Below are 72,089 nucleotides of genomic sequence, written 5' to 3' on the forward strand. Positions count from 1 at the left end.
ATTCCTTTCTCAATTCTGGAGCTCAAGTTAGTTAATTCATGATATTTAAGCCTCCTCTGTATTGTTTCGAGCTGGGTATTCTTTCACTGATGTCAAATCTGCTTATCCTCTTAACTCTTAACCCTCTTAATGTGCAAAATACTGAGAGGTTTTTGCAGAGGCAAGGAAGCAGTATTATCTAAATTTAATTTGATTATTCTGTTTCCTACCACCCTTCTTTCTTTTTAAGCCCTTATACTTCATAAAAGTATATATGTGTGCATTGTAGTCTCAGCTGTGAAGATAGATTAAAAAAGGCCTGGATTCTCCTTGTTCTGCATGAAAACACAAAATTCTTTCTGTGCCTCCGGTCGTCCTAATGACCTCCATTAATTTGTATAATCTTTTACTGGTGATTGACTGACATTCTTTATGTGGTTAACATTCGTTTCCACGTTTTTGAATAAAGTTTTCATGGTCTATTGTGACCAAATTGCCGAACATCATCTATCCTATAAATAAAAAGTTGCATTGCTCAGTTGCAGAATGGCTGCATATTGAAAATGTGATGTGTTGACTTATAAGTAAGCTGTTTCCTTAATTAACTGCTATTGATTAGATGGCTTGAACAATCTTTAATTCATTATGTTTAATGTCAGGAGTAAATTCTTTAAATACATAATACTAACAGGGCCAGGCACCTGTCTTTTCCTGAGCTTGCATAGCAATTTCAAAAGAGTGCTGTGTAATCCCAAGGAAAAAAAATGCAGCAATTGTGGAGAGATCCAGTGTGTGTTTCCCTGAATGCTCCAAAATCCCATTTTGTCTTGCACCTAAAATACATCACAGACCTAAATAATAGTGACCCAGCATATTACTGTTGCAGCTTTATATATATTAGGATCAACTGACACAGACAAGTACGGTAGCTACAATCTTTCTACTACTACACACGAACACCCACACCCACCACGTGTATGTGATATAGATAGATATGGCTTTCAGGTCGGTATTAATTCCGGGCAATTGCCTGGATAAATCCCTGTAGTGTTAATATTAAATATTTAAGTAATAATAGGTACTCTTTTCAAAATCTCACATAGGAAACATTGCTGAGTAATTGAGGAACTTCTCATATCTAAGTGACTGGAAAAGATGTTTTTACACAGAAGGAAATTCTCTTTATTCATATATAACAAAATGTAAAAAATGGGAAGAGGAAATGCAAGCATTATCTTAAAACAGTCTTACCCAAGCAGTTCCAGAAAACTGTTCTATCCTGAAAACTTTGTCCTTCTGGGCTTCAGGACTACCCACCAGACAATGGTCTTTTTAAAATATTAAAATAACTTGGAAAGAAATTCTGTTTCACAAAAATACATATTTTTGGTGCAAATATACTCAACCTTTGAAATCTTTCTTCAAGCTCATCAAAAAGAATTTGAGTTGCAAATCAGTTATGACATTCGTCTTATGAAAATTGAGCTTTGGATGAGACTTAAACGCAGGTGATATGCAGGGGCTTCACCATTCATTACTCCAACTTAAGTGTGTATGAACTAATAAAAATAAAAAAGGCCTTATTGCAGCTTTTTGTTGCAGTGCTTGCATATTGAGTAACTCAGTGTGACTGATTCACCAGTATTCATAGATGTGTGCTACTGCAAACATTTTAAACAGGCTTCTGTATTGAACAGTTAACTATACATACATTTTTAATTGGAAGCATATACTGTACATTCTGCCTGTTTCTGTGCTTACTTCAAAAATAATGCAAAAGCAATGTCTTTGCCTGACTTAATATTGTTTTCAACTTTGGGCTGCAGAAAACATCAATACATCCCAGCTTTCCAAAGTTTATGGCTAGTTCCCAATATTATTTTCACTCATCATTCCACTGAACGAGGCCCTGCTATTCAAGGAGACAGACAGAAAATATATCATTTTTCTTCAGCCTTACTGTGTTCTCTCTCTCTCCCTCCCCCTCTCCCTCCCTCTCTCCCTCCCCCTCCCCTCCTCCCTCCCTCTCTCTCCACATATACTCTCACCAAACACTTTGCATTGGCTTTTTAGATAGGTGAACTACTCTTGAATTTGTGTAGTAGTTGCTGATGAAGTCCCAAAAGAGCCTCTTTTGCTTTTTCATCTACAGGAGCAGAACCATCCCTTCAGGAGTTCTTCAGAATCAATCTCCCCTTGCACTGGACACATAGGAAGGCTGAGCTGCAAGGATATCACCATACAATATTTGGGGCATTTTGCTCTGTAGATGTCAGACTGACTGAAATATGCTCCCTATCTTTAAGAAACAAGGAAGTTTAGCTTCTAGTTCTCTTGTTTGGGCAGAATAGTTACACTTTTATAGGTTTCACATCTCAGAATTAACAAGGTCTTGGGCAATATCAAGAGAATTCCTGAATTTAGTGCCACGTTAAGACCTGTGGACTTCAACTCCCAGAATTCCTCAACCAGCTGGGTAATTCTGGGAGTTGAAGTCCACAGGTCTTAAAGTTGCCAAGGTTGGACACATCCCTGCTCAATAATCATGTAACTTCATAACAGGAATCTAAATAGATTATGGGCAACTCAGGCAAAAACACTAGAGTGCTACAGGGGGAATAAACTTATATGATGGTACATAACAATTATTTGTTTCTCAAAGCATTATGCTTGAACACCTGCAGAGTTATTTTTAAAAATGCTTTATTCCAGGCAATGCAAAGCATGGAAGAGATTAAATATAAAGAAAACCTTTTGCTCTCATCTACCAAGGAATGAAATGATATCAATGACTTTTTTTCAATGCCTTTTCTCGGAAACACATAAAAAGTCACGGGCTGAGAATAAGAAGTGTTATAGGACCAAACGGTGCCATTATTATGATCAGGTGCTACAATATTGCTGTCAATGAACTGAACCTTAGATCTTAATTAGCTTTTCAAATGTAAGGAGAGGTTTATATCAACACAGTAAATACAGTGCTAATTTAGAAATAGCTCTGTGCAAAAAACTGGGTAGCAAACTAAGCTGCATCCCCAACATGGAAAGGATTTGAATCAGAGAAGGTGGAATCTTACCTATAGATTTCCTCCTCACAAAATTATCTTTGTTTATACCTTCAAAAGAATAGACTATCTTTACAAAGCAATCATTGTCAGGCATATTTTCAGAGGGGAAAAGATTTTGTCTGGAAAGGAGAAGGGGTTATCTATTCTCCCCACTTTTATCCCATAAGTATAGTTTGTTCTCAAAGGGTTGATTGTATATGGCTGTTCCCTGGCACATAGTTTCCTCCCTGCCCACTTAATACTCACAAATAAAGTTTGGGGAGGTGATGGTCACAAACAAAGCACGAAGAGATTCACGCCTATTCTATTGTACGGCTCCGAGTCCTCTGCTAACTGAATTCCTCGCACCTGAACTCGACTCTTCTTGAGAAAATTGATGATTTTCAATCTGCCCAGAATTACTCTTCTCATTTCCTTGAATGCTTCTTTCTCTTCATCTGCAGAATAAAACACCTGAATAAAACACAGTTAAGTCACAAAACACATACTGTTTTATAAAATGTATAGTTTTCCTGTTCCAAGAATCATCCATTTCCTTGCCAGAAACTCATACTGCTTCCACATACCATATTACAGTGAGCAGTTTTGTTAAAGTTAAAGACTATGGATATGAAAGAATTAGTGGATCCAGAAAAACTCATAAAGAGTCCGTTGTAGCGGCAAAATTGTAAGTTATAGCTGGTCCTTTGTAAATGGTACCATTTTCTGGGATGCAACCACGTGGCCTAGGGATGCCAAGGGACGGAGGGGCAGTCTTTCTTCCCTAATGCAATGTCCGAAGCTCTCCAGAGATCTTTAAAAGGTAAGTGCACACTGGGGGTTGGGGGGGGCTGGGTAGGGGTACCTGCAGGATCTGGTGGGGTGGGAAGCAGGCCCAAGACTTGTGGGGAGCTGGTGGGATGGGTTGTGGGGGAAGATAAGTTGGGTTGGTGGTGCTGTAGCATTCCTGCAGTCAGTCCTAAGGGCAAATGACCACAGGAATGCTGCAGTGAATGTAACTTTGAAACCAGGTCGTAAGTAGTTTTCCGTTGCAACTTTGAGCAGTTGCTAAGCAACCAGTCATAAGTTGAGGACTACCTGTAGATACTTGATGAAACTATTTCTTTCATTATTTGATCTATCTGAGCTCTTTCAATTCTGTAGGGAATATCTGAAACAGCAAGTGCTTTTCTCTTCTACCGCACACTCCAGATCTGAGTTCAGCATGTGGAAAGGAGCAAGATGAGGAGGGCAAGTTATTTTTCACAATGCCAAAGGCCTTTCTTGGCAAAAGTTCAGAAGATGCCAGTACGAAACAAATGCAACAAGACAAAACTATCAATGTTGTTTTCCAGGAAAGAGCCCAAACGCCGTTGCTGGTCTTTTAAGCCTTATGGGAGGGGCCAATCATCTCTTGGCCCTACTCCTGAGTCATCCTCTTTGCTTTAGCTGCTCTTGCCTTCTGGCAGCTCTTCTAATGTGTGCATTAGGAACAGGCTCCTCCTGTTCCTCTGCCTCACTACTGTCAGCCTCTGGAGGCTCCGGAGTCCGCACATCACTTCCAGTTGGCCCTGGCCCCACATCTGCCTCTGAAACAGAGCCCTCATCCAGGCCTTCCCCAGTCTCCAGGACTGGCCCATGTTCTTCCTCAGCCTCATCGCTGTCTGACTCCATTGCCAGCTCCGCAGGCTGCTGGTGGACCACAACAAGCTATGACAAATCTGTAGAATCATAAACCTTGGAAGATTGCAAATGCTTTATATTTTTGATGATCTTCTTTCAAAGAAAAACACGCCAAAGCAAGGGAAGGTCCTCTGGATCTAACTGTCCTAACAGTTGGGGGTAAATTGCTTCAAATTCACGTAGTTCAAAAACGTAATGCAGGGCATGGACTAGAAAAATTATTACCTTGAGCTGTTATTGGAATCAGCTGTCAAGTAATTTGCAATCTATATCAATCTGTGTATTTCACTACGAATGTCCCATTACAAAGGTTAAGAAAAAATATCTCAGCTATGCAGTACTTAAGAATATTTAAAAGCAAAGTTGCATGCAGTTTTTAAGAATATGCATCCTGAAGACAAATATCCTATAGAAATGAGTAGATCTAAAGGTTATTCTGGGACTTTATTTGCAGCTAATAGGATTTTATGCATTAATTTCTACAAATTATGTCACCTTAAATGACATTTTCTTAGCACGGTGCCAACATAAAGTACAAATCTCATCTTCCCCAATCGGCATAGCTGTATGTCTCCAGTCTGGGAACGGAAGGGAAGCCAGCATTTGGAGGCATAAAGAAAAGTTCATTATGTTGATCTTCCAGCAGCAGTTTAAAACCTATACTCAATATGAATTTCAATCTAAGATAGCAAGAGAATTGAGTTACAAAGAAAAAAAATGGATGGCAGCAAAGGGATACAGAAAACTCACTCTCTGCTGCCATCTATAGTTGTTCTGATAGTCCAATATTCAGTACAGAGAAGCAGTGACAGCCGCACAAGCATTTTGAGTTAATTATGTGGGTTCAGAAATTATGTTAGTTCCTTGATTTTCTTAATCACAGTTTACCATATTAAGCTATAAATATGTCTAAGCAGAGTTTACAGATCTCAGTGGATGGGCACTTCTAACCTATGGGAAGCCACCCTCTTCCAGAAGAATTAAATATTTTGAGAAATATTAAAAAGGCAGACTATTATATTTCCCTAAAGGAGAAATATGTTTTTAAAGACAAAAAACAGCTCCCAAATCTTTCTTAATAGCCCCAGCAGGATTGGGCCAGTCTATCTAAAGACAAAAGGCTGTCAGATCCAGGGTGATGGGATTATGACATGACCCTCCAGGACATAATAGGATTAACCCACTAACAGCAAAGCTCACTACATTGCACAATCTCCTAATGATATTCCATTAGAGTCCAAACTTCAACCAAACCTGAGAGCTCAGACAACCTATAGAGGTATGACACCCACAACAGCCAATAAAATACATGTTCTTGCACAGGAAAAAGGAAGTTCAAGTGCAAAGCCCAAGAGAAGGTATAACCCCCCCAACTCCATGTGGTCAGCTACCCAGAATCACACGTGCTTGGTGGTTTTGCTTCACCACTAAACCATCTTTCCAATCAGCCTCCATGTTTCCAGCGTCTTTCTCCCGGCTTGGAACTGAACCAGATGGATAGTTCTTCCAACAAACCTAAACTAAAATCAAACATATTATGGCTTAATGCGATGCGTAACCCAAGCTTCACAGTGGCTCTCACTTAATGCCAAACACATGCCACTCATCATGCAATGGGAGGTGTATCCTGTTTTATTTTCTCTCTCTTCTCTGTCATGTCTGATTTTATTGTTGTGTTTCATTCTCATGTTTCTCTTGCTGGAATATTTTGTTTCCCAAAGAAAGTCATCTGGCATGATTTCTCCTTCCTTTTACCTTAGAGCCAATGATGGGCGCCTGTGGTTTCAGTCTAGCAAAAGCTTGCCCTGTCACAAAAGAGACTCTTCAGCTGAGAAAGATGATTCTTCATCTCAAAGCCCTCAGCTGCTCATTGAAAGAGGTTCTGCCATGTGATCTTGTGAATGGGCAGGAGGATGCCATCAACAGCTGACCTATCACAAGACCTAAAGGGGGAAAAGTCAAAGCAAGGCTCATTTGTTAGTGCACAGCTTCCTGCTCTTGATGTCTGGAAACATTCTGACTAATACAACAGAATGTTCTTGTAATCTGCCATAATACCATAAGCTAGAGGCCCGCAGACTTTGACCTCTCACAGGTATAATAATAAGCTCTTTTCTTCAGCAGCACATGTTTCCTTGGTGGGGGATTTCTTTTTCCTCTAACAATATATCCAAAGCATATGTTTTACCCAGAAACAAAGCATTTTATTCATTAGAGGAATCCTATAATCAGATTTCCTTTTAGGAGTCAGTTTAGCTTATTATCAATGAAGAAGTTGGTATTGTTATCATACTGTAACAGTTCAGCTCCCTAATCTGAAGATTCTATTAAAATTATAGCAAAATTGTTCTCTAATGTACTTCAGATTAAAGGCTTTGTTAACCATATTTGATACACATACTTTTTAAAATTCAGGTCTTTATGACTCAGCTATACAATGCACACAAACACATACTGCCACTACACTCTTCCTTTTTTTGCATCACCAACACTGTGCAAAATGCTGCAGGGAAAGAATTAGTAAGGGTCCCCCTGTCCAGTTAACGCCATGAGATATGGAGAAGAAAATACAGTACTGTATAACTCAATCTAATTTCTACCAATACCATACCCTCAACATCTCCATAAGTTGCTTCTATCAGATCCATACATCTCCCCATATATTAATTTTTTGGTTCCAAAATGTCTCACCCTTCTCTTTGGAGAATCTCATTAGCTCCTCAATTATCCTTGATTCGCTGACTCTTCCTTCATCCCTTTTGCAAATCGCTCATCCATTCTTTCTATGTGACAAAACCACACCAATGCACTTTTTATACCAGTCACTCTCTTTTGTATTAAATCTGCATTAATTCAGCACTCATTCATTTTAGCTGCCTAGAGTAGCCCTATGTCAAGATAGGCTACAAAAATTAATTTTTTTAAAATTTATCACATGCAAGCTAAAAAAGTAACTCATTCCAACTATATTTATCTTAGCTTTTTGCCCTCTTGATATACCCAACTCTCACTTACATGAAATGGAATGGGCAAAAACACAATTCTATACATACTAATTTTTACTTCTTTCAACATTCACTCCTTATAATAAATATATCCATGCTATTCAGTGGTGGGTTTCAAAATTTTTGTACTACTGATTCTGTGGGTGTGGCTTGGTGGGCGTGACATGGCTTGGTGGGTGTGGAATGGCGGGAGTGGCAGGGGAAGGATACTGTAAAATCTCCATTCCCACCACACTCCAGGGGAAGGTTACTGCAAAATCCCCATTTCCTCCCGATCAGCTGGGACTCGGGAGGCAGAGAATAGATGGGGGTAGGGCCAGTCAGAGGTATTTACCGGTTCTCTGAACTACTCAAAATTTCCGCTCCCGGTTCTCCAGAATTGGTCAGAACCTGCTGAAACCCACCTCTGATGCTACTCTCATTTTGCACTTGTATGTCTTAAAATTTCTCCAAACATGTTTCCCCTTTTAGTAAATATTTTACAGTTTTTTACTACTTTTTCCCCCCTATTTGGTTATAGCTTGCAATCGTTCATTTCATTTTCTTTGTCAAATAACCAGTAGTATTTGATACTTTCAGAGCCATGCTCCATGTTGCAACATACAATCTATCTAACATTTGCTGAAAATAATCCAAGTCCTCAGTCTACAACACAGCATCATATGCATATAAATGTATTTTCTTAAACAACCATAAGCCTCCTCAGGGAGGCAAATGACAAAAACCAAAAGTCATTATGTTATGACACAAATCCACTGAATTAGCTAATTCAGTTCAGCCTTGGTACAACAATGTGAAGTTTGCAATATGATGTTGCTGTATGCATGTTATTATTTTTGCATCCTCTTGACTTGCTGTGCTATGTAAACAATGCACAACAAACATAATCAAAAGCACCCTTTATACATTTATACATAAATACGTTAACCAACCAAAGAAAATCACGTATTCGTGTCTTATATCCCGCTCAGTATTGACTCATATGTAAGGCATTCCATTTATTATCATGCATGATTTACTTACATATTGCTCATTGCATTCAACAACCAATCGTCAACTATACAAATACACAGCCTCACATTCATAAATTACCTTCTGCAGAACAAAACCTAGTTTGTACATCCTCTGCACAATAAACATTGCATTTCTGAAATTTTACTCATTCTCACACTTTGTACCATTTTGAACAACATTCTGCCAAACAAGCTCCCAGGTATGTTTAGCAAACTAACTCCCATCCCTAGAATTGTTGTGTTCCTCTTTCTATTTGTATAGAGAACAATAGCTTTCTTTCAGTCCTGACGCACAGATGCAGCCTCCATACATATTTAACAAGTCACACAATCACTCCATCATATCGCAAGATCTCAAATGGACAGCTAACATCAAAAACATCATTAAAAAAGGACAACAAAGAATGTTCTTTCTGCGACAACTCAGTAAGCTCAAACTGCCCAAAGAGCTGCTGATCCAATTCTACAGAGGAATTATTGAGTCTGTCATTTGCACCTCTATAACTGTCTGGTTCGGTTCTGCAACCCAACAAGAAAAACACAGACTTCAGAGGATAATTAGAACTGCAGAAAAAATAATGGCTACCAACTTGCCTTCCATTGAGGACCTGTATACTGCACGAATCAAGAAGAGGGCCGTGAAAATATTTGCAGATCCCTCGCATCCTGGACATAAACTGTTTCAACTCCTACCCTCAAAACGACGCTATAGAGCACTGCACACCAGAACAACTAGACACAAGAACAGTTTTTTCCCGAAGGCCATCACTCTGCTAAATAAATAATTCCCTCAACACTGTCAGACTATTTACTGAATCTGCACTACTATTAATCGTTTCATAGTTCTCATCACCAATCTCTTTCCACTTATGACTGTATGACTGTAACTTGTTGCTGGCAATCCTTATGATTTATATTGATATATTGACCATCATTTGTGTTGTAAATGTTGTACCTTGATGAACTTATCTTTTCTTTTATGTACACTGAGAGCATATGCACCAAGACAAATTCCTTGTGTGTCCAATCACACTTGGCCAATAAAATTCTATTCTATTCTATTCTATTCTATTCTATTCTATTCTATTCTATTCTATTCTATTCTATTCTATTCTAAGCAAACTACATCCATATTTGAATTGATCCAGATGCACCAGCTACATCTGAAACCTTACAGGTTTTTTTTTTATGTTTTACAACATTTATGTCTTCTTCTTTAGACATTTTTCTTGGGTACTAATCTTTCCAGAGTTTGCTTCAATTCCATTCTTCAATATATCACTAGAAGGCCCATACAAACTCTAAAACTATTTAGCATTGTCTCATTTTCCCCCCCTCCCAAAATATTTATCACCCTTATTTTTGATCCCATTCACTTTGCTGGAGGTTCCTTTTTTAGCCCACTTCACCTGACTTTCCCAACAACATTTGATTTCCATTATTATGTGTTTTTCCACCTCTTTTAATTCTTCCATGCTCTTTGACTACATTTCTCTCTATTATGTACTACTAGTATGTTTCATCCTCAATGAATATATCTATATTTGTCATCCATAGACCTTTTCAAGTTATCAGTTATGAAGCCTTCTATTTCAGGTTTTCATAATTCCACCCATTTGTCTGGCATTCTATAACAGTGGTTCTCAACCTTTGGTCCATGGACCCCTAGGGGTTGTGATGTTGTCACAATGGGTCCCTGAAGGCTTGAAAAAATGTTATGATTTAAATCTTGAGTTAAGTCTTGGGGAGCTCTGACCATGTTCCGTGGCCACAAAAGGTATTTAAAGGGGCTCTGTGATGAAGAAAAGGTTGAGAACCACTGCTCCATAACAGGGGTCTCCAACCTTGGCAACGTTAAGCCTGGAGGACTTCAACTCTCAGAATCCCCCAGCCAGCAAAGCTGGCTGGGGAATTCTGGGAGTTGAAGTCCTCCAGGCTTAACGTTGCCAAGGTTGGAGACCCCTGCTCTATAACATTACTTTATTTTTTCCACCTGTTTGAAAACACCTTCTTATCTTATGTCAACCTTCCATTCATTCTTTTAGGAGATTAATCTATTTTCTAATGCTTGTATCCTTTCTCACAGTGTTCTACTTTTCTTCCAGATCGTTTCACATTTTTTCTGACTGTTTCATATTTAAAACTTCTTTTGAAGATACAAATTTTTGTGGAACAGCTTCAATCCTGAAAGACATAACCATCTTGGTTAACATTTACTTACTTATTCTGACACCACATGCTACTACACAAGGGTTACTTCATGCAGATTAAATGTAACGCTAATTGAACTCTTACTGATCCTATCCTTATTGCAATGAAATTAGCCTTGCCTCCTTATTATTTAACTTCTAGGTTAATTGTCAAATAATATATTACATCCCAAGGAGCTGGCACATAGGCCCATCCCTATATTACTATATGCTGCTAAGATACGTTTCATACTTTCTGAGATACAACTCAGTCTTTCAGACATAATTAATCCTACATCTTCATTTCCCTGCATGTGTTGATCAAGTCCACTGTATAAGATCTGCCCAACTTCATTTAGATCTATTATACCTGAGTCCATTTTTTTAGTTTCACAGGTATATAACACACTTATTTTTCTAAAAAATAAAACCCATTAATTAATTCATGCGTATCAACATTTATTCCTTTACATTCCAGATCACAATTTGGTATATGCCATAGTTTTTACCAGATGATATTGTGAATACTGGCTTCTATTGCCCAGCATGGCTTTCACAATGTTTTACTATTTACTACATAGGTACTAAATGTTTTGCTTACTAAGATAGAAAAGGTGTGGCCTAGTTTGTGCCCATGTCAGATCAAATCAAAACTTTATTGAAGTCATTGGCTAGAAAACCAACATCAGATCCGATATAAGAAATACTAATAAATAAACTAATATTAAAAGGCTCAACTACTTCCATACATAAACAAGGTTAACTCTGCAGATAGCCATTCTGACCTGTGATCCTAAAGTTGCCTAAGCTGCAGAAAATATTTGCAACTTTGCAACATGGATTGCAAAGTTGCAAAAATTTTCTGCAGCTTAGGCAACTGTAGGATTTTATCAGCTGTAATTTATGGTACATTAAATTTTTCAGTACAACTTGGAAGATTTTTAAAAAATGTATAAAAGGCTCACTCTAGGGAAAAAAAAAACATATTCCATGGATTCAATGATACTTGACCTACATGAGTACTGCCTTTGCAACCCTGGGATGTCTTAGAACAGCAGTAGTCAACCTTTTTATACCTATCGCCCACTTTTGTATCTGTTAGTAGTAAAATTTTCTAACCGCCCACCAGTTCCACAGTAATGTGCCATGTATCATTGTCTGCGCATACCTCTTGCGCATCGTGGATTGGGTTTGTGGGGGGCGCCGGCTACCAGCTCTGCTTATCTGTTACAGCTGGGTGGTGTGGGGGGAGATGCGCGAGCTATTCTGGGATGAGGCTCTTTTGTTTGCGGTCGCACTAGAGCGCCATTTAGTTTCACTTATGCAACGTGAACTAAACTTATGTGCGGGCGATACAAATAGTATATTTCCAGAAATTTAAATTGTCACGGGGAATTTTATGAAAACCTAATGAAAATGTTTTTAAATAATGCTATGAAAATTTTTTAAAAAGTCAATTAAATTAAAAAAAAGGAAAGTGCTTCAGTATCGGGCAAAACCCCTACCGCCCACCATGAAAGCTGGAACACCCACTAGTGGGCAGAGGGAACCAGGTTGACTACCACTGTCTTAGAAGCTGCCTTCCAAGATGCCCGAATGGAGAGCTTTCAAGCAAGCCCTGGAAAAGGCCCATCTATAATTGGAGCATGTAACTGAGTACAAATGTTTTGCAGGTGTGAGCAAAACCTCTGTATTTCTCTTAATGGTTGGGAGATCTTTTTCCTATGGCTTAACTTGTTTTGTAACTCTATATCTCCCGTCTGTTCTCTAATTATTTCTTGGCCCTGCTTGTGCCCCGACATGCTGCATTTAATGTAAGGGCTGTGCAAGTAAGGACTGGCACATTTCAGCAATATGCGATAAGCATAACCAAAGCCCAGTTTTACTCCAAGTGTACTCATGCTATTCTATGTAAGTCAGGATTTCTCAATGGAGACTACCATGTATGTCAACATATTTTGCTATTATCACAACATGTTGTTGTCCAAATCACATATACTTGTAGCATATCAAGACAGAGTGTGTGTGCATACATGCCCTATGCATGCCAGTAATGTGAGGAATTTTAATCTTTAGATCAGGGGTGTCCAAACTTGGCAACTTTAAGACTTGTGGACTTCAACTCCCAGAATTCCTCAGCCAGCAGCTGGCTGAGGAATTATGGGAGTTGAAGTCCACAAGTCTTATAGTTGCCAAGTTTGGACACCCCTGCCTTAAATGGAAGGGAAATGTGATTCTTTTCTCCTTAGTAAATCCACTGGTATTTTTCCTCAGAAATATGCCTCATATTTGACAGTCAATTATGTTGACTGATTACTGTATATAATTTGAGAAAGCCTCAATAAAAATTTGGAATTATTTAAATTATATAAAACTCATAAGCATTCCTAAAATAAACATACTTATTCCCCCTCCTCCAAATATTTTACTTGTAGTAGTATGTTTATTTTCATTATTTTTAAAAATAGAATATCTCGCTGGCTGTAGTTGGTAAGGTATCCCTTTACCACGTTTATCCTTTAGCACATTTCAGAAGCTTTTGTTAAGTTATTTTCTAAACAACTCAAAACTCTCCCATAACTGCAGCTGGCTATTTCTTGGCAATAGAACACACCAAGTGTCTACTAGTACAACTTTCTTCAATCTCATAACTCAAAAGTTTGAAATGACAGCCTGCAGAATTTTCAGTCTGGCAGGAGTTTTCTCAGTTGGGAATTCTGGCACTCATCTTAGCCTGTCTGTGGAGCAAAGACTGGGAACGGTCAGACTCGTGTGTTTAAGTAAGGATTAAGTTCTTCATGAATTCATACTCATCTATGTAGGGTTTTTTTTTTTGACAGCAACATGGAAGCGGGTTGTTCTTGTTTTCTTCTTGGTTGTGTCTTCATTTTCCAGTTCTAGTCTATAGTCCTTTAGAGAAGATATAGCAACCAGTAGTGGGTTTCACTTAGCTTCGCTACCGGTTTGGAACTGTGAGTGTGTGCGTGCGCTCACTCGCTTCGCTTGCGTGCAGCACTTCTGCGCATGCGCAGAGCATCCGTGATGACATCCGGGTGGGTGGGCGGAACCTCCCACCCCCACCATTACTGGTTTGCGAACCAGTAGAAACCCACCATCGATAGCAACCCTATAACAATCCATATACAAGGCAGGTGCTAATTCCCCAGTGCTATTAATCACTCTGATTGGTGCTTTCTTATATTTTCCATGCAGTTTTACAGATGCAGCATAACAATTTATAGAAGGAAAAAGGAATCTGTAAAAGAGGTATTTATACAGTATGTCTCTAAATGCTTGCAAGCATCAATTCCTTTGTAACTATAATGCCATTAGAAGGTTTTCAATACAATCTATGTATTGTCCATTTTTAGAGATAGAAAAATTAAAGCCTTAGTATAGCAAAGAAGCTGGTTTGGTTTCTTACAGTACACAAACAAGAAACCAAAAAAGATATTTTATTTACTGTAATATGTTGTACAAATTAGTTTTAATCTTGTTTGGCCAAATTTTAGAATCAGTTTTTTAATATGTTTTTAATTTTGTTTACGTCTATGTTGTTTTTATTTTTGGCTGTAAACCGCCCTGAGTCCTTCGAGAGAAGGGCGGTATAAAAATTGAATAAATAAATAAATAAATAAATAAATAAATAAATTCAGTCATGATTGTATTTGGATATAAATGGCAAAAAAGTCAAAGGAAAATATGAAATACAGCCTTTTCTAGGAGAATGAAGTGTGTGTATCATGGAAAGAAGTTTGGCAATTCTGAGTGTACTGATGTGATGATCTATTTGCATAAAGACTCAAACATAAAATAAAACAGAACTAATATTTCTTTTTGGAGAAATATAAGCATTTAAGTAAGTAAGGCATTCATTGCTGATTTAGAGAAAGGAAACTTCTTTGACCTTGCTGACAACAATGGCATTAAGAGTGAAGTTAGGCTGCCATCTGCTGATCACAAGCAGTTTCTGAAAATCTGAACTACAGAAGCAAGACTGATGCTGGGCAATTAGTCAAAATACTTCTGCTTTAGTCAATGTACAGTATGGTCCCTAAAAAAATGCCCTCTTTTCACTACACTCATTGGGAATTTATAAGCAGTATATAAGCAGTATAGTTCCTTCTCGGGCCACCTGCAATATGTGGAAGAAAGCAAATATTAGAGAAGGAGGCAGAGATGGCTTTCAGCAAGTTCTGACCAGTTCTGGAGAACCGGTAGCGGAAATTTTGAATAGTTCGTAGAACCGGTAGTAAAAATTCTGACTGGCCCCACCCCCATCTATTTTCTGCCTCCCGAGTCCTAGCTGAATTTGGAGTAACCTTCCCCTGGAGTGGGGTGGGAATGGAGATTTTACAGTATCCTTTCCCTGCCATGTCCACCAAGCCATGCCCACCAAGCCACACCCACAGAACCGGTAGTAAATTTTTTTGAAACCCACCACTGGAAGGAGGTGAAAGAAAGATTCAACCTAATTTGGCCCTAAATCCTTCTAACCAAGCCATCACAACAGATTTCTCCTGCAATAATGCTTCTCTTAACAAACATTTTACCCTAACTCTTAATGCATGACAACCCTAGATTCATGTGCCTTCCATTGAGCTGGGATTGATAACAATCTGACAATAACAATGCTGGAAAAGATCCAGACAGTCTTGAACAATGGACTGAAACACCCAAGGTGAAATTGAATAGAAAGAGACCTAAACTCCTACATCTGGGAAGACAAAAAAAAAAAGTGTGTGTGTGGGGGTGGGTGGGTGGGGAAAGAGACAAATAGAGTATATGGAGAATGAAACAGGTGTTATAGTAATCACAAGTAAAACACAAGCTAATAGTGCAATGCAACCATTAAAAGCAAATACTATCTTAGGATGCATTAACAGGAATCTGAAGTCCAGACCACAGAAAATAACTGTTACACTCTAGTCTACATTGATCAGATCCCACTTCAAGTAATATTTAGTTCTGGGAATAGTATCTGAAAAGAACATTATTGAATAAGAATTAAGTTCAGAGCACGGCTGCCAAAATGGAGATGTAGCAAAAAAATCCTATGTTCACTATGCTGCTCTGAAGAGAGGAAAAGATAGAGATAGCAAAGATGTGAAGATGTCTCCTCCACTGCCCCCAGCATAGAGAAGTAGATATTATCCCAAGGATAGATCTTCCTAATGGTTCTGGTCCTAGAACATCCTTAACCTAATCCAATTTCTTACTGATATATTCTTACTGGTAATATTTTTTATTTATTTATTTTTATTTATTTATTAGATTTTTATACCTAAGGACTCAGGGCGGTGTACAGCCAATATAAAACAAAAAACTTATTATATAATTGGCCAAAATTTAAAATGTTTAAACCTAAAAACCCTTAAAATTCATATAAATTACAACCCCAGTTAAAATTAATATTTAAAATTTAAAAATTAAGAATTTAAAAAGTTTAAGCCAGTCCCGCTCGAATAAATAAATACGTTTTCAGCTTGCGGCAGAAGGTACGAAGGTCAGGCAATTGACGCAAACTAGGGGGGAGTTCGTTCCAGAGGGTAGGAGCCCCCACAGAGAAGGATCTTCCCCTGGGGGCCGCCAGCTGACATTGCTTGGCGGATGGCACCCTGAGAAGTCCCTCTCTGTGCGAGCGTACGGGTCGGTGGGAGGTAACAGCAGGCGGTCCCGTAAGTACCCAGGCCCTAAGCCATGGAGCGCTTTAAAGGTAGTAACCAAAACCTTAAAGTGCACCCGAAAGACCACAGGCAGCCGGTGCAGTCTGCGTAGGAACGGTGTTACATGGGAGCCTCATGCGGCTCCCTCTATCACCTGCGCAGCTGCATTCTGAACTAACTGAAGCCTCCGAGTGCACTTCAAGGGGAGCCCCATATAGAGAGCATTGCAATAATCCAAGCGAGAGGTGACAAGAGCATGAGTGACCTGCATAAGGCATCCCGGTCAAGGAAGGGGCGTAACTGGCGAACCAAGCAAACCTGGTAAAAAGCTCTCCTGGAGACGGCTGTCACGTGGTCTTCAAATGACAGCCGTCCATCCAGGAGAACACCCAAGTTGTGCACCCTTTCCATTGGGGCCAATGACTCGCCCCCAACAGTCAGCTGTGGTTGCAGCTGGCTGTACCGGGGTGCCGGCATCCACAGCCACTCCGTCTTGGAGGGATTGAGCTTGAGCCTGTTTCTCCCCATCCAGACCCGTACGGCTTCCAAGCACCGGGACAGCACTTCGACAACTTCGTTGGGTGGCCCGGGGTGGAAAAGTACAGCTGCGTGGTCAGAAGATACACCTCAGAAAATAGAGTTCTACTCTTCCATCTACTTATAAGTCCCTGAGATAAGACTATCAAAGCTTCATGGGTCTTCATCCTCTTCCAGTTTTTCAGGCAAATAGATATTATTTGGCCACCTCAGCCAAATTTTGTACTGCCAGGCCATAAAATGAGTTGATAACAAAGAGAATTGCTTTTCAGTTCTCTATTCTAGCTTTTTTTCCCTGAAGGATTAATTATGTATTATGATTGGGTTCAGATGCTCCCATTGTACAACTGAGCAGATAGAATTAAATTTAATTAAATAATTTAATCTTATCCATGACATGCTGTTTTGGCTTAAATTTAATGTTTTTGGAAGTTAGTTGACTTGGTCAATTGCCCATTTTCAGATGCTTCCAAGTTCCACAACATACTAAGCATACCTCATTTGTTTAGTTAAGTTTGCTATGGAAAAAGCCAATAAATTTCCATATTCCTTGTTAATCTCCTGGGGATTGTATGTTAGTTACAGATAATGCAGTTTTCCTTCCCCATGACAAATACTAAGCAAATTGTGCTCTTCTTCACTTTCACTTCTTCATACAGACATGGATTCAGTCATTGTGCTAAACAATGCTATAGTTGTTTTGGCTGTGACATAGCACATTGTATAAATCCTTTCAGTGGTGGCTTATTCAGTAAATCAAGGTTCATCAAACCACAGTTTTAACACAATTAATGAAGCAGTACAAACTAAAGGTGCTAAGTGTGAGAAAGCAAGACCAGGACCTTCCAATTTTTACAAACAAATAAAAAACGGTGTTCACTCTAACTTTGTACAAGAAGTAGTTATGGTATTGGTTGGAAACAAACTTGAAGCTTCAAAGAATCCTGAACTGTAGTCAAAACAGTTGTCAGAGCTGAAAAAGCTTCTTGGATGAGAAGCAAAACACCTTCAAAGAAAATCCAGTTGCCTCTTGAAAAAGCACCTGTATAGTCAAAAACAGAGTTGTTAATGCTTGGAATACACTACCTGACTCTGTGGTCTCTTCCCAAAATCCCAAAAACTTCAACCAAAAACTATCTACCATTGACCTCACCCCATTTCTAAGAGGTCTCTAAGGGGCGTGCATAAGAGCACAAACGTGCCTACCTTTCTTGTCCTATTGTTTTCCTTCGTTATATCCAATTAATATAGTTATTACATACTCATATGTATTATATAATTATTTCATGCTTATACTTATATATACTGTGTGACAAAAATAAATAAATAAATAAAAAATAAATAAATAAAACAAGTTTGCAAAGCCGCTGGTGAGGACAGAAAAAACTGCCTTGCAAATGTAAGAAATGACTTTTTCAAAGCCTAGATTTTAAGAGAGCTGAATTTCTAGATTTATAATGTTACTTTGAGTAGCTGAGGAACTTCTGGTACAAACAAAGTTCAGCTGTATCCTGCTGTTTTCTCCTGGAGGAAAAAAGGATGGCTAGAACTACAGGAAAGGGGCATGCCAACACTAGGCTGAAGTGTCCAATAGGTGCTAGTCTTACCCTGTTCCCTACTTGTCACCTGACACTCACAGAAAAGTGAAATGAAGTGCATCAGATTTCCGTTGTCTTGACGTTGCTGAAGGTTATTTTAAAATCAGATTGGCTAAGAAGAATTTAAGCCTGTCTCACAGAAGGGCTGGGGTCAAAATAAAGCCAATTTTATGGGGATACAGTGCAATAAAAAAATGCCAGGGCATATTTGTATTGTGATTAGAGTGAACTCATTGATTGATCTCAATAGACTGCCAGCACAATTTATTAATATTTTACATAACTACCCAACAGATGCTGGGAAATTACAGATAATCCACTCCCAAATAATTTGGAACTATAACAGTTTAGAAACAGAGTCACAATTTCCAGTCTTTCGACTGGCCTAGAAACATGATATATTCAACTTTGTTTCCTCAGCAGCTCCCTTTGTCTTAACAAGCATTCTTTGGAATCAAAAGAACAAAATGGAGACGATGAAATGGAGATTTTTCAGATTACATTGTTAAAACAGGGCTTGTTTGTGGCTTAATACGTTATACAATCTAGCCAGAATGATTGGTAAACCAGTAAATTATGTTTACAGCTTAATATATATATACTGTAAACCCAATCAAGTAATCTGTGAGATTGATGGGGACTAAAATGGGTCAGCTAATAGGTACAACTGTGAGAAATCAGCCTTTGTATTTTCTTAATGACACATTGTGAAAACCACTAAACAACTGGTTCCAGCAAGTAGAATTCTTTATTGGACAATTGTGATTGGACACAGAAGGAATTTGTCTCCGGTGCATAAGATCTTAGTACATACAAGCAACAAGTGATAAATCATGATCATACAATCATAAATGATAAGATACGACACTCAATGATAGTCGTAAGATACTAAATAAAAGCAATCAACACAAATCATGATACGTATGTGTTATTAAAACAGATCCAGAACTGATCCAAATCGCAGAACATTTTCACCCTCGTAAGTGGCAAAAATACCTAGAAATTTCCAAAGAATACCGGTGTTATAGAGCTCGATTGGGGGGGTAGGGGTGGAATCTCGAAAACAGGCAAACCACTTCGTGACAAGGAAGCTGCAGGTTCGGAAGGAAACTTAATTAAAAAAAAACAACCCCAGACTTTCTCCACCCACTATTATGACGTCACCTGAAAGCATTCACACCTGCTTCGGCGTTCTTTCGAACTCTCCCGCCAGACCCTCCTGCCCCCCCAGCCAATCGGGCGATGGGAGAGAACCCGTCGGCTCGGCCAATCCTAGTCAGGACCGGCCAAGGACCCGGAAGCGCCCCTTGCCGCGGCGACGTCACAATGGTTGCGATGGCGCTTGCGCAGTGACACGTCGGCTTCCTTGTGAGGAGTGTCGGCTCTTGCCAGAGGCGAGCGGGAGGGGGCGGGGCGGGGAAGCAAAGCGTGAACTGGCGCCGAGAGCGGCCGGCGGGGCGGGCGAGCGAAGGGTGCTTGCTCTTCCCGCTCCTCCTTCCCTCCGCCTTCCTCATTCTCGCGGGATCCTTGCAAGAGGCCGCCGCTGGGGCTGCTTGAAGGAGCGAGCACGCAAGCCGAGCGGGGGGGCGGGGCGTGCGGGCAGCCATGGCCGGGCAGCAGTTCCAGTACGATGACAGCGGCAACACTTTCTTCTACTTCCTCACCAGCTTCGTAGCCCTCATCGTTATCCCCGCCACCTACTACCTGTGGCCGCGGGACCAGCACGCCGGTGAGTGGCCTCCGCCCCTGTAGCCCGGCGTTTCCCTTCGGGGTTGGTGAGGTGGTGGTGGTGGTGGTGGCAGGCCCGGCGCCCTCAGCCTTGCCTCCCCTTTTCCTTCTCCCTTCCTCTAAGCCGGGCCTCGAGAAAGGGACGCCGGGTGTGGGGGGGTCCCCCTTACCGCTTCCCCTCTTCCCCGCGGAGCATTCAGGGCCTTCGCTTCTCCAACCCCCACTCCCCACCCTCCCGGTGCTGGTTCTCTTGGTGAAATCTCAGGTTAGTAGGTAAGTTCTGGCTCGGCTTGGAGTAATTAATGCCTTGCAAGTCTTTCTCTCCTCCTCTTCTTTGTGCCGTGGAGGCGGGTTGGTTGGGTGAGTTCTTGGTGGAGCCGTGGTTCATTCAGCCCCGGGTTCTCATGTTAAGTATCTATCGTTCAAAACATTCTTAAAGATCCATCTCATCCTGGGCACAATTTTTCTTTTATGTACACTGAGAGCATATGCACCAAGACAAATTCCTTGTGTGTCCAATCACACTTGGCCAATAAAATTCTATTCTATTCTATTCTATTCTATCGTTCAAAACATTCTTAAAGATCCATCTCATCCTGGGCACAATTTTTTTTTTTGAACTATTACTACGAATAAAAACAAAGAGGCTGAAAAACAGCTTCTTATCCCAGGGCAATAACCATATTGAATTCTACAATATAGTGCAGGTTGGAGGTTGGAGACCCCTGGTGTACTGCAATATCGGGTTTTCCATTTCAATTATATAGAACGTAAAGGATGCATGTTTGTGTTTTTATTTTTGTAGTTATAACGTACACTGAAGACGGCATTTAATTTTGTTGTACCGTGTGCAATGACAATAGAGTAAACTATAAACTATTGAGGGAGGGAAAGAGCAGGAACTACACCTGAGAGGAATCCCGCAATGTAAAGAGGCTTGTACAGGTAGTCCTCGTCTTGCAACAATTCCTTCAGTGAACGTTGGAAGTTATACCGGGACTAAAAAAGTGACTCAGGACCATTCTTTTACGCTCATGGCCCTTGCAGCATCCCCACAGTCACCATGATTTACATTTGGATGCTTGACAACTGGCTCAGTTGTATGATGGGTTGCGGTGTTTCCGGAGTCATGTGATTTCCCCCTTTTGCGACCACCTGACAAGCAATGTCAATGGGGAAGCCAGATTCGCGTAATAGTTGTTTTAGTCATGTAACAACTGCAGCGATTCTCATAATAAATGTGACAAGAAAAGTCGTAAAATGGGGCCAAGCTCACTTAACAAATTTCTCACTTAGCAACATAAATTTTGGGCTCAGTTGTGGTCATAAATTGAGGACAACCTGTACTTCCTCTTGCTCTCTGCAGAAATCCCAACAGGTGATTGTTAGTCTCTGGTTGAACCCACTCCATGGAAGCGGAGACTGTTTCTGTGCTTAACATCTCTTGCTGCCTTGTAGTTCTTTCTAACATTTAGCCAGAATCTTCTCTTCATTTCAGGCTTTTGGCCCTTGTCGTGTTTTCCATTGCAACACAGAGCAGGCTTGTCCCATTTGCACATGACCTCCTTTTAGATATTTGTAGATCATTATCATGATTCCCTTTAATCTCTTTTGCCAACTCAGCGTGTCTAGTTCCTTGGAGAGCTGAGTTTCCAGACTCTTTAATACCTTGATAGCTTTCTTCTGAATTTTCTCCAGCTTTATCCTGAGAAGAAAGGAAAACTCTAATCTGAGTGCTGCCTGACTAGTGTCGAATGCCATAAACTGGACATAGCTAATACATTGCTTGCTCATTTTCAGCTGGTAGTCACCCTTAGACCATTTTCACACAAATTGCCATCATCAAGCATCCCCAGTCCTGTACCTATTGCCCTTGATTTTTCATACCTAAATACAAAGCCTTCCACATGTCATAATTTATCATTACCTGCTGGGTAATATCTCCACTGGGTTGGAGATATTACCTTGTTTTATGGCTTTGATTCAGAAATATAAAAAATTTCCCTAGCTTGGTACCTTGCAAAGAGTAAGGCCATGCATTACTACTTGTTACAGAAAATAAAAGTGCATCTGAATGAAAAAAGAACATGGATTTATGTGCATTGAACAGGTGCATGTTGACAGCTTTTCCCAACAAAGTACAAAAGTAATTCTAACTAGGGTTGATGGCTCTGTATCGACAATGGAAAGCAGGCATCAGTGTAAAGATTATAAACTTTGTCCAGGAAACAGTGTATATTTTTGGTTTGAAGGGGAATTACTAGATTTTATGTTGAAAGGAAAACGTTCCTATTATTGATTTTAAGTATTACAGAGTTAAGGAGCAAAAATATTAATTAAATGACCATGACTTGAAAACATAAGTTTGTAGTTGTGATAATCTAGACAATTTGGGTTTTTTTTCTCAATGATTTTTATAGAATAGCATTTGGATATCAAGCTTTCTTCCAGCATAGCTTTTGTACATACAGAAAAGCATCTGCGATATGTATTGGAGTCTCAAGGAAGTTGGGCATATCTTGTCCCTGCCATGGCACTCCAATGTTCAGCTGACCATATAACTTGTTTTTGAGTGATATTGTAAATGAGATGCATTATTTTGATATTATTTTTCCTAACTTTCTGTCATAATGAAAAAAAATAGAAGCAATTGTCAGTGTTTATAATGTGCAATTATTTATACCTCTCATTGCGAGATAATTCTGTAAATTTTTGGGGATGAATGGATTTAGTAAATATCAGATATTTTTTGTTTGATATTTTGTCTTAGTATAAAAAGTAGAATGGATATTTGGGAATAAAGAATTTAGGATGATTTTACAAAATTCTTTTATTTCCTAATACATGAAAATTATTTTGTAGAATTTTTCCCTTAATATGTAAGAAAAACATGTTTTTCTTGTATGAAGTTTGATGTGATTATTGCATTGAGGTAATATGAAGTAGTTATACATTTAAAACATTTTGTCAGATCCAGCTTTTTAATAATATCAGCGTGATCTTATTCCCAAATATTGTCTGAATTATCTCTTTTATCTTTTAACACTGCATTTGATACCATTAGTACAGCTCTCAGTACTTTTTTATCTGTTTTTACATGGTATAACTGTTGACAAGATTGCAACAATTTTTATATAAAATTATTTTTGGGTTTAATAAAAGTGATCTGAGTTTTAAGAGGCCTCATTTATTCCTGCCTACCTTAAAAAGGTTACTCTTGGGTCTGAACAGGATTTATTGTTTTGAATACATATGCCACCTCTATTTTGATATCTTAGCTTTATTTTTGCCTGCAGATTCCATCCCTTAATTTGCTGTGAAAAGTTGGTTACTATGTAATTTTTGAACAATTATATAATGAGCTGAACATAACAAATCAACTAGCAAAAGGTAATCAAGCATATACAGTATTTACAGAAGTTATCTAACAAACCTGGCCCCAAGCTGCTGAATCTTTTAAAGACAAGTAGGCAACCCATGACCCATTGGGTCATTCTTTCAAGGATATTTGCTCATGAGATTCTTCTGTGCCTTTAACAGCGACACGATTTCTAATGTATTACCTTCACTGAAAAAATTGCGACACATTCAGAGATGTATCCACCTTGAAAATAGCCCATGTTGAACTGTATAGCACAATCAAACATCAGCACGGGAGATATGTTATGACATTTTGTATGATGTCATTAACTGTTTTATTATAATTTTTATGTCATAAAATGACTTATAAAATTTGCTAAATTTCAGTTCTATAGGAGTCATGGCTCCTGAATTTGGGATGCATTTATAAGTTAGCCCATTTCAGATACCTTGGTTTAAAAATTTTGTTGCCCGGTGATACACCATTTTGTGCAGCTAAAGATTCTGGGAATGAGAATTTTAGTAGTATGTAGATATAGCTAAATGAGCACCTTGAAAGGTTTAGAAATATAGTAGAATCAGTGTGGAGCCAGTTTGGTGTAGTGGTCAAAGCATTAGGTTAGAAACTGGGAGATTCTGAATTCCAGTCCTGTCATAGGCAGAAAGCAAGTTGGATAACTTTGGGCCAATCATTTTCTTTCAGCCCTAGGAAGGATGCAATGACAAACCACTTCTGGAAAATCTTGCCGAGTAAACTACAGAAACTTGTCCAGGCAGTTTCTGAGAATTGGACACCATTGAATAAAAGAAAAAAAGGAGTCTTTGCAAAGGAGGAAGCAATACAGTTGCATTCTTCATAAGACTGTTTGAAAATTATACTTTTCAAACATTATTTGAGCACTGGACAAAGTGAAGTTCAGCAATCTAAATTAAATTCAGTTAATAGAATTTTTTTTATTGGCCAAGTATGATTGGACACACAAGGAATTTGACTTGGTGCATATGCTCTCAGTGTACATAAAAGAAAAGATACCTTCATCAAGGTACAACATTTACAACACAAATGATGGTCAATATATCAATATAAATCATAAGGATTACCAGCAACAAAGTTACAGTCATACAGTCATAAGTGGAAAGAGATTGGTGATGGGAACGATGAGAAGATTAATAGTAGTGCAGATTTAGTAAATAGTTTGACAGTGTTGATCGAATTATTTGTTTAGCAGAGTGATGGCCTTCGGGAAAAAACTTCTTGTGTCTAGTTGTTCCGGTGTGCAGTGCTCTATAGCGTCGTTTTGAGGGTATGAGTTGAAACAGTTATGTGAGGGATCTGTAAATATTTTCACAGCCCTCTTCTTGATTCGTGCAGTATACAGATCCTCAATGGAAGGCAGGTTGGTAGCAATTATTTTTTTCTGCAGTTCTAATTATCCTCTGAAGTCTGTGTCTTTCTTGTTGGGTTGCAGAACCGAACCAGACAGTTATAGAGCTGCAGATGACAGACTCAATAATTCCTCTGTAGAACTGAATCAGCAGCTCCTTGGGCAGTTTGAGCTTACTGAGTTGGCACAGAAAGAACAGTCTTTGTTGTCCTTTTTTGATGATGTTTTTGATGTTAGCTGTCCATTTTAGATCTTGTGATATGATAGAACCTAGAAATTTAAAGGTTTCTACTGTTGATACTGTGTTGTCTAGTATTGTGAGAGATGGAAATATGGAAGGGTTTCTCCTAAAGTCTACCACCATTTCTACGGTTTTGAGTGTGTTCAGTTCCAGATTGTTTCGGTCGCACCACAAGGCTAGTTGTTCGACCTCTCGTCTATATGCGGATTCGTCATTGTCTCGAATGAGACCAATCACTGTTGTGTCATCTGCGAACTTCAGTAGCTTAACAGATGGATCGTTGGAGATGCAGTCATTGGTATACAGAGAGAAGAGAAGTGGGGAGAGCACACAGCCTTGGGGGGCCCCTGTGCTAATTGTACAGGTATTTGATGTGATCTTGCTTAGCTTCACCTGCTGCTTCCTGTTTGTTAAGACATGCATAGATATAATTAGATTTGTCTGCAATAAGTAGAGTTGATAAAACAGAAAAATCTGTGCAAAACTTTGCCTACTGTAAAGTTACGTCTATGTACATATCCAAATAGCTCCTTTCAAAAATAATTGCTGAAAGGTGACTCTATCTTTGTGTTAGGATGGGTAGTCGCAATGGCAAGAATGTCCCAGATTAAACAGATGATGCCTTGTTGTACTAGCTATTAATGGTCAACCTTCAAATCAGAATTTGTATTTCTATGTATTTTGCATATTCTTTGAAAACAGATGTGGTCAGACATTTGAGATTGAATTTAGATGGAGATATATATCACAAATGCAGATGCTATATGTTCCATATTTATAGTTCAGTATTTAGATAAATTTTTATTAGCCAAATTCAGAAATAACCATCTGATCATTACCTAAATAAGGCTATATCTCTCTAGACCTCATGTCCATACTTAGAATAATCTGGCATAAATTAACCATAGTTGTTTAAAACACATTAGAAATATAGTAGATTCTTATTCTTAAACCTTACAATAAGTCATATTTTCTTGAATTCAATTTAATCTCTGCTCCTCTCCACAAGAACATTTTGTCTCACATATGAAAGAAGAAATGTTGCACTCGTAAAATCCAGGGACGTTTTTTAATACTGAATCAGAGTTTGTTACAGCCAAAATAGTCCATGTTCTGCCTTCCTGTTTAAACGATTGTAGTAGTTAAAACAAAGTAGCTCTCTGTTTTACTGGTAAAATGACCAGAGTTTTCAAAATGTTATTGTTTGCTTAGTAGGCCATAAAAGATTGATGTACACACACTAAATTATCGTTTAATGTATTATATGGAATCTATTTGGCATGTCGTTCTTTAATTTTTGAAGTTCAGTCTTTGAAATAAATAGTATACGGTATTTATTATAAATTGCATCATAAAAAAGAAACTTAATGCACAGTTCTTTGTATGCTTATCTATGAATAAGGTTCACTAAACACTGTGGGATTGTTACAAATTGAGATGATGCAAGATTAAGTAGTACCACAATACCACAATAACCGTCTAAATTTCAATAAAGGACTGCTTGCTTTCCCCCTGACATTTGTAGATTCTTACTTCATGTTAGAGTGTGAATTTGTTAAATATTCTTAACAAAGTTTGGCCCCAGTAAAGAAATAAAACTGTGTTGCATATTCAGAAGTAATTCCCATTTGTTTCTTATTCCCCTTTCTTTAAAAAAAACAAAAAAACGTCTGAAAAATAATTTCTCTAAAGTTTCTATAAAGAATATATTTCCCCAGTCTTATGGTACTGAATAAAATCTAGGTATGAATTAAAAAGAATAGCTTGTTGGCAGTGTAATTTAGTTGGCAGAGTGTTTGATTTGCATTTTGCTGGTTTGGGTGGGATTTTTGAAAAAAGTATACAGTGTGGCTTGTAAATTTGAATGTAGAAGCCATAGTATATTGTATTGGGTAAACTATAATGGTGTTGCAGAAGCTATGGATCCTGGTGAGTCAGCTCTCTATCTCTCTTCCCACACCCTCATCCTAGGAGCAGAATTTCTGTTAAATGTTAAGTTTTGGAGAGCTGTAACTTATAGACCAAATGTTGCAGTGCCTTTCTGTGAATAGATTACATTGTAGTACATTGATTAGAGTTTCGATCTAATCAATTCACTAACAAACAAAGGAGAATGATAGTTTTCACAGATGCCTTGCTTTTTTCATAGTATTCTGAATGATCCTTCAACTTTTGGACATGGAGTACAGGCTATATAGAGGAGGAATTGCTAAAAATCACTTTTCCATTCATGGAGATACATCTACTAAGTCCCTTATCTGAACAGAAGGATGCAATCTTAGTACCCACTAAATTCTAACAATGTTAATTGTCAATGTTGCAACACAGTCAATACAGGTAGTCCTCAAGTTAATGACCACAATTGAGCCCAAAATTTATGTTGCTAAGTGAAACATTTGTTAAGTGAGTTTTGTCCCATTTTAGGACTTTTCTTGCCACAGTTGTTAATGAATCATTGCATTTTTTAAGTCAGTAACATAATTGTTAAGTGAATCTACCTTCCCCATTGACTTTGTTTGTCAGAAGGTTGCAAAATCTGATCACATGACCCCAGGTCACTGCAACTGTCATCAATATGAACTGGTTGCTAAGCACCTGAATTTTGATCATGTGACCCAGGGATGCTGCAACAATTGTAAGTGCGAAAAACGGCCATAAGTCACTTTTTTCAGTGCCATTGTAACTTTGAACGGTCACTAAATGAACTGTTTAGTAAGTCGAGGACTACCTGTATTGAGTGGAAGGTATATGTTGCCCAATGTTGCTACTACCAAGCCAACATCACCTGTGTATAGTCTCTCTTTTTTGGTAACTCTTAAAATATTTGTGTTAGCAGATGCATCACCTGGCTAACCTTATCTGGGTTTGAAAGCTAAGTTGGGTTGTGCCTGGTTAATACACAGATGGGATTTTTACCTTGTATTATGTTGATGACTTCTGAAAAGTAAAAAAGGAAACTAGTTTGGAAAACTAGTTCAGAGAATAGATGGTTCATATTCTGTCCATTTGTATAGTAAATGATGCTGGGGGAAAAGATGAAATACTTGCCTCTACAGCAGGGGTGTTAAACTCAATTTCATTGAGGGCCGCATCAGGGTTGTATTTGACCTCGGGGACTGGGGTGGGTATGGCTGGGGTGGGCATGGCCAGCATGAAATAACTTGTGTCGGGGAGAGCCTGTGATGGCCCGAGTGCTGTGCCAGCAAAAAACAGGCTCCTGAGCTCCATTTTTGGCTGGGACAGCCTCCTGCAACCTTCTGCCAGTGAAAATGAAGCTTGGGGGGGGCCATGCATAGCCCTCACAAACTCCATTTTCGCTGACAATGGCACTGCAGACCGGTCCTTTGCTATTTCCAAGGCGGCCCCGTGGGGCAGATCTAAGCACCTCACGGGCTGAATCTGGGCCTCAAGTTTGACAGCTCTGTTCTACAGGTAGTATTGCAAAGTTTTTCCTTTAAGATTTGAACAGTTTGAAGAAGAAAACCTGATGTGTAAGATACTTTATTTTTATTAAATCGTAAAATTATCTTCCCCAGAGCAAATTCGTTTAAAGAATTTAAGAAAAGTTTATGGAAGATGCCTGTGGTATCGATTGCGATTGTTAAAGCCCCAGCAGAATATAATTCCTACAATAAAGTAAGTATAATAGGTTTCTATTCTATGGGGATTTTTAAAAGAATTTTAATAAAAGCAGATTATTTCAACATTATAAAATATTTAGAAAAATGATAAGATCAGCATTTTACCAATAACTCCTAGGAGATGTTAATGAAGTTTTAATTGTAAAAAAATTGAAAATAATTCCCAAGTCATGGATTGAATTTCAGGTAATGAAAGAATCTATTGAGCATCCAAAATGCAGTTGTTTGGGCTTCACAGTTGTTCTTGCTTTGGGGAAAATAGAGAGATGTGTCTGTGATGAAGTGTTTTTAAAAATTATATTGTGGAAACCCTAGAATTCTTTATAGGCTGAGGATTCCTTAGTGGGAAGTGGGAAACTTCACTGAACAACAACAACAAAAAGCTAACCCACCAAACAGTTTACCTTATGGAGAATTGTTGGGTGTACAGGTAGCCTTGATTTACAACTGTTAATTTAGTGACCATTCGAAGTTACAACAGAATTGAAAAAAAGGGATATGACTGGTTTTCACATGTATGCTGTTGTAGCATCCCCATAGTCAAGTGCTCAAAATTTGGGTGCTTGGCAACTGGCCTCCCAGGGTCACGTGATCATAATTTGTAAACTTCTGACAATCAAAATCAATGGGGGAAGCCACATTTGCTTAAAAACTGAATGATTCACTTAACAACTACAGTGATAAAATGAGGTGCAACTCGTTTTATTTATTTTTATTTATTTATAATTACATTTCTATACCGCACCATCTCCCGAAGGACTCAGGGCGGTTTACAGACATATTAAAATACACACACCAATACAAATATAAATATAATAAATAACAATATGTAAGAACAATTAAAATCAAATATTTAATGGCCGAATCACTAAAATGGTCAGGGACCGATTTAAAACCCATTTAAAATTTCGCTAAAATATTTCTTAGGCTAGTCCCGCTCGGTGAAATAATAAGGTCTTCAGTTCACGTTTGAAGGCCCAGAGGTCGGGGAGTTGGCGTAACCCCGGAGGTAGCTCGTTCCATAGGACCGGTGCTGCCACAGAGAAGGCCCTCCCCCTGGGGGCCGCCAACCTACATTGTTTGGTCGACGGCACCCTGAGGAGGCCCGCTCTGTGGGAGCGCACAGGTCGTTGGGAGGCAATCGGTGGCAGAAGGCGGTCCCGTAAATACCCCGGTCCTAAGCCATGGAGCGCTTTAAAGGTGGTAACCAACACCTTGAATTGCACCCGGAAGGCTACCGGCAGCCAGTGCAGGCCGCGCAGGATAGGTGTTATATGGGAGCAACGCAGTGCTCCCTCTATCACCCGCGCGGCCGCATTCTGGACTAGCTGGAGCTTCCTGGTGCTCTTCAAGGGGAGCCCCATGTAGAGAGCATTGCAATAGTCCAGGCGGGAAGTGACGAGGGCATGAGTGACCGTGCGTAAGGAGTCCCGGTCAAGGAAGGGGCGCAATTGGCGAATCAGGTAAACCTGATAAAATGCTCCCCTGGCGACGGCCGTCAAATGTTCTTCTAAGGACAGCCGATCGTCCAGGAGAACGCCTAAGTTGTGCACTCTTCCCCTGGGGGTCAGTACTTCCCCCCAAACAGTCAGCAATGGCGTAAGCTGACTGTACCGGGACGCCGGAACCCACAGCCACTCAGTCTTGGAGGGGTTGAGCTGGAGCCTGTTCCTCCCCATTCTGTTCCATGCCTTGCTTAGGAACAGAAATTTTGGGCTTAGTTGAGGTTGTAAGTTTAAGACTACCTGTATGGTTTTATTATTTAAGACTCATCAATTAAGCTGAGTGCCCATTATAATACTGGATGGGGCTGTAGAATATTGGCAGAAAGCAGCAGACATACTTGTATGCTGTAATTCCTTTGGTTTTGAGAGATGGCTAGAGATTATTTTGGTTGTTTCCTGTGATGTTAACTCTTCTTTAAATGTACCTGGATATTTTGATTGCATGGGATTTCTTTCCAAAAATTTTAACTATTTAAAATTAATTTCTCTTTCAATTTTACAGAAAAGGTGTGTTACTTGCTGGATGGGCATTGTTTTTGTTTCTTGCTTACAAAGTGTCCAAAACAGACCGAGAATATCAAGAATACAATCCATATGAAATACTACAGTTAGACCCAGTAAGTAGCACCGTTTTTCAGTATTTAAACTAAATTTGACACAAAATATTTCACCAGGGCCCTCAATGGAATATCACATTCTAAGTCTGTATGTCTATTCTTCACTCCACCAACCTTCAAAAGACCGATTAGGGCAGTCCTTCTCAAATAGTGGGGCGGGCCCCCCAGGGGGGGCGTGAGGCTCCGTAAAGGGGGGCGCGTTTGACCTTGGCAAACACTGTCATAACAAGCTAAGCCCCGTGTTTACAGTTGCGCGGGGGGCGCGAAAAATGTTTTCTTCTTCCTAGGGGGGCATGACAGAAAATAATTGAGAAGCACTGGATTAGGGACATATGGAAAAGGGAGGGAGGGAAATCTGTTCTGCCAGTTGGGTTTGTCTTGTGACAACAGGCAGCATTCCGCCAGCAGAGAAATGCTTATTTTTCTTTATTTGAAAAGTCATGCCAGGTAAGACTACATGTAAACGATATATTACATTTTAAGTATTTCATTTTTGACATAGTCACATTTTGAACATTTGACAAAGGCTGCTGTTTGAAATTACATTGAATATTTGGCACTATTTCATAAAATGATGTAAATATGCAAACAATATATTTACTAAACCAGGGGTCTCCAACCTTGGCAACTTGAAGACTTTTGGACTTCAGCTTTGCTGGCTGAGGAATTCTGGGAGTTGGAGTCCAAAAGTCTTCAAGTTGCCAAGGTTGGAGACCTCTGTACTAAACAATGACATTTGGTATTAAAACATAGAAAGGCTCTTCTGGCCTAAAGAAAATGCCTTATAAATTAAATATATTTTTAAAAGTTTTTTGTTAAAAAAATACCCTCCTATGAAGTAATGATGCATGTCTCTGAAATTATAACTGGCATTCAGTTGTGCCTGCCCATGTGAGGACTTTTTTGCACCTCCAGTTGTAATAGGAGGAAGTAAACCTTTCGTTCTTCTTCCATGTTAACAGGAAATTGGGGAACACTCCAAGATAATAAAAAAATTGGGACAATAAGAAGAAAAAAAGGAAGTTAGCAAACAACAACAGCACAACAATGTAAAAGCGTTGGGGTTACTTCATCACATCCTCTTCTGTAATTAGAGGAATCTTCTAGATAAAAATCCTGTCTGCAAATAGAAAAGAGCTAGTTACAGTTTTACAATGGTTGTGTAATTTAATATGCTGATCACCAAAATTATGTGATAGTAGAAAGCAAACTTTTATATATATTCTTTTTGAAAGTTGAATTGTTTATTTAAATGATACGTTTTAAATAGGTATAGATCAATTGAATTCAGTTTTGCCGACTTCCTATTTTTATATAGGAATAGAGGCCATTGAACAATTTGGTAGTTATTTAAACATTTGGAGCATTTTTCATTTCTTAAAAGTTGCATTTATACGTTTTCAAAAAAAATTCTCAATGCTTGGAACTTACCAGATGGAATTTAAAATTTGCTTTATAAACTTTAAAGAAAGCAGCGTTAACAACAGCAGATTAGAGGGATCATATCTTAGAATTTCCATTGGATTAGATCTATTTTGGGACTGTCAGAGTTTTAGATGACAGGACCACATGTAGTGTTTACTGAACAACCATTGGTTTACAGTGGCACTGACGAAAAGAATAGCTTACAATTGGTCTGCACTTACACACTTACATCCGTTGCAGGGCCCCCAGGATCACGTGATTCAGACCTGGTCACTCAAGAACCAACCTGGATTTCTGGCTGTTGCAACAGCCCATAGCTACGTGATCGCCATTTGTGACCTTCCCAGCTGGCTTTTAGAATAGAATAGAATAGAATTTTTATTGGCCAAGTGTGATTGGACACACAAGGAATTTGACTTGGTGCATATGCTCTCAGTGTACATAAAAGAAAAGATACGTTCATCAAGGTACATTGACAAGCAAAGTCAATGGGGAAGCCAGAAGGAGGTTGCAAGTCATAGTCGCATGTTGATGTCTCAGTTGATGACCATTGATGATTCTCTTAACAATCATGGCTAAAAGGTTGTAAAATTGAGTATGGTCGTATGATGCCTCACTTAATGACCATATCACTTAGTGATTTTTCTGGTCCCTGTTGTCATAAATTGAGTTCTTACCTGAATGCCAGAAATTGAACATGTGATTGTATCCCTGTTGTTTTACTGGCTTTCTAATGATTATAATGATGTAGCTATCTCAAATGATTGTCTGGTTATAATGATGAATAGGAAATGGGCTATGAAGCTAAATTTTACAATAATTCAGGCAAGCCAAAGGTCTTTTGTAAGTAGTATATTATTAATATGTTGTGTTTGAGGTTTGTTGTGAATAATCAGAAACAAGGTGTACTGAGTTCAGTGGAAATTACTTTCAGGTATGTGAAGGTATTATTTATTTCAAATAATTAATTTGAACCTCTTATTTTAATAGGGTGCAACAGTGTCAGAAATTAAAAAACAATATCGTTTGTTATCGCTGAAATACCATCCAGATAAAGGTGGCGATGAAGTTATGTTTATGAATATTGCTAAGGCTTATGCAGCGTAAGTTTCTTAAGTTCTGTGCATGGGGGGGGAATGTTATTGTAAGCAACATGAATATACACTAATACCATTTTCTATATGTTTTCAGCCAGTTTATCTATTTACAGCAGTTGTTACAGTACAGAATTGATTTTGTTTTCTTATAAGTATGTAGGTTGATTTGTGATTCTGGTTTATAAAACAAGCAAAGATTTAAGGTCTCCTAATCATTTAGAGTAGATTTCCAGTCATATAAATTATTTTATCTCTTTTGTCATCAGAAGCGCTCATTTAGATCTCAAAGGAGCCTTTTTATCACTGGGGATAATGCTGGCTCACTTCCATTTCAAACTGTGTTTTCTCCTTTCTTGTCCTATTTGGTTATTATCAATCGAAGTTATTGTTAGTAATGGCTACATGTTGGTGACATTCTTACATGCTGTTCTTGTATGTATACTCTGCCATGTCTGTCTGCTGTGCTATTTTGGTAGGGATCATCCTGAAGATTTTAAGTTTTTATGTTGCAAATTTTAAAGCTTTGTTTTGAGCAAGGATAAAGTGCACCCTTGAAATTGTGCCTCTTATTTTGTAGTTTAACTGATGAAGAATCTCGAAAAAATTGGGAAGAATATGGCAGCCCTGATGGACCACAGGGTAATTCTATAGTTTATTGTACCAAATCATAATTTATGTAGCATCCTGACTTTTGCTCTGTGTTTTATTCTATCAGTGACAGTTTTCATTTTGTATACTGTGTTTGTACAGTAATGTCATTTATCTTTGTAGCTACATATTTGAGTCTAACTTCAATGTCACTCATGTCTCATTCCAATGTTCAGTGAATAGTGATTCACATCTGTTAGATTACAATCCTGCAGATAAATGTTGTCTTAATTTACATTCTTGCTTGCTACATGGGAATGGCAGTTCTTATATACAGTACATGCAGAATCAGACTGAATTCTGAACATTACCAGGCCAAAATTTCATGTTATGAGAACATTCTGGAGAATTTGGAAGATTTCAATTTCAGTGTCATACCTATTGTAAATTCATAGCTACTGATATTTCCAAACCAATCAACAGCTTTTCTTGGATTAATTATAGAGCTTTCACTCCCTATGGGTCAGTTGAAGGGAGGTTGTTTACATAGGCATGAAAATCAAGGTTAATGCACTGTTGTGTTGTCCTGAGTTGGCCTCAGAAGCATGATGAACTTGCCATAAAGTTACTCTTCATAGTAAGCTATCCAGTTATTTAGAGGTAAAACCAAACTGAGTATGCATAATCCATTCATTTTGTATAGCTTCATCAAAAGCATAATATTTGCAGCTGTCCTTACATCATTCTAGAGTCTAGGGATGTTTCTTTAAAAGTGACCTCACATTTTGAGGTTGCATCTCAAAATGGATGGGATTGTCTTGTTACATAGAGAACAGTTTGTCACCTAACACTTAGCTTGGGTTGTAGTTATATTTCAGGTCATCTGTACTTTTACAAATAAATCTTCTTTTCATACAATGGGTACCTCTTGATTTTAAAAGAACCTTGTCCTATCTGTGAAGGAATGTTTATCTCCTTAAGATCCCACACAGATTAGAGCAAGAAGATCATTCCTGTAGTTAGTTCTGCATCCATGTATGCACCATAGATAGAGCTTATTTTTAAAAAATAAGATTTCCTTTTTTTTTAATAAGGAAAAGGTTTGGTTGAAAAGATGTATAATTTACACAGCTTATATAACTGAAGAAATGTATGTATGTTGATTATATTGCCATATTTTGCAATCTGTTTTTTCATGTTTCTTGCAGCTACAAGCTTTGGAATTGCATTGCCAGCTTGGATTGTGGATCAGAAGAATTCTATTTTGGTAAAACAACTTCCAGTTTGGCTGTATTAAACTGAAAGCGTTAGTGCAGTGGGTTTTTTTAACAGTCATTTAGAGAAAAATGATAGTCAATTGATGTGCGTAAACTATTGCCAGCTTTGGGAAAATTTGCATTTAGTCCAGTTCTAGGCTTGCTACAGCTTTTAATGGCACTTTAAAAAGTGCACTTTGCCTATGATTTAGTTATGGTGAGTCTTGGAGGCTTTCTTTTATTACTGTGAGGCAAGGTAATGTAGCAGATTCTAACGATAATTTGATTTTTCTTACACTGTTCTGCAAGTTTCAGATTTCTGTAAACACATTGAAACATATTCTGTAAACACATTATGTTCACATTGCCCTGCTGCAGTGAACATAAAAATACCTGAATTGCTGGGAATCCCCCCTGCCCCCCTCCGGATATTTAGTTTGAGGTGGTGTTGCATATTTTCCTGAGGTTACTTATAATAATCTAATCTGGTGGTTTCTCAATCTTGACTGTTTTAAGATGGGTGGATTTCAACTCCCAGAATTCCTCAGTAAACATGCCAGCTGGGAAATTCTGGAAGTCCACTCATCTTAAAATTGTTATGGTCTTATCTATATTGCAAAATTTAAACAAAAATGCTTCAAGTAATATGGTACTTGTTCTGATTTTACACACACACACACACACACACACACACACACACACACACACACACACACACACATCATCATCATCATCATCATCATCATCATCATCATCATCATCATCATCCCAGATATCTTCTCCAGCTAGAGACACTAATATATTTTTGAAAATCAAAATAATGCTGGAAACTAAATACAACTGTACTGGCAATTGGCTTCTTGTAATATAACAGTAAAATGATATTTGTGGAGATATGTTATTGTAACCTTTGTCATAATTAGTAAGCATATTCTTTGTTTATCTTCAGTAGTTAAACATTTGTTAAGAAAAATAGTTTCTTTTTATCCAATTGGAAATCTAGTGAGGAAAATATTGGAGTCTTTTAAAATATGACTTCATTACCTATTTCATTCCTGAAAACTTTCTTTCAGTACTTATGTTTTTATATAAAAAGATGTCTTTGCCTATGTGAGCATTTCTGATTTTATTACAGTGTTTCTGATATTTCTTTTGGTATTTCTTAGGTTTTGCTGGTTTATGGATTAGCATTTATGGTTATTCTTCCAGTGGTTGTAGTAAGTATTATTTTAAATCAAAGGTGAAAAGTACATTTCACAAAATATAAAGTATGTACATACCAAATCTTGCTTTCACAAACTCAACCATCCCAACTTTATGATGATAATTTTCTGATCTGGCAATTTACATTTACATATCAGTGTGCCAAATTGTAGCAAATTTTAACTATGTCCATGATTATTCAGTCTCTGAGGTTTCCAATTTTTTGAAGATTGTTCATATACTCTCTAGGTTCTATTGCTAGCTAAAGCAAAACGACTAGAATTGGAATTCTGACTGTTCAGAGATTTTGAATTTCACGAGGAAATGTTCTTTATTGCTGCACTATGTAGCCTACACCAAAATACAGAAAAATGTGTTTTGGATACTTCTTTATCATACAGATGTTGAAGCATGAAAATAGGTGGTCGGTTCTTTGATGAGTAGCATTGACTGAAACTATTATGCCTTTTGATGCAAAGGTTTAGCATTTTAAGTTTGCTGCATTTTCTTCTTTGCAGTCATTTTGTTTTCTGCTTTTCCTGCCCCTTGGCATTGTACTACATGATGTAAAACTTTTATGCAACACAGATTCTTTGTATCTTTCAACTTTTGATACTGTGAAGTCATCTATCATCTAAACTGCTAGAGTTTCTGTAATTCATTGCTTTCACAGGAATTATGCTCTTGAAATCACAGAGATTCAAGACTTTAGAAAAAAGTATATTTGCTGCATTTATGCATCATTAATACCAATATTTTTGTTTTAAATGACTTAGGGTTCTTGGTGGTATCGATCAATTCGTTACAGTGGAGACCAGATACTCATCCGTACGACGCAAATTTATACCTATTTTGTTTATAAAACCAGAAATATGGATATGAAAAGTAAGCATTTTAAACCAGTTTAATTCTAAAATATAAATTTGTGCTTTCTTTGTAGTTATTTAGAGATGGATCTGCATTCTGCAGAATGTTTAAACTTTATGCACTAGGTTTTCTGTGGTATGCTACTTGATTTCTTGAGAAGAATGTGAGATTAAGTTACTGGGTCTATGAATGGACTGTAACGCTTAAGGTGGAAATGGTTAAATTAAATTTTCTCTTATGAAATTTTCCTCATCCTAGGAAGATTTTTGTGTACATTCTATAAAGCATATTGTGTTGTCATGGGAGAATCAGTTATGAGAACCCTCTTCCTCCAGCACTTAGTACAAGTATTTATTTATTTATTTATTTATTTATTTATTTATTTATTTATTTATTTATTTATTTATTTATTTATTTATTTAAATTTTTATACCGCCTTTCTCCCGAAGGACTCAGGGCGGTGTACAGCCAAAAATAAAAACAGCAAGTATACAAAGTTAAAATATCAATTTAAAATACCTATTCCATAATGGCCGAATTAAAACCGTCAGATTGACCTAACCTAAAATACCCCATATAAAATTACAAAGGATTAAAACTTTAAAATTTAGAATTTAAAAAATCAGTCCAATCCCGCTTGAATAAATAAATGAGTTTTTAATTCCCGGCGAAAGGTCCGAAGGTCAGATATTTGGCGTAAACTGGGGGGAAGGTCGTTCCAGAGCGTAGGTGCTCCAACAGAGAAGGCCCTCCCCTTGGGGGCCGCCAGCCGGCATTGCTTGGCGGACGGCACCCTGAGGAGACCCTCTCTGTGAGAGCGTACGGGTCGATGGGAGGCATAAGGTATCAGCAGGCGGGTACAAAGATAGAAGGAACCTTTAACACCCTCTTTCCTCCAACTCTAAAAGATCCAGAAATATTAGCTTTGTCATGGTAGCTCTAGTGATATCATAAAATCATCAGCCATGTTCTTATAGCCTCTAGGCACAGGAGGAGGAGGAACTGTTTCTCACAAACTAAAAAAAAATAATTGTTCACCCCTGCTTCAGCATGTTGAAAAGTCATGCTAAAATTCAAAGTTGTTCTTATTCAAGAACTGCTGCAGTACAAAACCAGTTCTTTCTCATGTTCCTGGGACAAGGCCACCACCTCTTGCCTCCTAACACAATTCTCTGGATAGAACTGTGCATTTAATTTTTTTAGTAGCTGCATGATTAGATGGAAAGAATTCTGTATAGATGCTAACATCATAGCTGGCTTTCAAATAATCTTCAGGTTTAAAAATGAAATACGAGATACCAACTGAAGAACGTTAAACAGGCTAAATTATTTACAAGTAAATGTAAAGATACCTATTATAGGCATTCTAGTGTACTCATAAACTTTGTTACTGAAGAATAATGGGGTATTAACGTTGGCTGTGAAGACAACATATATTGATATGAAAAGGATGGTAACAGAGACAAACTTTTAGCTGCTGTTTCTTTTAATTGTCATCCATGTTGTTTTGTAAATCAATGTACCATACTTAGCTACCATGGAGAAAGTCCCATTGTAAGATTTCTGAATACCCATTCATGAAAATAGTTATCTAAGGTAGTTTTGTTTAGTCCTTGCTTTAGTGAAAGAGTGAACCTAAGGTATTTGAATTATGCTTAGTTATTTGTTGATGAGTCTCTGAAGAGAAAGTGGTAAATAAAAATTTTTTTGGGACAGAGTTTGAGAAAGTCTTTGTATGTATCTTAATACATTTTACATATTTATACTACTTTTATTTTCTCTGCAGGACTTACAATGGTTTTGGCAGGGGCTTCCGAATTTGACCCTCAGTATAATAAAGATGCAACAAGCAGACCTGTAGACAATATTCAAATACCCCAGGTTTGTTATTAGTGACATTTTTTCTTTGTGTGTTGGTATCAAATGGTCCTTGACTTGTGACCGGTCCCTTAGTGGCCATTTGAAGTTATGATGGACCTCCACAAAAGGTACTTACAACTTGATTCCAAAGTTCCAGTGGTTGTAAACACCCCACCCCACTCCACCCCCGGTCACATAATCATATTTCAGGTGCTTGGCAACCAGCCTGTTTTTATGGCCATTAGTAGCATCCTACTTCTGGTTTTCTGCAAAAATCTCCCATAGTGAAACAATGGGTTCACTTAACTATTGCAAATTCACTTAATGATGACAAATTCACTTAGCCATGGTGATTTGCTTAACCAACGCCACAAAATAAGGTAGAATCAGGTTGGTCATGTGATGACTCACGACCTTCACGACTTATTACCGTAATGGGCAGGCTACATTATGATCATACGTCAAGGGCTACCTGCGTCCTACAGTTGCATTATCTTTTTTTTTTCCATTTCCAGCTTATTAGAGAAATTGGCAGCATTAATTTGAAGAAAAATGAACCTCCGCTTACTTGTCCGTATAGCTTGAAAGCCAGAGTGCTCTTACTATCTCATCTTGCCAGAATGAAAGTTCCTGAGACACTTGAACAAGGTATTTGCTTTTGGAAACCATGAACAAGGATTTGAAATTATCTAATTGAATTATAAGTTTCATACTTTTTTTGTATGAGCTAGTATTTGTTTTGATGGCAAATAACTTGTTTGCTTTTTTAAGTTCACAAAAGGAACTCGAGTCTTAAATTGTGCCTTTATCTCATACCTATTTTCAGTAATCAGTTTCAGAAATTTGAATTGTATCAAAAACTTCAAAGAAGTGACTGAAATCTGTATGTTTCTTAAACTAGGTTATACTTCGAACTAGTTATTTTTGCAAACGGTTCTTCTCCTGCTTCACACCTGTATGAATTAGCGAGGTTCTCTTGTAAATTGTTGGTAATGGACAAACAAGAAGCTATAGTAAATGGTTATTTGATAGCTATTCAGTTGCTCTCAGCAACAGAAAATGATGCTTAATTATGACTTCTGGATTTTTCCCCATTACTTGCTTAGGGGAAGAGTTGTGGCAGCATAAGAAATGTCTTTCTGTGCATGCCCAAGAATATAGAGTTTATGCATATTTTGGTTTACATTGAGATTTGAGCCCTTGTGTATGTAGATATTGGATGAAACTTACCTGTGTCCGTCATTCACTGAAAAAAGTGTTGCTGGTAGAGAAATTTCCTCTTCCTCTGCATTCTCTCGGGTCCCCCTCCCCAATCTGCTCTAGAACAGTGGTTGTCAACCTGTGGTTCACGGACCCCTGGGGTGTGTGTGCAATGTCATCACAGTGGGTCTGCAAAAACTTGAAGAAATGTTATGATTTAAATCTTGAGTTACGTTTTGATGGTCTGTGGCCTTCGCCCATGGTATTTAAAGGCGGTCCATGGTAAAGAAAAGGTTGAGAACCACTACTCCAGACAATTGAAGGGTCCCTTCAGAGCAGATTTTGAGATAGGGCGGAGCTAGGTATGTGAAAGCTTAGGGAAGATGGGATTAACATTTATTATTATTATTATTTGCATTTATATTCCGCCCTTCTCCGAAGACTCAGGGCGGCTTACACTATGTCAAGCAATAGTCTTCATCCTTTTGTATATATATATCAAACAGAAGCTTGTTTGCATGATGCCATTTGGAGCTTATCTAATGCACATGACAGATCTTTCAGTAGCTATATAATAAGAAAGGAAAGACTATAATCATGTATAACATTCACTTTATGCACAGAATTGTTCAGGTTTTTTCCCCCTTTCTTATAGATCAACAGTTTGTCTTAAAAAAGTGCCCTTCCTTGCTTCAAGAAATTGTAAATGTAATCTGCCAATTAATACTCATGGCACGTAGCCGGGAAGGTAAGTCCTAACATATATTTGTGAATACTACCTCTGTACTACTAATGTTCTCTTTCCTGTAACTTTTAACTGGGTGAAACGTTGCACTATAGGGAAAAATGTTTTCAATTAAGGTACATCAAATGGTCTAATTTACAAAATATGTCCAAAATCCAGGACCCATTACTTCCGTGGAATTGAAATTTGGCAAATTTTATAAAACATTGTGTGACATAAAATTATAAAACATTTTATGATATAATACAAAATCTCATAAAACGTTTCCTATGCTGGTGTATGACTGCACTATACAGTTCAACATGGGCTATTTTAAAGGCAGATACATTTTTGGATGTATCGCAGGCTTTCCACGAAAGATATTGTTGAAGGCATTGAGAAATGTGGTAAGGAAATATCTCTGAAAGGAGGATCCAAGGGCTCATGGCTTGTCCAGTAATATTTAAAATCCTATAACCTTTCTATGGAAACAAGTAACGTGAAAGGGACGAGTAACATTGCACTGGTAGTTCTCAACTTACAACCATTCATTTAGTGTCTTCGAAGTTAGAACAAAGTTACACTGAACAACGTGGCTTATGATTGTTTTTCACACAACCCTGACAGCTTCCCTATGGCCGTGTGATCAAAATTCAGAGACTGGGCAACTGGCATGTGTTCATTGATGGTTGAAGTGTCCTAGGGTCATGTGATCTTCATTTGCAACCTTCTGCCAATGGGGAAGCCTTATTTACTTAGCAACCATATCACTACCTTAATAGCTGCAGTCTTCACTTGACAACTGTGGCAAGAAAGGTTGCAAAATAAGGCAAAGTTCACTTAATTTCACTTCACATTTGCTTAGCAATGGAAATTTTGGGCTCAATTGTCGCAAGTCAAGGACTACTTGTCTTTATTTTAACTTTCTTAAGCAGCTGAAATTAAATTACATTTAGGCATTCTTAAACTAGAACAAGAAATCTGATAGTATTAAAGTTATTTCTTCTCCGACTCCATTTCCCATTTTCACCGAAGTAGCTAGTGCTACAGTCCCAGGGTGTACAATAGGTAGTCCTCAGTGAATGACAAATTGTTCAGCGACCATTTGATGTTGTAATGATGTTGAAGGAGTGGCGGTTATGGCTAGTCCTTGAAACTGATATTGCAATGATGCTGAATGAGTGGTAGTTAAGACTAGGTCTTGAAATTGAGATTGCAAAGTTGCTGAAGGAGTGGATGGTTATGACTAGTCCTTGAAATTCTGGCAGTCTTGGCACTCCTGGAGTCACTTAATCCTGATGTGGGTGCTTGGCATCTGGCTGGCACATACAATGGTTGCAGCATCATATGATCATGATGTGTGATCTTCCCTGCTGCCTTCCCACAAGCAGAGTCAATGGGGAAGCTAGCAGAGAAGGTTGCAAGTTGCTTGGATAAGCCTCTCCTAGCCACATTGGACACACACACAACCTCACACTCCCTCTCTGAACCTCACCCTTGTGCTGCACCTCCAGGCCAATCACGCACCTTTCTCCAGGCACCGCTGCACTCATGCCAACTCTCCTCGGCCACTCGCACTCTTGTCCTGGTCACTTGCTTACTCTCACGTGCTTGGCAGCAGCCTCCCCACTTCTCTGCTGACTTGTTTGTAGGTTGCCTGGATTTTCAATTTTCTGCCATTCTGCCAATGCTGACTTCAGTTGTTGGAATTTGGCAGGAAGTTGCAAGGAGGTGATGGCTTAATGATGCACACTCCTTGGTTAACTACAAGAAGTGTGGTCATATGACATTGTGCTTTATAACTGCATTGCTTGGTTGTGGAAATTTTGGTACCGATTACCATTGTAATTTGAGGACTACCTGTACTGTATATTGCTAATTAATACTGATGAGTATAAATATTTCCCTATGTTTTTCCCTCAGAAAGAGAATTTCGTGCTCCCTCATTGGCTTCTTTGGAAAACTGCATGAAACTTTCTCAGATGATTGTCCAAGGGCTTCAGCAGTTTAAGTCTCCACTCCTTCAACTCCCACATATTGAAGAAGATAATCTCAGAAGGGTGTCTAACCATAAAAAGGTAGAAGACATTGAGATAATCGGTAGCTTTTTAGAACTCATTTGATCTGACCACATTCTGGAAAATGTTTATTCTTTGAGACTCTTGATTGTTTGGTGTAATGGTTATGGAACTGGCCTGGAACTAGGAGAGTATGAGTTCTAGTCCCATTTTAGGCATGAATGCCAGCTGGGTGACCTTGGGGCCAATCATATTCTTAGCACAATCATTTCACAAGGTTGCTACCGTGGGGGAAATAGGAACATTACGTATATTTGCTGCCTTGACTTACTTATAAAATAAAAAGTTAGGATAAAAATAAACAAACAAATTCACACATATCCAATGGGGCAGTTTTTGCTGTTTTCTGCTGGAAAATGGCAAAAAAATGTCACAAATTTGTCATTCCACTGTGGGATGTTGCAACCGATCGTAAATGCAAGCCAGTTGCAAAGTGCCCCAAATGCAATTCTCTTTCTCTCTGTTTCTCTCTCTTTCTCCCTTCCCTTCTCCCTCTTCCCCCCTACTCCATCTGTGTGTATGTGAGAGAGAGGGGAAAAGAGAGAAAGAAGAGAGACAGTCATAATTTTGAGGTGTTGTAAATAGCATTTTTGTACTTCATCCTTAAGCAATCTGTCATAAGTCTAGGACTACCTGTACTTGTTAAGCGTCTCAGAGCTACTAATCACTCATTCTGATAAAACTCTCACCCAGCCATATGACATTAACCTGACTTTGAATACTAGAATGCTACTTAACTGCTGCACAGCCTTTTATAGTGCAAATTTACTGTCAACTGATAATGCTTAGCTTTCTATATTTTAGCAAATGGCATTTCTGAGTAGATGGAAACGTGGAATATAAAGTAGATTGAAGTTTGACAATTTGAGACTAGCAATTGAGTTGACTAGGGGAGTGTGGATAGGAAAAAGGAAGCAATATTCATCTCCCACCTTCCTGTCTCCTCTCTCTTTTGATCTTGGTGATTATCCAGTTGATTTTTATGTTTAATTAATTAAGCATTGCTCTGTATCCAGAGAATCACGTATAGCGATTCAACATATTTTGCAATATGTTTTTGTAATAATTAAAGTAAAAGCAAACTTGATGTTCAATACAGCTCATGTTCTTGATCATTCATGTCTAATATTTATAAATTATGTTTTGTTTTGCTTAATGAAAACAGTACAAAATTAAATCTATCCAAGATTTGGTGAGTTTGAAAGCCTCAGATCGTCACAATTTGCTACACTTTCTTGAAGATGAAAAATATGAAGAAGTTATGGCTGTCCTTGGCAGTTTTCCACATATCACCATGGATATAAAACCCCAGGGTAGGTGGTGTGTGCTGTCTTAGTGAGTTGATCAGGATTCCTATTATCAAATTAATGCTATATATTTAACAATAATACTGAATTTACACTGTTAATCCCTTAGGAATTTTGAGATCTCTGGCATTGGCTGTCTTAGATTTGAGGGTCAAATAAAGAGGACATAATAAGCTTCCCTGTTGACAGGTTAATATGTATAAGTCTGGACAAGGGCTGTGAAAAATGTTTCAAGGTTGGAATTTCCCAAATTGCCCTATTTTCAAATATGAAACCACTCTGGCCGTGGAACAGGCTACTGCAAGCACTGCAGAAGAGTTTTAAGCTTGAAAAAGCTATTTTCAGTATAAAATACTTCCTAGCCAATAGTTTTCAAGCTTGAATCGTTTAGAACAGGGGTGTCAAACTTGTGTTGTCACAGCGAGCGGCATCACGTGACATATTGCAACTTTCCCCCCGTTTGCTAAACTGGGCGTGCCCACTGTGTGACACATCCAGCCTGTACGGCGCAAGTTTGATAGCCCTGATTTAGAAGGGTATTACTACAACAGTTTTGTATTTAAAATGAAAAAGTTGCAAAATTTCATATTCAAAATGGTTCAGAATGAAATATTCTGTGTACTGCAACTGTGATGGAAGACCGCAGCTTACTGTTTCTCCTGTAAATTTTGACACAGCCATATTCAATTAATGTTAGCTGGTGTGTAAACAACTTCTTGCCTGAGCTGCTTTCAGGCATAGACTGAATTAATACCAGCCTGATGTAGACTATAAATTAGTCATACATAGCATTGCATTTGTAATAATTCACTGCTTGTACACAGATTTTAAGTAGAAACTTTAAACATTTTTCTGGGTCTTATTTTCTGTTTGTGTTCCTGGGTTTGTTTACTTTTCTGAGTTTTTGAACACTCATTGGGGGAGGGATATGTACAGTATCTACAGGCAGGCACACTTAGCCCCTGTTTTGATAATGCATCTTTCTCCCCTAATAGGAGGAAACAAGGATTCATTGTTTCCCAGAATTAACACATCAAATTTTATTTGATTTTTAAAAATAAACAAACAAATTCACACATATCCAATGGGGCAGTTTTGCTGTTTTCTGCTGGAAAATGGCAAAAAATGTCACAAATTTGTCATTCCACTGTGGGATGTTGCAACGATCGTAAATGCAAGCCAGTTGCAAAGTGCCCCAAATGCAATTCTCTTTCTCTCTGTTTCTCCTGTAAATTTTGACACAGCCATATTCAATTAATGTTAGCTGGTGTGTAAACAACTTCTTGCCTGAGCTGCTTTCAGGCATAGACTGAATTAATACCAGCCTGATGTAGACTATAAATTAGTCATACATAGCATTGCATTTGTAATAATTAAAGTAAAAGCAAACTTGATGTTCAATACAGCTCATGTTCTTGATCATTCATGTCTAATATTTATAAATGTATGTTTTGTTTTGCTTAATGAAAACAGTACAAAATTAAATCTATCCAAGATTTGGTGAGTTTGAAAGCCTCAGATCGTCACAATTTGCTACACTTTCTTGAAGATGAAAAATATGAAGAAGTTATGGCTGTCCTTGGCAGTTTTCCACATATCACCATGGATATAAAACCCCAGGGTAGGTGGTGTGTGCTGTCTTAGTGAGTTGATCAGGATTCCTATTATCAAATTAATGCTATATATTTAACAATAATACTGAATTTACATTGTTAATCCTTTAGGAATTTTGAGATCTCTGGCATTGGCTGTCTTAGATTTGAGGGTCAAATAAAGAGGACATAATAAGCTTCCCTGTTGACAGGTTAATATGTATAAGTCTGGACAAGGGCTGTGAAAAATGTTTCAAGGTTGGAATTTCCCAAATTGCCCTATTTTCAAATATGAAACCACTCTGGCCATGGAACAGGCTACTGCAAGCACTGCAGAAGAGTTTTAAGCTTGAAAAAGCTATTCTCAGTATAAAATACTTCCTAGCCAATAGTTTTCAAGCTTGAATCGTTTAGAACAGGGGTGTCAAACTTGTGTCGTCACAGCGAGCGGCGTCACGTGACATATTGCAACCTCCCCCCCCCCGTTTGCTAAACTGGGCGTGCCCACTGTGTGACACATCCAGCCTGTAGGGCGCAAGTTTGATAGCCCTGATTTAGAAGGGTATTACTACAACAGTTTTGTATTTAAAATGAAAAAGTTGCGAAATTTCATATTCAAAATGGTTCAGAATGAAATATTCTGTGTACTGCAACTGTGATGGAAGACCGCAGCTTACTGTTTCTCCTGTAAATTTTGACACAGCCATATTCAATTAATGTTAGCTGGTGTGTAAACAACTTCTTGCCTGAGCTGCTTTCAGGAATAGACTGAATTAATACCAGCCTGATGTAGACTATAAATTAGTCATACATAGCATTGCATTTGTAATAATTTACTGCTTGTACACAGATCTTAAGTAGAAACTTTAAACATTTTTCTGGGTCTTATTTTCTGTTCGTGTTCCTGGGTTTGTTTACCTTTCTGAGTTTTTGAACACTCATTGGGGGAGGGATATGTACAGTATCTACAGGCAGGCACACTTAGCCCCTGTTTTGATAATGCATCTTTCTCCCCTAATAGGAGGAAACAAGGATTCATTGTTTCCCAGAATTAACACATCAAATTTTATTTGATTTTTAAAAATGTAGCCATTAAAATAGGCTTGGTTGATCTAAATGGGCACTAGTCATTCAATTCATTTTTAAACCTAAGTATATATGAAGCTGTAGCTGTTGATAGTGTCACTTGAGGATACAGTCCCTTTTACTTGTTAAAGAGTTCCTATGAGGAAATTTGATAATTAAAAAAAAAATTGAACGTCTGTTTACCTTTGCTTAATTGAAGCTCTTACTATTACTTTTTAAAGATTTGTTTTTTAAAAAGTGGTTTGATTTTCTAAACCAGGGGTCTCCAACCTTAGTAACTTTAAGACTTGTGGACTTCAACTCCCAGAATTGAGAGCTGGGAGTTGAAATCCACAAGTCTTAAAGTTTCCAAGGTTGGAGACCCCTGTTCTAAACAGTTAAATTAAGGAATTCAGTGTGATCTCTAACGCCATGCTGCCCTTTCCATTTATGTGGTTTGATGGGTTATCTTTGTCTTATTTTACTATTCATTTGCAACCTAGACCATTATTCAGACCAGCCTGTCGTAACATGTTTCCCTTCAGATATGTTGGATTTTTTTAATCTGATGCCAGTTTATATGGCAGGTATAATCAGTGCAGCAGTCCTGCACATCTGGCAGTCATCAGATGATGCCAGGGAGATACAGTATTAAAAATACAGATTTAGATTCCTTTGTTATTTTTTTTTTATTATGCGTTGAGCTACCTAAAGTCCTTTAGTTCCAAAATAGGAGTGCACATAACAATTTGAATTCAAAATGTTTGGAATTTGAAATACCCAGCTCAAGTATGAAATGCCACATTTTGAATGCAAAACTGTTTCGAGTGCAAAGCAACTATTTCAAGACTGAAAACAGAGATGGTTCAAATATGAAACCACTCTGGCCATGGAACAGGCTACTGCAAGCACTGCAGAAGAGTTTTAAGCTTGAAAAAGCTATTCTCAGTATAAAATACTTCCTAGCCAATAGTTTTCAAGCTTGAATCGTTTAGAACAGGGGTGTCAAACTTGTGTCGTCACAGCGAGCGCATCACGTGACATATTGCAACTTTCCCCGTTTGCTAAACTGGGCGTGCCACTGTGTGACACATCCAGCCTGTCGTAACATGTTTCCCTTCAGATATGTTGGATTTTTTAATCTGATGCCAGTTTATATGGCAGGTATAATCAGTGCAGCAGTCCTGCACATCTGGCAGTCATCAGATGATGCCAGGGAGATACAGTATTAAAAATACAGATTTAGATTCCTTTGTTATTTTTTTTTTATTATACGTTGAGTTACCTAAAGTCCTTTAGTTCCAAAATAGGAGTGCACATAACAATTTGAATTCAAAATGTTTGGAATTTGAAATACCCAGCTCAAGTATGAAATGCCACATTTTGAATGCAAAACTGTTTCGAGTGCAAAGCAACTATTTCAAGACTGAAAACAGAGATGGTTCAAATATGATATAGTCCAGATTTGGAACATTTTACACACCTTTATTCAAAAATATGCATTTTAAAATTTTTTAAAAGAGGATTCTGTGCAGAGTCTTTGAAGTAGAAATTGAATATATACAAATTAGTCTTTGAGCAGCTATCAAAAGCTTCTCTTCTTATATAGTCTGGCATTCTTCCTTTGTCCTTCAATCTGCAGCTGCTTGTGATGTATCTTTAAGGTCCTTTGAGTTTTATCATTAAATGAGATTGTTGGATAAAATCCAGATGAGAGCTCAAGCTGCAAAAAATTAGCTTTTTTGAGTCATGCATTTAAAAGTTGAGTAAAACCTATTCACAAGAAAGCTATATAATTGGGGAACCTTTATTTCAGTTTTGGATGATGAAGACAGTAATAACATCACTGTAGGATCGCTAGTCACAGTTTTGGTCACCTTGACAAGACAGACAATGGCAGTAAGTATTTATATTGGTACGCACTGTTCTTGGGTTTATTTATGCTATATCCGCTCATATCCCTAAATGCATCAAGAAGCAAACTGCACAAGGCTGTGGAATTCCCTAAGACCTCAGTTCATGCCAAAATCCCCACTTGTGGCTTTTTTATGTGGTATATGAAGGGAAACTCAAAGCATGCCCTCTGCTCCAAATTAGACATACTTACTGATTACAGGATTTGTTCTAGATCCCAGTCTAATGACTCAGAAAACAGCTCAGTCTGATTTGTGCCAAATCTGAAACGTTTTTTCCATGGACAAGAATTGGAAATATATAAATAATTATAATTAACAAATATATTATGCCATATAGGGACAACTAGAGCCCCAAATATCATTTGATTCTGTTAAAATGTAAAATAGAATCTAATGTTATTTGTGGCCTAGTTGTCCTTCAATCTGCAGCTGCTTGTGATGTATCTTTAAGGTCCTTTGAGTTTTATCATTAAATGAGATTGTTGGATAAAATCCAGATGAGAGCTCAAGCTGCAAAAATTAGCTTTTTGAGTCATGCATTTTAAAATTTTTTAAAAGAGGATTCTGTGCAGAGTCTTTGAAGTAGAAATTGAATATATACAAATTTGTCTTTGAGCAGCTATCAAAAGCTTCTCTTCTTATATAGTCTGGCATTCTTCCTTTGTCCTTCAATCTGCAGCTGCTTGTGATGTATCTTTAAGGTCCTTTGAGTTTTATCATTAAATGAGATTGTTGGATAAAATCCAGATGAGAGCTCAAGCTGCAAAAAATTAGCTTTTTTGAGTCATGCATTTAAAAGTTGAGTAAAACCTATTCACAAGAAAGCTATATAATTGGGGAACCTTTATTTCAGTTTTGGATGATGAAGACAGTAATAACATCACTGTAGGATCGCTAGTCACAGTTTTGGTCACCTTGACAAGACAGACAATGGCAGTAAGTATTTATATTGGTACGCACTGTTCTTGGGTTTATTTATGCTATATCCGCTCATATCCCTAAATGCATCAAGAAGCAAACTGCACAAGGCTGTGGAATTCCCTAAGACCTCAGTTCATGCCAAAATCCCCACTTGTGGCTTTTTTATGTGGTATATGAAGGGAAACTCAAAGCATGCCCTCTGCTCCAAATTAGACATACTTACTGATTACAGGATTTGTTCTAGATTCCAGTCTAATGACTCAGAAAACAGCTCAGTCTGATTTGTGCCAAATCTGAAACGTTGTTTCCATGACAAGAATTGGAAGTATATAAATAATTATAATTAACAAATATATTATGCCATATAGGGACAACTAGAGCCCCAAATATCATTTGATTCTGTTAAAATGTAAAATAGAATCTAATGTTATTTGTGGCCTAGTTGTCCTTCAATCTGCAGCTGCTTGTGATGTATCTTTAAGGTCCTTTGAGTTTTATCATTAAATGAGATTGTTGGATAAAATCCAGATGAGAGCTCAAGCTGCAAAAAATTAGCTTTTTTGAGTCATGCATTTAAAAGTTGAGTAAAACCTATTCACAAGAAAGCTATATAATTGGGGAACCTTTATTTCAGTTTTGGATGATGAAGACAGTAATAACATCACTGTAGGATCGCTAGTCACAGTTTTGGTCACCTTGACAAGACAGACAATGGCAGTAAGTATTTATATTGGTACGCACTGTTCTTGGGTTTATTTATGCTATATCCGCTCATATCCCTAAATGCATCAAGAAGCAAACTGCACAAGGCTGTGGAATTCCCTAAGACCTCAGTTCATGCCAAAATCCCCACTTGTGGCTTTTTTATGTGGTATATGAAGGGAAACTCAAAGCATGCCCTCTGCTCCAAATTAGACATACTTACTGATTACAGGATTTGTTCTAGATTCCAGTCTAATGACTCAGAAAACAGCTCAGTCTGATTTGTGCCAAATCTGAAACGTTGTTTCCATGACAAGAATTGGAAGTATATAAATAATTATAATTAACAAATATATTATGCCATATAGGGACAACTAGAGCCCCAAATATCATTTGATTCTGTTAAAATGTAAAATAGAATCTAATGTTATTTGTGGCCTAGTTGTCCCTTCCAGATAGAATAATCCTGCAATCAAGTTTCCAGTAAATAGTTTGGGGAGCATTTAATAATTTAGTCCTTAGCTGTTCTTAAAAAGTTCCCCCTACCCCATCTGTCTTAAGTATTTCTGGGTTAGTTTTTATGGAACCATGAACTATGGTTTGATAATCTGCCATAGTTCAACAGGACACAAATGCAGCTATTGTGTTATCAAAGGTGATTTGGGATGGGGAGAAGTCTTTGGTATCCAAGAAAAAAATTACAAGTACTTGTGCTAAATAGGTAATTCAATGCTAGGTAAAGAAACTTCTCCTGATTAAAAAGAGATAAAGAGGTGTTTTTTTTGCCTCTCCCTTACAGCTCACATCCCTAATATGTTTTTTGCTTATCATTAGAAAAAAAGATTTTACTTTCACTTTTCACTTTGTGAAGTGGATACTGTTAATGCCTTTTTGGAAATGCAGATAACTATGAGAAGGATATACAGTATTGTGCTTCTTGACTTTTTAAAAATTAGACGAAAGAAAGAAAGAAAAAGAAGAAAGAAATTTACGCTGCCCAGAGTCACCTTATAAGTGAGATGGGCAGCATAAAAATTCAATAAATATGTAAAAAGAACTGCAAAAGTACAGTCAGGTCCAGAAATATTGGGACATCGACACAATTCTAACATCTTTGGCTCTATACACCACCACAATGGAGTTGGAATGAAACAAACACAATGTGCTTTAACTGCAGACTGTCAGCTTTAATTTGAGGGTATGTACATCCAACTCAGGTGAACGGGTGTAGGACTGACAGCAGTTTGCATATGTGCCTCCCACTTGTTAAGGGACCAAAGGTAATGGGACAGAATAATCATCATAAATCAAACTTTCCCTTCTTAATACTTGGTTGCAAATCCTTTGCAGTCAATCACAGCCTGAAGTCTGGAACGCATAGACATCACCAGACGCTGGGTTTCATCCCTGGTGATGCTCTGCCAGGCCTCTACTGCAACTGTCTTCAGTTCCTGCTTGTACTTGGGGCATTTTCCCTTCAGTTTTGTCTTCAGCAAGTGAAATGCATACTCAATGGGATTCAGGTCAGGTGATTGACTTGGCCATTGCATAACATTCCACTTCTGTCCCTTCAGAAACTCTTTGGTTGCTTTTGCAGTATGCTTTGGGTCATTGTGCATCTGCACTATAAAGCACCGTCCAATGAGTTCTGTAGCATTTGGCTGAATGTGAGCAGATAATATTGCCCGAAACACTTCAGAATTCATCCTGCTGCTTTTGTCAGTAGTCACATCATCAATAAATACAAGAGAACCAGTTCCATTGGCAGCCATACATGTCCACGCCATGACACTACCACCACCATGCTTCACTGATAGTGACAGCTCTTTGGATCTCATCTTGAGAAATACGAAACAATGTTTCACTTTCTGTTCATTATTAATGTTTAATTGACCAATTTTTTCACGTTGATAGGAAAAACAGGAGTGGTGGTGGCTATATATAGCAGATAGGAAGGAACAAACACTAATATCAATGCCATATCACGTGTGTACACTAAAAGACCAAGAAGAGGTGAAGTATTTAATTTTTTTTACTAACTGGGGTGGGGGAATAGTTTTGGTTTCACTCGCTGCCCTGCCACTCACCTCCACCTATGTGGACCAGTTCCTAGCAGGCTATGGATTGATACTGGTCTGTAGCTTGGCAGTTGGGCACCCCTGGTTTATAACATAAACTTTGTGTAAAGTATTCAGCGGCTTTTGTTGAAAAGATAGTTGTATGTTAAACATACATGAAACGATAGCCACGTGGGGCTTTGCTGGTGTTGAACTTGTGATAACTGTGAGCCAGCTTCTGTAGAGCCAGCTGTTCCCTCCATGCCCATAGATATTAGTGGTGCTCTGGTCAGTTGCTTTTCTTCACCAAGGAAAGAATTCTTCAATCATCCACCACAGTTGTTTTCCGTGGTCTCCCGTGTCTTTCGGTGTTGCTGAGCTCACCGGTGCGTTCTTTCTTTTTGCGAATGTTCCAAACAGTTGTTTTCCGTGGTCTCCCGTGTCTTTCGGTGTTGCTGAGCTCACCGGTGCGCTCTTTCTTTTTGAGAATGTTCCAAACAGTTGTTTTGGCCACGCCTAATGTTCTTGCTATCTCTCTGATGGGTTTGTTTTGTTTCTTCAGCCTAATGATGGCTTGCTTCACTGATGAGGTGGAATGCTTAGGATCATGAGCAGTTCCTTTCCTTCTCCATACTCTTCTCTTCCCATTACTCTGGTACAAGTTGATCTTGGTCTCATCTGTCCATAGGATCTTGTTCCAGAACTGTGAAGGCTTTGTTGGATGTTGTTTGGCAAACTCTAATCTGTCCTTCCTGTTTTTGAGGCTCACCAATGGTTTACATCTTGTGGTGAACCCTCTGTATTCATTCTGGTGAAGTCTTCTCTTGATTGTTGACTTTGACACACATACATCTATCTCCTGGAGAGTGTTCTTGATCTGGCCAACTGTTGTGAAGGGTGTTTTCTTCACCAAGGAAAGAATTCTTCAGTCATCCACCACAGTTGTTTTCCGTGGTCTCCCGTGTCTTTCGGTGTTGCTGAGCTCAGTCTAGTCTGTGCTGCAGGGGATTTGAGCTGGTGAGCTGCATAGCTGTTGTTTGGCTTTGTGGTCATGCTACATCTTCATAGTGGGTGTCAGTCTGCTGCATGTATGGATTGGAGGGGGTGAAATGGCTAATGTTGCAGCTGCGGTCTGGCTTCTGGTCCTTGGTCGTGCTTCATGATCAGTGTGGGTTTGGGTCTGCTTTCTGGGTGGATGTGTGGTGGTGACATCCTGTGTGGACCTCGTGAGTGTGGGTCTGGTGTCATTCCTCGTGTTAGGGACTCGTTTGTCAATAAGGGCGGGTTTCCAAATGGCTGGTAGGCGGGAGGTATCATCTCGTTTGTTCATGCTGTGTGGGCGTTTTTCTATCTCAATGGCTTCTCTGATTATTCTGTTGTTAAAGTGTTCAGTTTTGGCGATAGTTCTGGTCTTTTTAAAGTCAATATCATGTCCTGTGACTTTAAAGTGTTGGACCAGGGAAGAAGTTGGTTCCTCTTTTTTGAATGAGTTCTTGTGTTCTTCAATGCGTGCACTTATTCTTCTGTTGGTTTGTCCAATGTATGTGGTGGGGCAGGCGGTGCATGGGATTTCATATACTCCTTGATTTTCTAACTCAATTTTGTCTTTGGGGTTTCTTAGGATGGTGGATATTTTTTGGTTTGTGCAGAATGCTGTCTTGATGTTATGTTTGTGGAGGATCTTGCTGATTCTGTCTGTGGTGCCTTTTATATATGGGAGGAGGGCTGTGCCGTTTTCTTGTTCTCTGTCTTGGGTTTTAGTGGGGGGTTCTTTTTGGATTAGTTTGGTAATCTTATTTCTCTGGAATCCATTGGATGTTAGTACGTTAGTGAGAGTGTCTAGTTCGGTTTTTAGGTGTTGTTCATCAGCTAAGCGTTTTGTTCTAGAGATGAGTGTCTTGGCTACGGAGTTGATCTGTGCTGGGTGGTGGTGTGAGAGTGCATGCAGATAGCGGTTTGTGTGTGTTTTCTTCTGGTAGATGGTGTGTCCTAGCCATTGGGTTTCTGTAGACTAAGACATCTAGGAAGGAAGTTGGTTATTAACTTCTGTTTCCATGGTGAACTGTATTTTGGGGTGTAGGCTATTGAGGTGTGTGAGGAAGTTTTCAAGTTTTTCTTTCCGTGTGGCCAGATTATGAAGGTGTCGTCTACATATCTGAGCCAGAGTTTGGGTTTGTGATCAGATTTTTCTAGTGCTTGGGTTTCAAAGTGTTCCATGTAGAGGTTGGCAATGACAGGTGAGAGGGTGATCCCATGGGTGCTCCTTCTATTTGTTTGTATTTTGTCCATTATAGATGAAGTATGTGTTGGATAGGCAGTGGTTGGTCAGATCTAGGATGTGCTTGGGGGTTATATTTGTTTTGGATAGCTGTCAAGGCTTCTTTGATTGGCACTTGGGTGAAGAGGATATGACATCGAAGCTCACGAGTAGATCGATGGGCTGTAAGTTTTGTTTCTTTATGATCTCTATGAACTGGAATGAGTTTTTACGTGTGAGGTGATGGATTCTGCATAGGGCTGTAGTTGTTTGGCGAGAAATTTGGCTAGGTTTTGTAGAGGTGAGCCTATGGAGCTGACTATGGGTCTGAGTGGGGTTCCTTCTTTGTGTATCTTGGGGAGGCCATAGAGCTTAGGGCATCTGGATGATTTCTCTCTGGGAATGATTCTTTGTTGGATTTCTTCGCTGATGGGGAGGCTTTTATTTTGGATCTAGTGGTTTTCTAGGTAGGTGGTGGGGTCTGTGTTTGCGGGCTTGTATGCAGGGTCTTGGAGTAGGTTGGTTAATTTGGTTTGGTAGTCAGATGTGTTCATACCCACCGTGGCGTTGCCCTTGTCTGCTGGTAGGATTATTATGCTGGTATCTTTTTTCAGGTTAAGTAGTGCTGTCTGTTCCTCTTTGGGTAAGTTGCTTTTGGGTGGCTTGCTGGTGCAGAGGATGTTGGAGATCTCGAGTCTGATTTTGTTAGCGTCATCGGGGTTGATTTTGGTCAGGCTGGTTTCAACTCCATATAATGGTCTCAGTGGGGATGTATTTGGGAGTGACTGCAAAGTTGAATCCTTTGGAAAGGACATCGGTTTCAGCTTTGGTGAGGATCCTATCTGAGATGTTATGCACTGTTTGTTTCATGTGTTGCTGTGAGGTGGAGGTTTGTTTCTGGCGTTCTTGTAGTCTTGAGTTTGTTGGTGTGCGTGTCTGTCTTGAGGGTGGTCTGTGTTTGACTCTCGGACGGCAAGTTGTTTAGTTGTCCCAAAGTGCAGGGTGCATCTTGTTGCTGAGTTTGAGGTGAAGTGTGAGGAGATCTTTGTTGATTTGATCTAGGAGGAATCTTTTGTGTGAAGTTCATTTCTGATTAAGGCCAATTCTGTTCTTTTAGGATCGTTTGGTGGCTGCAGAGTTGGGTGGAATTTCAATTGGAAGTATTTGGGGATTAAATTTTGATCGCGGCAGTTTCGTAGGAATGCGAGGTCACATAAAATGGAAGCTCTTTGGACTTCTAGTTTTTCATAGGTCCTGGTCAGATGGTGGATTTCCTCCCCGTAGAGGTGCAATATTTGTTTTCTGAGGTTTTCACGGGTGTTTGTATATAGGTCTTTGGTTGTTCGGGTTTTCTCCCGTGTAAAATTGGAAGTGTCTTGGCGGCGTTTCGCAGTCTCATTCGTCATCTTCAGGCTTCAACCGTGCTTCTGGGAGCAATGTGTGATCGCAGCTGTTTCTTCCTTTTAACTGCTAGTGGGGGTTTGAACTGATTGGGTGGGAGCTTGGCTGTGCTCTGATTGGATGGGGTTTTTTCTGTGCTCTGATTGGCTGGGGGTGTGTCCTGTGTTGGACCAGAAGCCAGGACCAAGGACCAGAAGCCAGACCGCAGCTGCAACATTGAGCTGGTGAGCTGCACTCTCCATTCATGCAGCAGACTGACACCCACTGAAGATGTACTTACGACCACAAAGCCAAACAACAGCTATGAGCTCACCAGCTCAAATCCCCTGCAGCACAGACTAGACTGAGCACAACCAAGCCCCCACCAACACAGGACACACCCCAGCCAATCAGAGCACAGAAAAACCCCATCCAATCAGAGCACAGCCAAGCTCCCACCCAATCAGTTCAAACCCCACTGGCAGTTAAAAGGAAGAAACAGCTGCGATCACATTGCTCCCAGAAGCCGCGAAGCTGAAGCCTGAAGATGACGAATGAGACTTTATCGAAGCGTCGCCAAGACACTTCAATTTTACGGAGAAACCGAACAACCAAAGACCTATATACAAACACCCGTGAAAACCTCAGAAAACAAATATTGCACCTCTCGGGAGAAATCACCATCTGACCAGGACCTATGAAAACTAGAAGTCCAAGAGCTTCCATTTTATGTGACCTCGTTCCTACGAAACTGCCGCTTGATCAAAATTTAATCCCCAAATGCTTCAATTGAAATTCACTCCAACTCTGCAGCCACCAAGCGCATCCTAAAAGAACAGAATTGGCCTTAATCGAAATGAACTTCACACAAAGATTCCTCCTAGATCAAATCAACAAAGATCTCCTCACGCTTCACCTCAAGCTCAGCAACAAGATGCACCTGCACTTTGGGACAAATCAAACAACTTGCCGTCTGGAGAGCGAAACACAGACCACCCTCAAGACAGAACACGCACACCAACAAACTCCGAAGACTACAAGAACGCGAAACAAACCCTCCACCCTCACAGCAACACATGAAACAAACAGTGCATAACATCTCAGATAGGATCCTCACCAAAGCTGAAACCGATGTCCTTTCAAAGTTCAACTTTGCAGTCACTCCCAAATACATCCCCACGAAACCATTATATGCGGAGTTGAAACCAGCCTGACCAAAATCAGCGATGGCGCTAACAAAATCAGACTACGAGATCTCAACATCCTCTGCACCAGCAAGCCACCCAAAAGCAACTTACCCAAAGAGGAACAGACAGCACTACTTAACCTGAAAAAGATACCAGCATAATAATCCTACCAGCAGACAAGGGCAACGCCACGGTGGTTATGAACACATCTGACTACCAAACCAAATTAACCAACCTACTCCAAGACCCTGCATACAAGCCCCTAAAACAGACCCCACCACCTACCTAGAAAAACCACTAGATCCAAAATAAAAGCTTTTTTATTCTAAATGTCCAGAAGTGTGGGCTACATTGTTTGATCAACTTTTGGTCCAGTATAGTAACAGATGCTATTATTAAATTGAAGCAATCATTAAACCAACATTTCATATTAGGCAATTTGTTTTACAAGTTCTGTTGAAATTAACATCCACTTGAGTTTCTATGTTGGGAAAATCTGCGAGATCTTTTTCAATGATGTTAAGAACATTGAGCTAAGATTGCTTATAGCTTTCAATCTATTTTGTTTGCTTTGGACTTGGCATCTTACCCTGAGAGGGGTACATTCCATATTGTCACACACACAGACTTATTTTTTGAGACTTAAATCTACCTTTAATGGAGGGGAGTTATTGCCTCTAATTCTCATGCAGGTTATAAATCTATATTTCTCAATGGCTAAAAATATGTCTAAGCACCTATTATCTAGCAAATCATACAGTATTTCTTTTGATAAACCTGTATGTATATTAAGAGTTTGGGGACCATATGTTATATCAAGCAGTGGCAATATCCTTTTCTAAATATAAAGATATCAAATCTATAATTTTTGGCTTTCAGTCTACTTTATTTTGTCAGGAGCCTTTTAAATCAGACACACTGATACACTAAGATATGTTTTTTGTATTTATTCAGAACCATTCAAAATAAACTGGATTAAATTTGATAAAAGTATATATTGTAATAGTTCATTTTTCCTCTCTACTGAGGATATTAATGTGGACTATATTCCCAATACAGTTGGTTTTGATTAACTATAGATCACAAGTTTCCTTGTGAAAGAGAAGTAAAATCTTGCAATAAATTCTACTGTTTCTTCCCATGTAATAAATACAATTATTGATGTGGTAAGGAACTGTAGAAATACGTTCAGATGTCAATCATGTAGAAAGATTTTTTTATAATTAAATGTTAAAGAACTATACAATTAAAATACTGTAAAACCCTTGCCAAAAAAATGGTCGTGCAGGAAGATTTCCATAGAACAGAAACCACCCACAGGCTAAATGAGCTGCTCCTTTATTTGTGACCCTGTTTATGAAATAATAGACTGTCACTTTCAATGCAAACTTACATGGATATTTCTCTTTGTAATTGCAGTAGTTGCAAATAAAATTTAAAAACATCCTGCATGTGAAAATGTTTTATTAAGAAAAGCAACTGTTGGCATGGTAAGTTTGGAATTTAAAACTTAGATTGTAATATAACAGCTGCCATCCACAACATTATAATTATGTACCATTCAAGTATTATACAGAAAGATTTGTCACAGAGAGGCAATGTTTTGCTTTTTCAGCTCACCACATTCATAATATCAAACTATAATATGAAAGTAATTTCCTTTTGAAAACAGTGCTGCCAACAAAACGTTTTCCAATATAGTTCGAGCAGTAAATTATTTACTGTATCTAAAGTCTAGAATAGCTCAAAAGATGAAATTTCCCTCAAGTCAAATTTGATTCCTGATATCTGCAAAGGTACACTCATGTTGTTTTCTGGGAAGCAGTAGAGAAAAGATTTGCTATGGTTCTCTTCAATTTTTTCTTTTTATTCCACCCTACAGTCCTGTTTATTTTCCTGTTAACGGTCTCATAATTATCTATTAGCCATGTTTGACAAACACTGCATATGTTTTTAAGATAAGCCATAGGTGCTGCAGTAATTCAAGTAATTAAGCAACACTGGCTTGTTGCTAAGAAATTTGGAGGGCTGAAAATGTTTATTGATATAGGATATCTTGGCGACGTTTCGACAAGGTCAGCAATCAAGATGCAACACACAGCCAACCAACCCGCTCGCAGGAACACTTCCCATCTTGACCAATCTGCAAACATCCACTCCATCTACCAATCAAGATACAACCACATAGCCAACTGGCCCACTCACAGCAACACTCCCCACTGACCATGCTTTGCTCACACGGGCACAAAGCCAAAAGCACCAGCCTGAAGATGATGAGTGAGACCTCGTTGAAACGTCTCCAAGATACCCTCAACCTTACACGGGAAAAGACCCGAATATGCCAAGACCTACATACCTATACCCGTGAAAACCTGCAAAAACAATGTTTCAATGAGGTTTCACTTGTCATCTTCAGGCTGGTGCCAGCTCCGACCACGCTTTGCTCGCACAAGCACAAAGCCGAAAGCACCAGCCTGAAGATGATGAGTGAGACCTCGTTGAAACGTCAACCTTACACGGGAGAAGACCTGAATACGCCAAGACCTCTACACACACACACACACACACACACACACACACACACACACATCCTCTATGTATGTGTGTGTGTGTGTGTGTGTGTGTGTGTATGTATGTGTATATATATATATGAAGATGACGAATGAGACTTCGTCGAAACGTCATCAAGACACTTCCAATTTTACGCGGGAAAAAACCCGAATAACCAAAGATCTACATATATATATATATATATATATATATATATATATATATATATATATATATATATTTGTTTTCTGAGGTTTTCGCGGTAGCTTATATGTTCTTTGTTGAGTCTCCCAGAAATTGGAAGTGTCTTGATGACGTTTGACGAAGTCTCATTCGTCATCTTCAGGCTTCAGCTTCAGCTTCATTGCTCCCAGAAGCACGAAGCTGAAGCCTGAAGATGACGAATGAGACTTCGTCGAAACATCGCCAAGACACTTCCAATTTTACGCGGGAGAAAACCCGAATAACCAAAGACCTACATATATATGTGTGTGTGTGTGTGTGTGTGTGTTTGTGGTGAATCAAACCTGAGTACCTTTCTTAACTTTAGACAAGAGATGATTTGTATCTCATATGTCAAAGAACAACTTGAATTTACAGCTTTTGCCACATTAATGAGTTCTGTCTTATTGATCCTTATTTTTTTCCTTTAAAGTATCAAGAAGGATATGATAAAAAGTGAGCTGGAACTCTCTTCATCAGACTTTTCCAAGCAGGAGTTTGAGTTAAAGGCAAAGATTCTTTTTATTAGCATATTTTCTCAATAAAGAATGAAAAAGGATATATTTGGGTTCTGACATTGAGAGCTGGAAAAAAACATTTTTGTAAAGTGAAACCACAAAACACTTTAATCTGTTATTTCCCCTCATCTGGCATAAAAAGGAAATTCTGGAAAATATTATTTGGTGGGACTATAGCAGCCCCATTAGGTGTCTTTTGGGTGGAGCACTTGACAGATTAAAGAGTCTATATTAAAAAACCGCATAAGGGATTCTGCCAGGCATGTGCTTGAATTGAAGCATTTCTCTTTACGTGCCTTTACTAAAGCTAAAGCACCTTTTTTCCAGATATCATTTTCCTAAATATTAAGAAATTTTAAAAAAAATTGTAACATTTTTACTGTGTCATCCATAGTACAATGGTTGTCTCTCTAAAAGCTCTGTAGGCTACAAGTGTGGTAAAGGAGAACCAGAAGGCTCAAGGCCATAATAAATCCAGGAAACTCAGAACACTTAGTTATAAAACATGCTGTAATTGTACTCACTCATCTCCTTGCTTGGTGCCCTGCCTTATGGGTATCTGGTTGGCTACCATGGAACTCCTACTGTATCTTGGAGACTCAATGGACTTTTTCCAAAATCAGATCTAATAGGGTTCTTAGTACTTTTTCATGTCAAGGTTTTGTTTCAGCTATTTTATTTCAAGATCCTTTCCCATATTATACCACGATAAACCGAGATTTGCCACAGAATGTAACTATTCTAGGAAGCAACAGACTGTTCTAACCCTCTGCTAGCCTTCTGCACGTGTTCCGGTACATTTGGAGGGACTTTGTACCAAGCAATAATGGCAAACTGTTTCCCCAATTTGGAAAGATGTTAAGAGATACATGCATCATGCATGAAAGGCAGGACATAGGAAAGAAAAGATAAATAAATATAAAGGGCTAAATTGGACATATATATTTCAGATCCTTTCTGATGATCTCCACCTCTTGACATCTTTTCCACTAGCAATGTAGTGATTGTAATTTTTTTCTCCTGACATCCCTGCTACAGATTTCTCTCCAGTATACATTATAAGATACTTGATGTCCTGGTCATATGGATTCCTTCACTTGATCCATCCTAAAATCAAGGAGCGGGATAAGGGTGGCTAATCTTCTTAACGTGCTACTTTTCGATTTGCTAACCTTTTTAAAAAAGTTTTTATTGTAATGCCACCTTCCTTTCCAGAAGGGGGAGACAAGTGCATAATGTTATAATCACAACAAAAATGTAATTTGCTAAAAGAACAAATCTAAATGACATTACAACACTATGCATCATTGTGTTGCTTCAGATAAATTTAGCAGATTCTACCAAAGCCAGTTATTTGGCTTCTTTAAAAATCTTTATATTCTTTCTTGCCACAACAATAAAGCAGCTAAAAGAGCAGTATAAAATATATAATTTTAAATTTGACCCATATAGTTAAAAATAAACCCTCTCATGTCTAGTACTAACCTTAAAAATAAAAGTCCTGCTGACAATGATCTGCCTCTTTTATATACACTTTTCAAAACATACAAGTGAATTATTTCAGTCAACATAATGTTTAAAAATGGGACATTAAATTATGCATTATACTATGCATTCACATTATGTTATTCCCTTTCAGGTTAGAAGTTTTATGCAAAAGGAAAAAAAGGATTAGATAGTAAGCAAAGAAAATAAAAGGAAGGAAATAGAAGAGAAAAAAGAAATAAATATAAATATATTTATGTTAAAAATTTATTCCTATCTTTCTGCTTTGCGAACAACTATTATCTCCAACACACCCATACACTGATTCAAACATCACTTTTTGTTCTTTAATCTCACCATTTTATAGATCTCGTTATCTTCTAACCATGATCTTTTCATCGTCTTCTTTCCCTTCTTTCCCTTCAACCTGCTCATTCTTCCTTTTTATATTTATTTTATAATTCAATTCTAATTTGTTCTCTTTATAAGAGATAACCACCTTAGCATATTCAATTCAATCCATGTGCATTCATCCCCCATTTCTTCTTGAATTCTGTTCATATCTTACCATGCACACATTTAAGTGAACTATTCAGTGTGTGTGGAACTTAATTTTATATTTTCCTGACATAACTCCCAAATAAGGGTAAAGAAGCATGCTTTTTACAAAGCATTTTCCTTCTTTGGCAAACAAACGAACAAACAAGCAACTAAAGCAAAAATCACATGCTATTCACTATCTTTCTAACAGTATTTCCATTTTAAAAAAAAATCATCAGTGTTCTCAGGCTTAATGATCATTTAGTACTAATTATTATTTATTTATTCTGCTTCTATATATATTGCAATTCTTCACTCCGTTGCCTGTCAAACACAACTACTTTGATCTTTGATACATTAAGACTATGCTCTTTCTGATGTCATATTACCTATATAATATTTTCTGCAAATAATTCAATTTATGAGCCAACCACCTTTCATCTACCTACAGTTGTTTTTCAAGATGGCAGTCTGTATGCTAGCCAATTTGAGCTCTGAATGAGAGAGCAAATGTTATTTGGGTGTTAAAATGTTTGGTGTTCTTTTGTTTTATTTGATAGATTATTTTGTGTGGATTACCGTATTTTTTGAAGTATAAGACACACTTTTTCCCCCAAAAAAAGAGGGTGAAAATCTGGGTGCGTCTTATACTCCAAATGTAGCCCACGCAGCTTTTCAAACAAGTTTCAGAGGCTGAAAGAAGCTTCAGAAAAGAAGTTCCCAAACAGAGCTTCAGAGGCTTTTTTTTCTGAAGTTCTATTTTGGAGGCTTTCAAAAGCAGAAAAAAGTCTTCTCTGATACAGAGTTTCAGAGGCAAGAAAAAAAAAGCAAAAAAAACCCCAAAAAACAAAAACCCCAAGGCACAGAGCTCACAACCAAGGAACCTGTTGCTAAAATTCACCTCAGCTGATTGGGGGTATTCCAGGAGGCGAATCCACCTGCCAATCAGCTTTTTTCTTATTTTCCTCCCCAAAAATTAAGGTGCGTCTTATACTCTTGTGCGCCTTATACTCTGAAAAATACGGTATTTTATGTTTAGTCTCTTTTGAGACAAATTAGATAAGAGGGGCAAGTTTGAAATGTGGTAAAAGAGAATCATGGACTGATTCATGAAACCATGAATTCTGAACCAGTGACCATTTTATTTCGAAAACTTGGGCTTGGGTTGTTTGCAAAGAGCTTGTTGCTGGAGGCTAATGTACCAGGCCTGCAAGAGGAGAGTGAAGAATCAATTGGGGAGGGGGGGGCAAGCTGCAAGAATCTAAGTGACAGCAATTATTACAAGACATTCTTAGCATGGAGGGAGATTGAAGGGCTGAAAAGTGATCAGGAAGCAGCTTGCATCAACCTAAGCTACAGCATACAGCCCATTCTACAACATTGGTGGTTGTGTAAAAGTGGAGTGATTGATTCTGGAACCTTACAGGAAAGCTATGGTCAAATATGGTGATACATGGGGCTGGGATCTGGAAGTAGAATCTGGGATTGTTTGTCTAGGGGGATATTTGCTCAGATGGTGCTTGGGAAGGACAACTTGGCTGATGCTCTTAGTTCTCAGGCAAATTTCCTGACAGAACAATTAATCAGGAATGACTTGTCTCCAGAAGTTTTGGGTGCTCAAACACTGGAAGTTTTTAAGAAGGGATCGGACAACCATTTGCCTGAAAAGGTATAGGGTTTCCTGCTTGAGCAGGAGGTTGGATTAGAAGACCTACAAGGTCCCTTCCAATTACGTTATTCTTTAATGTCCACTATGTTGATTCTCTTTGGAATATCATCTCAAAACTGCAATTATTATAAAATGAGCTGACTCTCTTGGTGACTTGCATTCCTCATGGTGATCATATTACAGCTATGTTGTTGGCCCTTTAACAATAGATTTCAGGATGCAATTGTAAGTGCTAATTTTGACTTATAAAGTGTATTTGGCTTAGACACAAGGTGTCCACAGGGCTTGCTTGCTTCAGTCTGCATCTTACCAAAGGAGATCCTCTGGGGAAAATTTGTTACTGGTGTCCAATTTTGTAGGTTGAAGGGTGCGGGAGCCAGAAAACACAAGTTCTTCATCCAAGGACAATTTCTCCAGGATAGATTTCTTGTAGCAGCTAAATTTTAGATAATGAAGATTATATTAAGTATTAGTTATTGATAAAGTTTATCTAGCTAAACAATGGCTTTCCACAATGAAGTGCAAAAAACCATTTTTTTCCCAGGGGACTCTCAGGGAATGATAACGCATCGTTGTATAATGTACATGTAATTTACATTTCTTTACATCTTCCTATGAAATTTTAATTGCCTATCTTGTTATTTGGGACTGAGAGTTAATTTTATTGTGGGTGCTTTATTATGTTATATCTTTGCTGTAGGCTGCATAAAACTGGAAGGATTTTGCTGCATACATATTTAGTAAATAATCAATCATCAATCAATCCCATGCATATCTAGCATCACCGCCAGCATTTTGTATATATATATATTTTGTTTACATTTATATCCCGCCCTTCTCCGAAGACTCAGGGCGGCTTACAGTGTATAAGGCAATAGTCTCATTCTATTTGTATATTTACAAAGTCAACTTATTGCCCCCCCCAACAATCTGGGTCCTCATTTTACCTACCTTATAAAGGATGGAAGGCTGAGTCAACCTGCAGTAATTGCAGGCTACTGTGTTCTAATAACAGGCTTCTAACAGCCTGAGCTATTACGGCCCTATATAATAAATATATGTATTTATTAATACCTTATTCCCTGGCTCAATGGTCCATTTGCTAGCATTCCATTTATCATATGCATTTTATTCCATCATATGCTGCCCTTATCAAATTCAGCAACCAACCATCAACTCCATGGTCTCATAAAAGGTTCTATAGTCCAGTCTCTTCACTTTAATGTACACTTTCTCTAAATCATCAGATGTGCAATAACGTTTTTCACATTTACGTTTTTCAAGACTTTGCTGAAAAAAATAATAATGATTTGCACTCCCTGCCTCGATACAGTTCTCAATTTTTTTTTCATTGTCACCTGTCATATTTTTTCAATCAAAATTCTGCCAAACACCTTCTGAGGAAATCTTTTAACAAATTAATCTCTCTGTGGTTTTGCATTAACCCTTATTACACCTCTCCTTGTATCAGAAACAATATACCGTATATACTCGAGTATAAGCCGAGTTTTTCAGCACGTTTTTTGTGCTGAAAAACGTCCCCTCGGCTTATACTCGGGTCTATACGGCTTATACTCGAGTTTTTTTTTTTTTTAAGCCCCTCGGCTTATACTCGAGTATATACGGCTTATACTCGAGTTTTTTTCTTTTTCTTTTTTTCACATTTTACCGGACGGAAGCCCTGCCGGTGCAGTGAGAGGGCGGGGCGGGGGAGCCGCCAGCCTTCTCAGCTGAGGGAGGGAGGGTTTCCCCAACCGGTAGGTGCCTCATTTCCCACCCTCGGCTTATACTCGAGTCCCCAGTTTACCCCAGTTTTTGGGGTAAAATTGGGGACCTCGGCTTATACTCGGATCGGCTTATATTCGAGTATATACGGTATAAATTCTTCTAATCATTAGGCACAGATTCAGTCTCCACTCACACATTAAAGATGCTGCATCCTTACTAATTTTCAATATTCCTACAACATAGCATTTATTTATTATTTCTGTATTACTATAGGACTTTTTGTATATAGCAAAAATTGTATCATTCATTTCAGCTCCCTTCTTTGATATATCATTATTATTTCCATACCGTACAAAATACTAAAACGTTATTCCTAGTAGTTCATTTTTTTCCACCTTAATCATTAAGCACTTTTATTTTCAATGCTTTTTACTCTGCTGGAGACATTTGTTTGGTCCTCTTCAAGTAATTTTTCCATCAAATCTCTTCTGTATTTTCTGTGCCTCCTACTGTATTATCTTAATCACTCTCTCTTACTACATACTACATTCATGTTTTCTCTATATACACTTTATGCAATATATTTCCTTCATCTCATTTTTTGTTGCAATTTCTTTTCTTATATACAATTTTTTTCTGATCCCCAGTCTCTTTCATTTCATAACTCAATCAAGCATCTTTTTTTACTAAATCCCATTTATGTGACACTACGCACTTTAGTGCACTTTGTAACAAAACACCTTTTCCTGTATTCTTTTTCTTACATCCTCTTTTCATTTATTCTGTCGGGAGATTAATCTATTTTATAATCAGTTGTGCCTTTTGATTAATTTCTTTTCTAATGAACGAATGGACAGGCTTATGATTAAATGATGTATTCATCTAAGCAGATTTTCAAAGGTTACCATTCTCATTCATTCTTAGGTCTTGGCCCAATTGTCTGTAGAAGTAGTAATAATAATAATAACATCAGAGTTGGAAGGGACCTTGGAGGTCTTCTAGTCCAACCCCCTGCCCAGGCAGGAAACCCTACACCATTTCAGACAAATGGCTATCCAACATTTTCTTAAAAATTTCCAGTGTTGGAGCATTTACAACTTCTGCAGGCAAGTTGTTCCACTGATTAATTGTTCTAACTGTCAGGAAATTTCTCCTTAGTTCTAGGTTGCTTCTCTCCTTGATTAGTTTCCACCCATTGCTTCTTGTTCTACCCTCAGGTGCTTTGGAGAATAGTTTGACTCCCTCTTCTTTGTGGCAACCCCTGAGATATTGGAACACTGCTATCATGTCTCCCCTAGTCCTTCTTTTCATTAAACTAGGCATACTGAGTTCCTGCAACCGTTCTTCATATGTTTTAGCCTCCAGTCCCCTAATCATCTTTGTTGCTCTTCTCTGCACTTTTTCATCAATTTCTATAGACAATTTCTATAGTCCAACTTCAAAGTATCAGATGATTTTAGGGTAACTAAAATCTAAACTAAAGAGATACTAAAACTGAGATATTTTTGGCAATGCTATTTGCTTTTCCTATGGGAAACATAGGAAATGATTTGTCTCTTCATATGTCTCCCCTGAGTCTTACTCAATAATCCAAAAAATGTTGAAGTTGCATTCATATTAAACTGTTTTTGAAGTTCACAAACCATTTCCTTTTTGAAGTTGTTCCCATTTATACAAGAAGCATCTAAATGCCAAATATTACTTTGGAAGGGCTCTCTAGTAGTAAGAGACTACAACTCCACACAACCAGTTATTTTAATGGATCTTATATGACAATTTATTTCATTTTGAAACAAATATGGGAAAAAGCTTGAAATCAAGCTTGATGAACAGCTTGATAATGCAGAAAATGAAAGATGTAATTTGTTTTAGTTGGATGCAATAGATGCTACATATCAATTCAAGCAGCAATTTTCATTGTTAATCAAAAATGAAGGCAGTATCTTTAAGTAAAAACGTTTGTCGAAGATGGCATTAATTTCATTAACATCTCTACTAATTATCAGCAAACCATGTTGGAAGAAAAAAATGGCTTTAAAAATCATAAAATATTGTACACTAGGAATAACTAAATTATTGCTGTGTTTTTTTTAAAAAAAAGGACTAGGAAAACTGTTATCCTGTGTTAATACAGACAATAACCTCTCACCATATGAAAGTTTATCATATGCAAACGAGAGTAGTGTATTAACAGGATTTTTCTGTATATGAATTTGCTTTATGCAACTCTCCAGTCTGAGTAATATTGATATAGCATTGTGGCACTATGGTTTTTCTCACAAGATCTGGAGAGTGATGTGGTCTGAATCTCGAGTTAAGATGACTCCAAGACAGTTGTTAGGAGGTGACTGAAGAGGGGTGTGTTGCTAAGACTTGGAACCCTGAAGTCTGATCTTCACTACACATCAGAAGTAATTGTTTTCTCTCTCTGGTGCGGTCGAGTAGTGTGATTCACCTGCTGCATTTAATTCAGTGCCCAAACATTTAATTATTATGCCCAAAAATCTTCATTCCAACAGGCTAGCCTGTCTTCTGGCTTCAAGGCAGGGGTGAAATCCAACAGGTTCTGACAGGTTCTGGAGAACCGGTAGCAGAAATTTTGAGCAGTTTGGAGAACCGGCAAATACCACCTGTGGTTGGCCCCAGAGTGGGGTGGGAATGGAGATTTTGCAATCTTTCCCCTAGGAGTGGGGAGGGAATGGGGATTTTGCAGTATCCTTCCCCTGCCATGTCTGCCAAGTCACGCCCACCAAGCCACGCCCGCAGAACCGGTAATAAAAAAAATTGGATTTCACCACTGCTTCAAGAGCCATTTTGTGTTGCGCTGGTGGGTATGAAAAACTTGATTTCTATTTTGCTCTTGCAAGCACAGTTTGATGAAATGCTGGTCTTTTGGTTTTTTTCTTTTTTCTTTTCACTGGGTGAACTTGACAGGTGTTTTGCCAAATTGCCACTTCTGGCTCAAGTGATTGGAGAAATGGGAAACCCCCCCCATTTCTTTTGCTAGTCCTCAAATGGCATGCCCACCCAAAGAAAAGCCATTGATTCCAGTGTCTTAGCACAGGTTGGGGGGGGTGCAGAAGCAGAGGACCCACCGCCCAATTTCAGATCTTGTTACTTGCAATCCAGATAGAACTTTGTTATCACCATAGCCAAGAATGAGTTAGTTCACCAAGGGATTTCTTAAGTTATCTTAGTTTTGAACTGGTTTATGTATAAGAGACAAGCAGCTGAAAGCTGCAGTGCCCCCCCAAAAAAATTTTTTTAAAAATGGTGGGCTTTTTTTTTTTTAAGATTAAAAACGAAGAGTTGTTAATCTAATCTTGCGTAGCTTCTTCTCTGGTAATATTGTACTACTAACTAGAGCATACAAAACATTTGCTAGACCAATTCTTGAATACCGCTCATCTGTCTGGAACCCATACTGCATAGCGGACATAAATACAATCGAGAGTCCAGAGATATTTCACAAGAAGAGTTCTCCACTCCTCTGCTCACAATAAAATACCAGACTCCAAATTTTGGGCTTAGACTACTTAGAACTACGCAGACTTCAGTCTGACCTAAGCATAGTACATAAAATTATCTACCACAATGTCCTACCTTTCAATGACTACTTCAACTTCAACCACAAGAATACACAAGCAAATAATAGATACAAACTCAAGGTAAACCGCTCTAAACTTGATTGCAGAAAATATGACTTCAGTAACAGAGTGGTCAATGCCTGGAATGCACTACCTGACTCTGTAGTTTCTTCCCCAAACCCCCAAAACTTTAACCTTAGAATGTTTCCTGTTGGCGTCACCCCATTCCTAAGAGATGTGTAAGGGGTGTGCATAAGTGCACCTGCGTGCCTACCGTCCCTGTCCTAATATTCCTTTTTACTTATTCTTTTCATGTATCCAAATTATATTTATACTTTTACCTGTTATCCTATATATGATTGACAAATAAATAAATAAAAATAAATAAAATAAATTAATCACTACACTATACATCTTCAATTGAAGGGTTGTGGGAAGACATATAATACAGAGAGAATATTGCTTGCTGGAAACAGAGTATTTCTATTATCTGTCATAGATTACTGTTGGTCCTAAGGTTAGCAGAAGAGGAAGAAAAAATAATTTATTTCCTCATCTGAAGAGGCTATGACTCCTGTCCTTCTCTCCTGATCCTCCAACTGCAGAGGCACCTAGACCAAATCATTCCTGCAAAGTATTCCTGGTTTATTTAAAAACATACAAAACATTGGATCAGACCTAATCTATCCATCATGCAGTATCTGTTTCCACAGTTAGCAATCAGATGTCTTTGGTACAGCTACAAGCATGACAAAAGGGCAACAAAAAAACCCTTTGTGATTCAAAGCAACCAGTATAGAACTATTGTTGCAGGGCAACTTAGAACCATCCTGATTAGTTGACTGTAGTTATCTTCATGTTCCGTGTGACACCAAGTAGCTGTATGGAGCCATTTCTGGATCCTAGAGTTGCTATAATATACTTATGACCTCTCCTCAGAGTCAACAATATGGCATCCATCTGATCCCTCAAAAGGCCTTCCTTTCCTGAATACATTATTTTATTTATGAAATAATTTATATATTCTAAAACCTTGTGAGACTTTTGGTCTTCTCAGATACGATATTTTGATCACTTTGCAAGACATTTTATACAAGAAGTTTTGGATGAGATTACTGAAAATTACTGACCCAGATTGTTGGGGGCAATAAATTGACTTTGTATATAATATACAAATGGATGAAGACTATTGCTTGACATAGTATAAGCCGCCCTGAGTCTTGGGAGAAGGGCGGGATATAAATGCAAATTAAAAAAAAAAGTCATATAATTTTGGTTTTTTTCAGCAGTTGCTGCCTAGAAAAGATTCCTGTCAGTTGGGAACTAAGGGATTCCTTTTACAGTCCTTAGTCATTACAATGATGATTATAGATCTGATACAATTTATTTACACAACACAGAGACACACAGAGACACACACCAAGAAAGCCACCAGGCAACTCCGATTGAAAGGTCCAGGGCATCAGTTGGTTTTAAGACACAAAGCTAATATAAAGTCATTCCCCTTCCTAACTTTCTAAAGAAAAATAATCATTTTATAATCTCCCCTCCAGCATAATTTTTGTTTAACATAAATGAATTTGGGGCCATACTAACCTGGTCTCTGCTATTCTGTTTAAGTGGCAGGATTTAATTTAATTATTCCTCTTTTCACTATTTGTAACAATATGAAGTGCAACTTTATATAATTAGCACCAGTTGGCTCAGAGTCTATTTTAAGAGTCTCTTTGTTAAAGTCTTTGCCCTGGTTTGGCAATAATTTCAAGCTAGATAAATAAATTTCAAACACCTTTTTTTTTTTTTTACATTTTGGCATTCCATTCAGAAAATTTATGTTTCATGATGGGTACATATTGAAAACTCATCTTGAAAGCATCTCTGCAGCTTTTGTTTGAATGGAACCTATTTGCTATG

General features: G+C 38.2%; 1 protein-coding gene and 1 long non-coding RNA gene across 3 annotated transcripts; one reads left to right on the plus strand and one right to left on the minus strand.

Moving 5' to 3' along the window:
- Positions 1 to 2,010: 2,010 nt before the first annotated feature.
- On the minus strand, positions 2,011 to 20,078 carry LOC131193879 (uncharacterized). Of its 2 annotated transcripts, none has more exons than XR_009154043.1 (3): positions 19,898 to 20,078; positions 3,294 to 6,652; positions 2,011 to 2,278 (listed from the first exon to the last, which is right to left on the minus strand). It is a non-coding gene; the product is annotated as an uncharacterized LOC131193879 (long non-coding RNA). The 2 variants fall into 2 exon arrangements; XR_009154044.1 differs by having other exon boundaries at positions 19,882 to 20,078.
- A 75-nt stretch (positions 20,079 to 20,153) lies between these two features.
- On the plus strand, positions 20,154 to 45,269 carry SEC63 (SEC63 homolog, protein translocation regulator). Its single transcript, XM_058174270.1, has 13 exons — positions 20,154 to 20,446; positions 28,968 to 29,067; positions 31,080 to 31,194; positions 33,610 to 33,722; positions 34,294 to 34,355; positions 35,513 to 35,571; positions 36,727 to 36,777; positions 37,540 to 37,648; positions 39,417 to 39,511; positions 40,006 to 40,138; positions 41,346 to 41,438; positions 43,338 to 43,492; positions 44,658 to 45,269. Exons 1-13 carry the CDS (start codon positions 20,323 to 20,325, stop codon positions 44,826 to 44,828), a joined length of 1,380 nt encoding a protein of 459 aa, XP_058030253.1. The 5' UTR covers positions 20,154 to 20,322; the 3' UTR covers positions 44,829 to 45,269.
- The last annotated feature ends 26,820 nt before the right edge of the window (positions 45,270 to 72,089 follow it).

Source organism: Ahaetulla prasina, chromosome 1 (genome assembly GCF_028640845.1).
Source record: "Ahaetulla prasina isolate Xishuangbanna chromosome 1, ASM2864084v1, whole genome shotgun sequence".
NCBI lineage: Eukaryota > Metazoa > Chordata > Lepidosauria > Squamata > Colubridae > Ahaetulla > Ahaetulla prasina.

Excerpts from the sequence above, each read along its gene's own strand:
- SEC63 (XM_058174270.1), top strand. The coding sequence starts at position 20,323 with ATGGCCGGGCAGCAGTTCCAGTACGATGACAGCGGCAACACTTTCTTC. Across the intron at positions 33,723-34,293 it reads ATTGCTAAGGCTTATGCAGC|TTTAACTGATGAAGAATCTC; the intron begins GTAAGTTTCTTA and ends CTTATTTTGTAG. Across the intron at positions 39,512-40,005 it reads ACAATATTCAAATACCCCAG|CTTATTAGAGAAATTGGCAG; the intron begins GTTTGTTATTAG and ends TTCCATTTCCAG.